The sequence below is a fragment of the Schistocerca cancellata genome, chromosome 5, assembly GCF_023864275.1.
Source record: "Schistocerca cancellata isolate TAMUIC-IGC-003103 chromosome 5, iqSchCanc2.1, whole genome shotgun sequence".
NCBI lineage: Eukaryota > Metazoa > Arthropoda > Insecta > Orthoptera > Acrididae > Schistocerca > Schistocerca cancellata.
Genome location: NC_064630.1, coordinates 17,009,596 through 17,077,447, shown reverse-complemented (window position 1 = coordinate 17,077,447; position 67,852 = coordinate 17,009,596). Strand labels below are relative to the sequence as shown.

Genomic DNA, 67,852 nt, shown 5'->3' with positions numbered 1-67,852 from the left:
TTGTCGTCACAGTGAGAGGATGAAGTGACAGCATCGGCAGGGACCAGGCAGCACCCCCATGCACGTGAGGAATAAGACTGTTACATTTGAAAGTAAGTATCTAATAATATTACAATTGTTAATATTTTTATTAAGAAATATATATTTGAATATATACTTACGGTTTGTTATTGTTCCTCCAGTGCAGCGTGTCCCTGATCTGGTAGAAGTGGAACTGTTGAATGATGACACCGACCTACTTCTTCTTCTTATTTCGTATAGGCCTACTAAGGACCACAACTTTCAACTATCGCGTTTCGAGTGGGCTTTGACGTTTGCCCAGTAGTATCGCATCCTTTGGCTGTGTTGTTCCTTCCTCTCCTGTGTCCAGGGGGCACCAACCTTCTTTCCTGGTGATCTGTCGTGTAACCTCTTTTGTCTAAGCTTCTTCCTCAGTATTGTCCGATCCTTCAAGTTGCCTTCTGTTATTTCCAGTTCCTGGAGATCTTTCTCCACTTCCATGAACCATGGTGACGTGGTCTTCCTCTTTTGCCAGTAACAGAGAAGCTGGTTGGTTAAACTGCCACGATGCATCCTGTAAACGTGTCCATAAAATGTTAGACGTCTTTTCCTGTCTACTTCTGTGATTCTTTTACAGTACTCGTAGAGCTCTCGGTTTGGTCGCTCTTTACAATTGTCACCTTCCTTGAGTGGCCCCAGTATCTTCCCCATTATCTTTCTCTCCTGGATTTCGAGCTTTTCAGTACGACCCTTCCTACTGAGTGTTAAACATTCTGAAGCATATAAGGCTTCAGGATGGATGACTGTTTGGTAATGCTTCAGTTTAGTGTTAAGGGAGAGACATTTTTTATTATACGTATTCTTCGTTAGCTGGTATATCAGCTCTAGCTTGTTGACTCAAGTTGATAGTGCTGTTCCTTCAGATAGATTAGGTTCCAGCCATTCTCCCGAGTACGTAAACCTGTTGGTTTTCTTGATCTGGTCTAGATGCAGTTTACTAAGAGACTGACCTATGTCCGTGATGTACTGCGTTTTTTCAAGTGCTACATGAAGCCAAACCTTTGCCGCTTGCTGTCTGAGAACGGTGAGTTATTTCACTGAAGTTTCTATTGAATCTGATAGAAGTGCTAGGTCATCGGCAAATGCCGGGCAATCAACATTGAGCCCATTGTACTTATGCCCCAGAGAGATACCATTTGGAATCCCCTCGCGACCTATCTCCTTGCGCCACTCTCTTATTACCTTTTCCAGGGCACAGTTGAACAGGAGACAGAGGGGACAGACCATCTCCCTGCCTTACTCCCGATTTGATTTGAAAACTTTCTGAGAGCGTTCCTCTGAACTTTACTTCTGACCTGGTGTTGCTTAAAGTCTGTTGGGTAAGGCTGTGGGTCTTCTCATATAGCCCTAGTTCTTGCAGGATCTTCATGAGAGTAGGTCTATCAGCTGAGTCATATGCCTTATTGAAGTCAACGAAGATGTCGACATACTTCTTACCAGTCATTTTTACTTGTCGTAGCACTGACTTCAGTTTCAGTATCTGTTCAGTACAAGAACGTCCTTTTCAAAATTCTGCCTGATATTTCCCTGGCTGTGAGTCCAGTTGAGGTTCGGCTCTGCTTAGTAAGGCCTTGGAGAAAATCTTGTATGTGACAGGTACCAATGAGATTCCTTGATAATTATTGATGTCAGTCCCCTTTCTTGTGTAAGGGATGAATCGAGGCAGAGGTCCAGTCGCTAGGTAATGTTTCAGTCTCCCAAATGTTTTTTGGGATTTCCGTCAACTTGCTTACAGTCTTGTCTCCCGCCTGCTTCCATAGTTCGGAAACTATTGAGTCTTCTCCTGGTGTTTTATGCTTTCTCAAGGACTGCATGATTTCTGTTACTTCTTCTTTCGTCGGTGGTTGAGCGTTTGGAAGCTTGGTGCTGTCCTGGTAATGACCTACTATTGTTTGCACTGGCACGGCAGCTTGCAGATGGTCTTCCCGGTTTCTTGGACCTGGTGTCATTCAACTATACGGTACTGCCGCAGTCGCAGGAGCCGCCACTGTTCAGCCAGTGCAGCGGCTGCCACCGTTAGAGCCACCACAGCTCACAGAACCACAAGCAAGCCATCGCGTGGATCTAAGCGAGTAAATGTGGCTCCGTCGCTGGGTGTTGGCTTTGCTGTGGTGCCTGTAGTTGAAAATGCACGACATGTTGCTACCATAGTTCAGTTGTCATGGTACGAGTGGGAATATTTGTATAGTACAGTGGTAGACATTCGTATGTTTGGCCGTAAAGTCTCAATAGTTCATATGTATGGCGGGGTCACGTTACACTTCATTTGAGACAACCATATAGTTAAAATACTCAAGTGCTGTGAATTTAGATCTGTACTACGCATTGTCGATCGCCACAGAAAGATTGTGCCACTTGTAAACGTATATGAGAGCGGATTAATATGACCTTGTGGACTATTTGAACAGAAATAGTGTTACAAGACAGCAAGCGGCGCAGCATGTCAATTCCTGTACATTGCCGTCTACCAAAGCACGTCACTGTAGGAGCTGTAAAGTCTGTAGAAGGTAACTTCGCAGAGGGAATTCCTATGTGAGTAATGCCGCCTATTGGTCTGAACGCCATACAGGTTGAATATTAGGCCTACAGCCGGCATCTGTTATCAAAATTTTGTGCTACCACTGCACAGTGAAACTTGTAGAAAAACTGACGAATAAATCACCGTGTGTTTTCTACAGAAGTATTTGTTTCACATTAGATTAGATTAGTACTTGTTCCATAGATCATGAATACGACACTTCGTAATGATGTGGAACGTGTCAGGTTAATAAAAGGTGTCTATACAAGATATTACGTTAGACAAAATATTACATGACACTCAATATTTTTTTTTGTGGAGGTTGGGAAATTACCGACTTACTATATCCAAAAAGTCATCTAATGAGTAGAAGGAGTTGCCATTAATAAATTCTTTTAATTTCCTTTTAAATGCTATATGACTATCTGTCAGACTTTTGATGCTATTAGGTAAGTGACCAAAGACTTTTGTGGCAGTATAATTTACCCCTTTCTGAGCCAAAGTTAGATTTAACCTCGAGTAGTGAAGATCATCCTTTCTCCTAGTGTTGTAGCCATGTACACTGCTATTACTTTTGAATTCGTTCGGATTGTTAATAACAAATTTCATAAGTGAATATATATACTGTGAGGCTACAGTGAAGATCTCTAGCTCTTTAAATAAGTGTCTGTAGGATGATCTTGGATGAACTCCAGCAATTATTCTGATTACACGCTTTTGTGCAACAAACATTCTTTTACTCAATGATGAGTTACCCCAGAAATGATGCCATAGGAAAGCAGAGAATGAAAATAGGCGTGGTAAGCTAATTTACTCAGATGTATATCTCCAAAATTTGCAATGACCCTAATAGCATAAGTAGCTGAACTCAAACGTTTCAGCACATCCTCAGTGTGTTTTTTCCAGTTCAACCCTCATGAATGCATACACCTAGAAATTTGGAATATTCTGCCTCGGCTACCGATTTCTGATCGAAATCTATATTTATTAATGGGGTCATTACATTTACTGTGTGGAACTGTATATACTGTGTTTCGTCAAAGTTTAATGAGAGCCCATTTGCAGAGAAACACGTAATGATTATCTGAAAAACATCGTTTACAATTTCACCAGTTAATTCTCGTCTGTCGGGTGTGATAGCTATAATTGTATCATCGGCAAAAAGTACCAGCTTTGCATCTTCGGGAATATAGAATGGCAAGTCATTAATATACAGGGTGATTCAAAAAGAATACCACAACTTTAGGAATTTAAAACTCTGCAACGACAAAAGGCAGAGCTAAGCACTATCTGTCGGCGAATTAAGGGAGCTATAAAGTTTCATTTAGTTGTACATTTGTTCGCTTGAGGCGCTGTTGACTAGGCGTCAGCGTCAGTTGATGCTAAGATGGCGACCGCTCAACAGAAAGCTTTTTGTGTTATTGAATTGGCTGTTCCCTCAGCTCGAACAAGAAGCACAACAATTCATATTTCAGCAGGATGGAGCGCCACCACATTGGCACTTATCTGTCCGTAACTACCTGAACGTCAACTACCCGAGGCGATGGATCGGCCGCCAGGCAGCCCGTGACAGAGCACTTCATCACTGGCCTCCAAGAAGCCCTGATCTTACCCCCTGCGATTTTTTCTTATGGGGGTATGTTAAGGATATGGTGTTTCGGCCACCTCTCCCAGCCACCATTGATGATTTGAAAGGAGAAATAACAGCAGCTATCCAAACTGTTACGCCTGATATGCTACAGAGAGTGTGGAACGAGTTGGAGTATCGGGTTGATATTGCTCGAGTGTCTGGAGGGGGCCATATTGAACATCTCTGAACTTGTTTTTGAGTGAAAAAAAACCTTTTTAAATACTCTTTGTAATGATGTGTAACAGAAGGTTATATTATGTTTCTTTCATTAAATACACATTTTTAAAGTTGTGGTATTCTTTTTGAATCACCCTGTATATATTAAGAACAGCAGAGGAACCAAGACCGAACCTTGCGGCACCCCATTCTTGATTGTTCCCCAGTTTGAGAAATCACCAGCTTTTTGCGTATTAGGTGAACTGTTTATTTCAACTTTCTGCACTCTTCCAGTTAGGTATGATTTAAACCATTTGAGCACTATCCCATTCATACCTTACGTCCTCCCCAACTGTCTATTAAACAAGTGCACAGCTTGTTACCGGGAGTCAGTGTGACAGTGCGCCGCCTCAGAGCCACGCTGCCTGACTCCGGACGTGAATGACTGTCTGGTACGGATTGTGCGTTGAGAGCTGAAGGCTTAGGGATTATTGTGGCCTGATAAGTGGCCGCAGGCACTCGCCTGCAGAGGTTCATATCTCTCAGTAAAGGATGGGTGTAGCGAGATTCAAGTGTGTCTCACTGAACTGTGAATTACTAGTTCATGAGAAGGTGTGGCCTAGTTGGCGGCATCTTACGTAGTTGCACCAGTTTTTCCATTCGTCTTTAAACAATTCGTGTTAGTGTTTTGCAGCCGTGACTTATTAAACTGATAGTTCGGTAATTTTCACACCGGTCAACATTTTCTTTCTTTAGGATTGGAATTATTATATTCTTCTTGAAATCCAAGGGTATTTTTGTCTCATAAATCCTGCTCACCAGATGGTAAAGTTTTGTCAGGGTTGGCTCTCCCAAGGCTATCAGTAGTACTAATGGACTGTTGTCTACTCCTCTGGGGCCTTGTTTCGATTTATGCTTTTCAGTGCTCTGTTAAATTCTTCACGCAGTATCACATCTCCCATTTCATCTTCATCTAAGTCCTCTTCCATTCCCATAATATTGTCCTCAAGTACATCGCCCTTGTATATACCCCTTGCATCTTTCTGCTTTCCCTTCTTTGCGCAGGACTGGTTTTCCATCTGAGCACTTGATGTTCATACAGGTGATTCACTTCTTTCAATCCTTCAGTTATTCTGAAGTTCTGTCTAGAAACTTCTTGTCCTGCTTTAATGACAGATTCTACTGACTTATAGAGGTTTGTGATACTTCTTATATAAAGTTTTGTTATTTCACCTGACCAGTAGCTGAGTGGTCAGCGTGACGGATTGCCGTCCTCCGGGCCCGGGTTCGATTCCCGGCTGGGTCGGAGATTTTCTCCGCTCAGGGACTGGGTGTTGTGTTGTGTTCATCATCATTTCATCCCCATCCGGCGTGCAGGTCGCCCAATGTGGCGCCGAATGTAATAAGACCTGCGCCAAGGCGGCCGGACCTGCCCCGCGAGGGGCCTCCCGGCCAATGACGCCAAACGCTCATCATCATCATCACCTGACCATAGCACTTCCAACAATACCTTTTCTGGCACGGTGTCATAAGCTTTCTCAAGATGTATGAAAACTAAATGACTGCTTAGATATCTTTCCAGTCTCTTCTCCATGATATGTCTTAGGCTACGATTTGTTATCTATACACGACCTACTTTTACTAAAGCTACTTTGTTCTTCCACTTCTATTACAAAACTTCTCCATTCTTGATTTTAAAATCCTCCCACGCTACTCGCTACTTGGGCTTTTAACACTTAGGCCACAATAATTGCTACATATTTTCTTGCTTTCTTTTCTATGTATGGGGCTTCCATACTCTAAGTTCCACTCTGTTATAATTTACTTCCCATCCCATAATGAGAACTTAATTTGCTATTAATTACTCCCTCTTTCTTCCAAGATCCTCAGATCTAGAGAGAAGAGGTCTACACAGTTGAACTGGTTATATAGCATGATGAGGCGGAAGAGAGGGAGCTCGAATCTTATTGGTCGAGGGTTTATCATTTTAATGCGGTCTCATTGGTCCAGGGGTTTTCCACCAATTTCATATCATGCGATCAGTATCGAGTTACATTATGTCCTTGAATATAAGATGTATGGTGGGTCCTCCTGGATGACCTTGATAAATTCCTGGTGATTCCTGAGTGGGGGTGATATTGACTATATTATATGTCGCCCGAGTCTGTAACCTAGTATCAAAAGCCCTTACCACCGACCTTGAGATAAGATTGTTACCTGCAACTGAAATGACACTGATAACCTACTTAGAACGTCATCTGTTTGGATACCATCCTGCGCACAACGAACGAGCTGTATTGAAATTTCCATGAGCTTCGTCATAACACAAACATAATCAGCAAGTTCTCCAAAATGATATATAATTACCTTTCATGAAGTCAGAACTTTTCATAAATCATCAGCCTTGTGACTGGTTTGATGCGACCTGCCACTAACTCCCCTCTTGTACCAACGTCTTCGACTCAGAGTAGCACCTGCAACCTACGTCCTCAGTTATTTGCCAGATGAATCCCAGTCTGTGTCTTCCCCTAATGCCTTTACCCTCTACAGCTCCCTCTAATACCACGGAAGGTGTTGCCTGTTGTTTTAACATGTCCAATCACGTCGTCCATTTTTCTTGTCATTATTCTTTTTTTCATTGACTATACGGAGAACCTCTTAATTCCATACCTTATCAGCTCACTCAAGTTTAACATCCTTCTACAGCAAGACGTCTCAAACTATTCCTTTCCCTTCTAGTCCATACAATACTGTGCTCCTAACTTACGCTCTCAGAAATCTCTTCCTCTAGTTTAAGGCCAATGTTTGATACTATCGTTCTTCTAGTGTTCAGGCACGGCCTCTTTTCCTGTTTTAATCTACCTTTTATGGCCTCTTTTTTTCGTTCGTCATGTGTTGTTACATTGTTAAGGTAGGAAAATTCCTTAACATCCTCTATTTCACTGTCCCCAATTCTGATGTCAAGTTTATGATAATCAGCTGATGACGCGATGTTCCCTGAGTATATATTTATTCCAGTATTCTAGTAGTCCACCTCCTCCTTTCTCCTCTTTCTGCACATCTCCTAACACCCCTGGTATCCATCTCTCCCGTCCCCTTCTCTCTGTCCATCTGCTCCTCCCCCCCCCTCTACCCAGTTGCATCTCCCCCCTCTGTCCACATCATCCTCCCCTCCTCAGAGCAAGTCTCTTCCTCCCCCTCAGTCTCCTCCTATGTGCTCTCTTTGTCCATCTCCTCCTGCCCCCCTTTGTCCCCCTCTTCCTCCCCCTCTTTCTGTCCATGTCTTCTGCCTCCTCTGTCTCCTCTTCCTATTCCTGTCTCTCTGTCCAACTCCTCCACTTGCTTTCCTATGTCCATTTCCCCCTTCCCTTGCTTCTGTCCATCTTCTCCTTCATTCTCTCTGTCCATCTCCTCCTACCTCTTTCTGTCCATCAACTCTTTCCTTTCTTTTGCTATCTCTTCCCTGTTCCCCCCTCGTTGACCAGCTCCTACGCACTCCTCTGTGTCCAGTCCATCTCCTTCTCTCTGCTGTCTATCTCCTCCAACCCCATATCTGTGTCCATGTCCTCCTTCCCCGTCTCTGTCTATTCATCTCTTCCTCCCCTCTTCTTTCTGCACGTTGTCATCCCTATGCCAATGGGAGGTTGGTGGTTCTGAGCCCCACAGTATTTCTTTTCAGATATTAAGTGATATGCGTACCAAGTTTGGCTGAAATCGATGCAGAGTTTTAAGAGGAGCTTTTTACACATGGCTTTGCCCCTTACGCACTTGTCATATATTTAACATATTTCACACATATTTGTGCACACAGTCAATTAGTATCTGTAGTGAATCTCCTACTAGGGTACAGGTGATAATTTGGAGAGAGACGACGGTAGGAGAAGATGGGACAGATAGGAAAGGGAAAGGAGAAGGTCGATACAGATAGGGGGGAGGAGGCGAGGGACAGAGAGAGGGGGAGGGCGAAATCGACAGAAAGGGAAAAGGGGGGAGGTGGACAGAGAAAGGAAAGAGGAGAATCACGCCCTGTCCATTCTTTTTCAGGTGGCTCAATGTTTATGATGTCATGTGTCCTGAATTATGTGTCGTACAACGATATAATTTTGTAGGTACATTCAGCGGCGTGTGTAGAAACTCCTTACGGTACTAACTGCGAGTAGAGTTAGTAGGAGAGAAGTAATAAATTTAAATGTTATGTATGGTGTGGCAGTTTCTCATCCTTTTAACTGTTTATGACGTCATATCTCCTGAACTATGGACCGTACAATGATATCATTTTGCACATATATTTAACGGCATATGCGGATATTGTGTGCCAAAAGCGCTGTTAAGACTGTCTGCAAAATGTGTTGGTAATACTGTTAGTAGTAAACAAGTAATAAAGTAAAACGTCGCGTTTAATGCGGCAATTTTACTGCAGGCACATCGAAAGTGGAGTAAGCGAGAAAAAGTTTCGTTAAGGTTTGAAATTATGTGTAAAGTTTGTTGGAAGTCACAAGTGCTCTCATTGTCAAATAGCGGATGAGTAAGTGCCGGGCACCCGCACGTCGTGGGCTGCACTGCTTTTCCACCACCTTTGATGGGTAGGTGGTTCTTACACCCACAGTGTTTCTTTGCAGACCGTACCTGATTTGTGAACCACGTTTAGTCGAAATCGGTCCTGTGGTGTGGGGAATATACATACATACATACGTACATATGTACGTGCATCCACTTTTATGATCTATATGGGTCTAATTTCCGCTACTCCTCAGTACTTTCGTCTTTCTTCGGATTCCTCTCAGTCCGCCCTCTCTTCTCGTTATATTGTTTGTTCCATTCAAGAGGTCCTGGGATTCTTCTTCAGTTTCACTGAGGATAGCAATGTCATTACATAATCGCATAATCGATATCCTTTCACCCTGAATTTTAACCGCATACTTAAATCTTTCCTCTGTTTATGGGATTGTTTCTTTGATGTATAGGCTAAACAGTAGAGGCGAAAGAGTATATTCTTGGCGTACACCATTTTTAATCCGAACACTTCATTCTTGGTAGTAGATTCTTGTTGTTCCTTCGTGGTTCTTGTACATATTCTACGTTACCTGTTTCTCCTTATAGCTTACTCGTATTTTTCTTAGGACTCAAACATGATGCACTACTTTACATCATCGTACGCTGTTTCCAGATCTACAAATCCTATGGATGTGTCTAGATTTTTCTTAAGTCTTGTTTCTGTTATCAATCGCAGCGTCATAACTGTCTCTCCGGTGCCTTACTTTGCCGAAATCAAAACAGATCGTCATCTAACGAATTTTTTCTCTTCTCCCGTAGCTATACTATTCTTGTCAGCAGCCTGGATGCGCGAGTTGGTAGGTTGATTGTGCGATAGTTCTCGCCCTTGTTGGCTCTTGCTGTGCTGGGGATTGTGTGTGTGATATTTTTCGAAAGTCTGCTGGCATTTGTCCACACTCATTGATTATACACAGCACCATGAATAGCCACTTGGTTACCGCTTCCTCCAAATGTTCTAGATATTGCAAAGGAATGTTATCTATCTCGTTTGCCTTAGCGAAAACTCTGATTGCAGTACTGGATCCCCTATATCCTCTATATCGACTGCCATTTCTTTCTCAGTCACGTCATTAGACAACTTCTCCCCCTAGTAGAGGCTTTCAGTGTGTTCTTTCCACCTACCCGCTCTCTCCTCCGCATTTAAGAGTGGAATTCCTGTTGGACTCTGAATATTAACGCCCTTGCTTTTTAATTTCACTGAAGGTTTTCTTTGACGCTCCTACATGCTGAATCAGCTCTTCCCGCGACCTTTCTTTTTAGATTTCTTTACGTTTTTATCGCATTTCGTCTTGGCCTCCCTCCACTTCCCATTTATTTCATTCCCAAGGCACTTATATTTCAGTGTTCCTGCATATTTTTGTACTTCCTTTTTTCGTCGATCAATTGAAGAATTTGTTCTATTACCTGAGGTTCCTTTGAAGTTATCTTCCTTGTACCTACGTTATCTGACCAACTTCTGTAATTGACGTTTCTAGAGATATACATTACTCTTCAACTGAACTGCCTACTGTGGTATTTATTATCTCAGTACCTAGCAGCCTTAGAAAACTTCAAACGCACCTCTTCATCCCTCACTGCTTCAGTATTCTACATCTTCCCACATTCATTCTTCTACCTATTTTTCATCAACACTAAACTGTGATCGGGGTCTACATCTGCTGCTGGGCACACCTTATAGTCCAATAGGTGATTTCAAAATCTGTGATCATGACGTAATCCAGCTGGAATCTTCCTGTATATCCCGGCCTTTTCCAAGTATAGCTTCTTCTTCAGCAACTTTTGAACAATGTGTTCGCTGTTGGTAGATGAAGTCTATATTGGAACTCAAATAGTCTTTCTCCTCACTCGTACCTACTTTTCAACTCCTTTTACGAATTGAACTTCGTGTTGAACATCCTCATACACATTATCTATCTCTTCATCTTCCCGCTTGTGACATCGTATGCACGCATGAATTATTGTTGGCGTTTGTTTGCTGTCTATTCTGATGAGAACAATCATATTACTGAAGTGTTCACAGTAACTCGCTCTCTGCCCGAGTGTCCTGTTCATAACGAATCCTACTCTCGTTATACCACTTCCGCTGCTGCTGATATTACCCTATACTCTTCTGACCAGAAATCCATGTCTTCTTCCCATTTTACTTCACTGACTATGTAGGTCTATGAACTGAGTGTTTGCAGTTCCCTTTTCAAATTTTATAACTTACACATCACATTCAAACTTGTGACATTCCACGTTCTGACTCGTAGTATGTCACCCTTTCGTTCGTTATTCGGTCTTTTTCACATGGTTACCTTCCCCTTGGCAGCCCCTACCATAGATCCGAGTGAGGGAGTGATCCGGAATCTTTTACAAATGGAGACATCATCATGACAGATTTTCTTGTTACGGACCACATATGCCGTGGACGCGCATTGTTTGTCTTTATTGCAGCGGTTTCCATTGCCACCTACATCCTAATGCTGTTGGTCGTTGCTAATTATTGCGCCTTTTAGGGGCAGTTACTCAACACCAACGGCAAGAGGTCGCCCAGAATCTCTGTCCGCTTCTGTGCCCTCTTTTACATGAGCGTTGGCCGAACGAGGGTGACTCCTTACATCGGCCGCTATTGTTGTTGATGTTTATTCAAAATTTAAGCAATGGCTGGGTTCGAACCCAGGGCACAGGACGTTTTATTATTAATTAAAGACGATACCCTTTTCTTTTGTTACTGTTCTCGGCATGTGATTTGGGAGGACGTCGCATGGCACCCATTCAAGTTTATTGTTAAATACTTCATTCATTTTTTTAATTACAAATGGCAGATGGCCATCTGACCGAACAAACTGAGCTACCGTGACGGCACCCCTAAGCCACGGGTCGTAATTAAAGTACGTAAAGCACGGTGAGCGGACAGCTGTACACTGATTCACGTTGACCAGCGTCCCGTTTACATCAAAGAGCCAGTGGATGGATGGAGTGCGTTGAAGAACGCCAGTCACTAAGTAAACAAGTTGCTGTACACAGGCTCGGGCAGACTTCTGCAGTTGTGTGCTTGCAGTCTTCCGTCTGCAGCAGTAGTGGATGGCGGCGTAGCTTCCTACAGCTGTGGAAATTTTATTTCACATTTTCTGCTACAGGATTTATGAATTTAATCATTTACAATCTACCAAAGTTTTAAAAGGCCATTATGTGACACCGTGTGAATACTCTTACACTAGACAATCTGTAAACTGGATGTGACATGGTAATTAACTTTTTTCCCTGTATTACTTGTTTCATGCCATACAGTTGGAACCAAAATTCCAAGAGGCCACGTTCCAAAGTGAGTGAAGAAACATTTTACCTCCTCCGGTACATCTCTCGTGTAAAGTTAGAGGATTCAGAGCTCGTATAGAAGGATACGGACTATCTGTCTCCACACACGTTTCATCTATAAATGGAATAGGCTGGGAGAAAATGATACTAGCACTGTACAGTGTACTGTACCCTCCAAGTTACACCATGCGGGGAGTTGCAGAGTTAAGAGGCACGTGTGCATGTTGCCCTCGATATGCGGTAGTGACTGGCGTCAGGTGTCAGGCGTCAGCCATATTGCTTTCGAACATGTTTTGTTTCAGACTCGATTGATTTATCTAGATTGTTAAAAAAAAGTGTGTTGAGCTTCCAGAAAGGAGAGCTGTACAAGAGTCCAATGCCACCATTCCTGGAATTCTCAGTCCTCGGTCGTCTTAATCCATCCGTAAAGAAGCAGAAACACTGGATTTAATAGAATATTGTTATTAAAACTCATGTGAAATCGACAAAATGCTGTAAGTCGAGTACATTAATACAATACTGAGTCCAAAATGCTATGTACATAAATACACAAGTGTAACTTAAAACCGCAACATTTCTCCTCAGGAACATATTACGTCAGAGAAATTCTGTTTTCGGACATGCTAGGCCCTATTAAACAGGACCATTAAAAGTGAAGGAAAAGTCATAATTTTTTCATTACTTCTCTAACTTTTAGTATGTACATTGCTATAGTTATGTAGTATTTACAAAATAAACAACTATCATTTTATGAAAATGAATAACAGTAGTGATTTGAATTGTTGTGAACACAGTACGTAAGAGTTCTATAGATTCGTCGTGTTGTGAGAGTGGTCCAGTCAATCGAAGTTTGATGTATGCTGAGATGATATTAGGAATAATACCAACTGGGACTGACGGTGAATTATTTTGTTGGCTGTCTTATTTGCAATATGCAGAAGTCTTTTCAAAAACAGGAAGTAAGCAACTAGACTTGGATAAATTTGAAGTCTCATTACAGTACATGCGAAATATATGAGAAGTTGTTGTTGTATTGCCTATGGGACATAAATTTTTCTCATATCGATACGTCTTTGAAGCAATTATTACAATGTGCAAAACTGAACTCTGACACTTTTCACAACTAATAAATAGTATGAGAGCATTCTTACACTAAACATATAGGTTATCACAGTTTGACAGCCGGACAGTACGCTTTACTGGCCATTGAACTAACTGGAATACAGTGTATGAAGGTATGCACTGGAAGACGAAGTTCAATGACTACGACTCCCATAAGCAGTTTAGTTTATGAATAATGTTTTATGGCCACACGTGTTTCTCAATCCAGTCTAGGTAGTTGGAGACCCGCGTGTACACACTGGGTATGGAACCGCCGCACGGTTTCGGCCCTACGCTGGTAATCCCGACAATTGAACACGGAGCGCGTTCTCCGATGACTTGAAGAGGGCCTCCGGAATCACCCTGAAACAGAACGAACAATCGTTTGGTTAGACAAATTTAAGTACAGGACGCACCCACACATCTTTCTCTATAGATTCTAGCGTGACTCTTTGGAGATGAGAAATGAGTCAATATAAATACCAACTACGACACAATTGAGTCCACGCAAAGAGTGATCGAGGAGGTACAGCGTTTTCTCTCTTTATTTCCAGTCGACTTTCACAAAACATTATCCTCAGCGTACCGAATTACTGAAGATGGTCATTACCATTTGAAATGGGTTATCGACAATGCTGCGCTATCATAGACTGGAAACAAGGAAAAGAATTACGAACATAAATAAACTGAGTATATGCTATTATAAAATAGTTTTGTTAGTTGCAATGAAAGTGCATCTAACACGTATATACACTGAAGACCCAAAGAAACTGCTATACCCGTCTAATAAGGTATAGGACCCCCGCTTGCGGGAAGAAGTGCCGCAACACGACGTGCCGTGGACTCGACTAACGTCTGAAGCAGAGCTGGAGGGAACTGACACCGTGAATCCTGCAGGGCTGTCAATAAATCCGTAAGAGTGCGAGGGGGTTGAGATCTCTTTTGAATGGATGCAGGTGATCAGACAGGATGGTTACGTACGTGTCACCTGTCAGAGTTGAATTTAGACGTATCACGGGTCCCATATCACTCCAACTGCACACGCCCCACACCATTACAGAGCCTCCACCAGTTTGAACAGTCCCCTGCTGACATGAAGGGCCCATAGTTTCATGGGGTTGTCTCCATACCCTTACACGTCCATCCGCTCGATAGAATTTGGAACGAAACTTGTCCGATGAGGCAACAGTCATCAACAGTCCAATGTCGGTGTTGACGGGCCGAGACGAGGAGTAAAGCTGTTTGTCACGCAGTCATCAAGGGTATACGAGTGGGCCTTCGGCTCCGAAAGCCCATATCGATGATGTTTTGTTGATTATTTCGGACGCTGACACTTGTTGATCGCACAGCACTGAAATCTGTAGTAATTTGCGGAAGGGTTGCACTTCTATCGCGTTGAGCGTTTCTCTTCAGTCGTCGTTGGTCCCGTTCTTGCAGGATCTTTTCCCGGCCGCAGCGATGTCGGAGATTTGATGTTTTACCGGATTCCTCATATGCACAGTACACTCGTGGAGTAGTCGTACGGGAAAATCTCCAACATCGCTGATCGGAGATACCGTGTCCCATTGCTTGTGTGCCGACTATAACACTGCGGTAAAACTCAGTTAAATCTTGATAACCTGCCATTGTAACAACAGTAACCGATCTAACATCAGCGCCAGACACTTGTTGTCTTATATAGGCTTGGCGACCGCAGCACCGTATTATGACTGTTTATATATCTACATATTTGAATACGCATGATTGTACCAGTTTCTTTGGCGCTTCCGTTTACATTGAGCTCACCTGAATTTCAAATGACTGGAAATGTACATGTCGTCCAACAAAAGTACCATAAATGCTTTGAAAGAAAGATGCTCATATTCAATTTATATAATTCAAAAGTTTGTTATGTGACAGATAACACGTTATTTTGACATACGCATTGGCAGCCATGCAGGTAGATATTGCCTGACAAACATAAGTGAACCATTTAGCACACTCGATTAGATGTCAATGTGACTTGGTACTCGTGCACGCCGTGTGCGGATATCTAAATGATTAGAGCGGGAATTGTCTGTGACAGGTAGATCGGCCACCAGTGTATGTTAGTGACGTCTGCGTTTCGTGTTGTCGCCAGGCCTGGTAGGGTATATAAGAGGCGTAACGGCGGCGTCAGACGTTTTTAATCACCGTGAAGGACGCGCAGCTGCCGGATACTTCCGCGAGACAACGTTATCGGCAACTGACAGAGTTCGACAGGGGTAGTTGTGGGCGTCCATTTGGCCGGCTGTTCGAATAGTGCAGTATCCACATTTGTGGGATATTCGGATGTGACAGCGGCCTTACGTTGGACTGGATGGGAACGTGAGGACAGCCCAAGTCTGACCACCAGAATGGAGGCTCGCTGAGTTGTACACCGACCACTCTGCAGCCCATTCACGTCCGCGACTGCCACCAAACAACAAGTACTGTACTGTGCGTCTGCCCGCACCACTGGACGGAGGCCGGCTGTCAGCAGTGGGACTAGGGGGGTGACGACACGCCTGCCGCGACACGGACGGCTGCTTTTAGAGTGGTTCTGGGACAGTGAAACGGATGTCTGGCGTCGCGTTGTCTTTGGAGATGAACTGTGGTTCTGCACCGCCGCGGATGACCATCGTCGGCAAGTACGCCGGCGTCCCGTTCTTCAAATGATGTGGAGAAGCACGGCGGTGTTAGTCCCAGCGCCACGATGTGCGAACTCAACAGGCGTGACCTGAGGTGGCGGATGGCAGCGGCAGAGAGCTGGCCGGCCCTGCCGCACCTCCCTGACACCCTACGCTCTCACCTGTGTCTTTCCGTGCGGTGCGGTCTTGTCAGACCCAACTCGCTCTATTTGTTCATGAGACCCAGAAAATATTAGATACAGGCTCCCAGGTAGATGCTATTTTCCTTGACTTCTGGAAGACGTTCGATACAGTTTCGCATTGTCGCCTGATAAACAAAGTAAGAGCCTACGGAATATCAGACGAGCTGTCTGGCTGCATTGAAGAGTTTTTAGCAAACAGAACACAGCATGTTGTTGTCAATGGAGAGACGTCTACAGACGTTAAAGTAACCTCTGGCGTGCCACAGGCGAGTGTTATGGGACCATTGATTTTCACAATATATATAAATGACCTAGTAGATTGTTATGGGACCATTGCTTTTCACAATATATATAAATGACCTAGTAGATAGTATCGGGAGTCCCATGCAGTTTTTGCGGATGATGCTGTAGTATACAGAGAAGTTGCAGCATTAGAAAACTGCATCGAAATGCAGGAAGATCTGCAGCGGATAGGCACTTGGTGCAGGGAGTGCCAACTGACCCTCAACATAGACAAATGTAATGTATTGCGAATAGATAGAAAGAAGGATACTTTATTGTATGATTATATGATAGCGGATCAAACACTGGTAGCAGTTACTTCTGTAAAATATCTGGGAGTATGCGTGCGGAACGATTTCAAGTGGAATGATCATATAACATTAATTGTTGATAAGGCGGGTGCCAGGTTGAGATTCATTGGGAGAGTCCTTAGAAAATGTAGTCCATCAACAAAGGAGGTGGCTTACAAAACACTCGTTCGACCTATACTTGAGTATTGCTCATCAGTGTGGGATCCGTACCAGGTCGGGTTGACGGAGGAGATATCCAAAGAAGAGCGGCGCGTTTCGTCACAGGGTTATTTGGTAAGCGTGATAGCGTTACGGAGATGTTCAGCAAACTCAAGTGGCAGACTCTGCAAGAGAGGCGCTTTGCATCGAGGTGTAGCTTGCTTGCTGTCCAGATTTCGAGAGGGTGCGTTTCTGGATGAGGTATCGAATATATTGCTTCCGCCTACTTATACCTCGCGAGGAGATCACGAATATAAAATTAGAGAGATTCCAGCGCGCACGGAGGCTTTCCGGCAGTCGTTCTTCCCGCGAACCATACCCGACTGGAACAGGAAAGGGAGGTAATGACACTGGCACATAAAGTGCTCTCCGCCACACACCCTTGGGTGGCTTGCGGAGTGTAAATCATACGTAGTACGTGTCTCTGTGAAGTGGTTACGCGACGCTGAGCTACTGCCGTGGCCAACGAGATCCCCCGATCTGTCGTAGGCAGGACACGTGCGCTGCCAGCTGGGACGTCAGCTCCACCTGCGTGCCTGCATCCAGGGCGTGACGGACCAGTCCGAGCAGTCGCAGGCCAGCTTGCACCAGGAGGGGATGCGACGGCTGCGTCACGCCGTCCCCAACGTGCAAGCCATTCCTAAATTTGACTCGATTTTGTAATCACTGTCGCGCGGGATTAGCCGAGCGGTCTCGGGCGCTGCAGTCATGGACTGTGCGGCTGGTCCCGGCGGAGGTTCGAGTCCTCCGTCGGGCATGGGTGTGTGTGTTTGTCCTTAGGATAATTTAGGTTAAGTAGTGTGTAAGCTTAGGGACTGATGACCTTAGCAGTTAAGTTCCGTAAGATTTCACACACATTTGAACATTTCTTTTTGTAATCACTGAACTGACACCTGACTCGTCTTTGTAATCACTGAAATAACATCACACACCCTCCCACCCTTGAAGTTTCATTTCGTTCTCGCCCCCCCCCCCCCCCCCACCCAATTCTGCCAGCTTCTCCTTTTAGTTTTGCCAGGCTGTGTCCTTGAAACTATGTCACTCTCACGTAAAGAAGAAACGTGGAGTCGTTTTGACGTCTGAATGGTGAATAAATTGCAGTTTCCATCATCGCATTTTTGCATGATGTGCTTACGCCAATGCGCAGAAGTGGCCTGAAGTACTTACGACGCAGGTGTCGGCCTTGCCCTGCGGGTCGCCGGCGCAGATCACCGACGAGTCCAGCCCGTTGGGGAACTTGTTCTCGTAAGTCCTCTGGCAGTGCGACAGCGGGAACGGGGAAATCGTTGTTTTCAGCAGCAGCGGGCTCATCCTCGTTCCTGCAAAGAGGTCGCACATGGACTGTTAACAGCTGTTACCCTCGGCTGCACGAGGAAGTGACTGATATCTAGAGGAGTAACTATAAATGTTTATAACCGTCGTAACCGGTGCCCCTCACTACATACAAGGCTCTATGCACAAAGGAATGATCCATTTATTCACATAAAATAAGAAATAGAAGAAAAATATTAGGATGCAGTTAATCTACTTCTCATCACAGGCAGATAATACTACCTCTTTCCGCTGACACAGGCTCGTAGTTCGAAGATGCAGGTGCTCATATGTCCAGAAAAAATTTACGTTTTGTTATTATACTAGTACTATTAATTACTTAAATCATTCACACATCAGATGCACAATAATGCTGTATGACGTAGAACAACTCAATATTTTATAAAGTCATTATGTTACAAGGTCAATATATTACGAAGTCAGTATACCAGATAATATTTGGTGAACAGTCCTCACACATTCAATATGGTACGGCACTACAGACGTACACTGACGGAAAAAGAAATTTGGAGCACAAAAAAATAATTAATGCAGAGTGACGAAATTTCGGGACTACATTTGTCTTGGAAACATATTTAAGTGATTAACATTGCGAGATCTGATGTTAATATAATCGCGAAATAAGCCATTGCAAATGTGAACTGCTGATGTATTAATAACCGGTGTAACTGCCAGTATGTTGAATGCAACCATGAAACGTGCATGCATTGTGTTGTACAGTTGTCGGATATCAGTTTGTGGTATGGAGTCTCACGTATACTGTACTTGATCGGTCAGTGCGCGTACGGTAAATGCAGGTTGTGGATCAAGCTGGAGCTGTAGACCGATGACGTCATATATGTGCTCGACTGGAGACAGATCTGGTGACCGACGACATGCCAGCACTCTGTACAGCATGTCGGCTTACAACAGCGGTGTGTGGAGGAGCGTTATTCTGTTGGAAAACACCCCCTTGAGTGGTTTTCACGAATGGCAGCGCGACAGGTCAAATCACCAGACTGACGTACAAATTTGCAGTCAGGGTGCGAGGGATAACCACGAGACTGCTCCTGCTGTCATATGAAATCACACTCCGGACCATAACTCCAGGTGTAGGTGCGATGTTTCCAGCACACAGACAGGTTGCTTGCAGGACCTCAACTGGCCTCCTACTAACCACCACACGGCCATCAGTGCACCAAGGCAGAACCAGAGTCCATCAGACCACTAACCCGCCCTGCAGGGAGCTCTCGCTTGACACCACTGAAGTCACAAGTGACGGTGATCTGGGGTCGGTCTGGCTCGGAGCTGTCTCAGAAGTGACCAATTTGCAACAGTTGGTTGTGCCATTTGGTGCCGACTGCTGCAGATGGAGTATGATGCGCCACAGCCGTACACCGAATAGAACGTTCTTCTCTCTCGGCAGAGCGACATGCCATCCGGAGCCCGGTGCTCTTGCGACTGTACATTCTCGTCATCACCGCTGCCAGCAGTCACTTACAGTGCCTACTTTCTCGATAAGCCTTTCTGCAGTATGGCAGAAGGAACATCAAGCTTCTCGTAGGCCTATTACACGACCTTCTGCGTTGGTTGATGATGGCGTCTTTGGCGCCTTAAAGGCATTCTTGGCTGACTCATAAAGTCCAGTCTTAAAGGTGACTAATGGTCACGACCATTATGGCGTGCATTCAGAGCCAAACTGATTTGCATCCTCATTGTGACGCAACTACTACCACTCTTATGCGATTAGTGCAAAATGTGAACAGACATCATATTTCAGAACTAGAGACACTCCTACCAACTTTCGTTTATGTCGGGCAACTCCTTCCTAGACCTGCAATTTTTTTCCGTCAGCGTACTTGCTATCAGAATGAGTGCACAGGAAGTATAGTGAGACTTCAAACGGGGCGTAGTTTCAGGACCGTACTAATCCCGGCATTCACTCAGTGATACAGGAGTGACTTGTATGTTGGTCCACCGTTAGTGACCTTATTGCAACAGAATGTAGAGAGACACGCAGACTTGGAAACGTACTATTAAGTATCAGACACCAGAGAATCAAGTCACAGGCATGGTGAACGAGATCTCAACAGGCAAAATTTCTGCTGTTGTTCAGGTATATTGTCTGAGTACTACGGTTTAAGGAGTGTGTAGACAGCGGCGGCTCGTTACAAAGTATCCTTTCTTTCAGGAGTGCTAGTTCTGCAAGGTTCGCAGGAGAGCTTCTGTAAAGTTTGGAAGGTAGGAGACGAGGTACTGGCAGAAGTAAAGCTGTGAGTACCGGGCGTGAGTCGTGCTTCGGGAGCTCAGTTGGTAGAGCACTTGCCCGCGAAAGGCAAAGGTCCCGAGTTCGAGTCTCGGTCGGGCACACAGTTTTAATCTGCCACGAAGTTTCGTTACAAAGTACTTCATTACGATCACTTTCTTTCCTCCATTTATCTTGCTATCTGAATTGCACTCAGACCGTCGGCATTACCGTGTAAATGTCGACGATATGCGCTGCATGTTTTTAGGAGAAATGAACCTTTTCCATTCATACATGGTACCTGCTGCTGGAAAAAGTAACGCCCACATTACTCTTCGACCTGAAACTTGCATTCGGTATCAGTTCATCTTGTCTCGGATACATCTTTCCAGCAGGCCAGCAGTGACTCTGCAGTGATGTGCAGCAGTGTGTGTGTGTGTGTGTGTGTGTGTGTGTGTGTGTGTGTGCTGAGGTGTTGCGGGCCGCAGTGACGGACCACCACGACGCGGCACTTTCGCTTCTAAAAAGTGAGTATGAGCAAGGAACTTAAGTTTTTGACATTTCTACCACCAAATTACTGTCGTCTGTGGTATAATCTCAATAAATATGAATCTCAAAGCACTTACTGTTAAATTTCCAAGCAATGTTCACAGCAATAAATCCTATAACTTTCTGTTCATTTATTATTTGTCCGTATTTCTGCTGTTTATCAGCTGTGCACGGATATAAAAATTTCACTCTCTCGCGAAGGTACCTTCGAAACCAGTTCCCTGCGTCGGTCATTTGATCGAATAGCTCCGTCTGTAAAATGAGTTTTCATTGTGGACTAGCACAGTTTCAGCACTATGCTGGAATACACACCTGCACAAAAAATAAGTGAAAACTGCGTATGGCTTATCTGGCCAGGACTCCCCTGCTGAGGAGTTCGGCCGCCTGCTGCGAGCCATTTCGTTTGCCGGCACTTCCGTCGAATAAAGGAAATGTCAACGGTGACGGAGCTGTCCCTACCGATATCGTTTTATGCAACCCAAAATGTTATATGTAGCCTCCAAACGCTGCGGGAGGTTCTCATACCCTCTCGTTCGCTACGTGCAAAGTAATAGTGCTTCAGAAAAGAATAATGGACGAGACTATTTGTAGGAAATTTAGTGTACTTAAATTCCGTACTGGGATCCGTTTCCGCTTGAGGCTGTAGTTGTCGAATAATTCAAGAAAAACGTAGAAGATTGACCTGCAAAGGCACCCTACTCACACACTCTCCCCCCCCCCTCCATCCCGGTCATGGTTTCTAGTATGTTCTGGGTGGTATTCGCTCCTACGAACATTTGCGAGTGCACGAATTATTTCCCACATTGGAAATTTTTTGGTCCTCATTCAGTGCAATTACGCCACTGGCTTAGTCGATCACTCGAAAATTGTAAAACTGACGTTTGTGTAAATTTTATGTAACAATTTTGCGAATTTAAGCAGCAGAAAAAAATTATATTGTTTTACTCGTCAGTTCTCCTAACTACGAAACTACTGTGTTTCTAAGGGTTAAATTTGTATCGAATTACCTGCCTAATTAGTTTTAGCGTAACGTTTACAAAAGTCGTTTCTCTTTCGGTGCCTTCACGGGCACGTTTAAATTAATAATGCTAACCAAACAACCGACTATGCTGGTGGTGTAAGAGTCCAATCGATACTGACCAGAAAAGGTGGAATATCGGAAACAACTCGTGTAGTCAGACATGTTTGTACTGTGGTATGAGGGCTTTCCCGGCACGAATCCGCCCGGCGGATTAGTGTCGAGGTCCGGTGAGCTGGCCAGTCTGTTGATGGTTTTTAGGCGGTTTTCCATCTGCCTCGGCGAATGCGTGCTGGTTCCCCTTATTCCGCCTCAGTTTCACTCCGTCGGCGATTGCTGCACGAAACAAGTTCTCCACGTGCGCGTACACCACCATTACTCTACCACGCAAACATAGGGGCTACACTCGTCTGGTGTGAGACGTTCCCTGGGGGGTCCACCGGGGGCCGAACCGTACAATAACCCTGGGTTCGGTGTGGGGCGGCGGAGGGGTGAAGTGGACTGCGGTAGTCGTCGTGGGGTTGCGGACCACTGCGGCTGCGGCGGGGACGGAACCGTCGTTTCTCGGCCCACGGTTAACATAGCATAACATAACATAACATAACTGTGGTATGAGGGAGTGTCAGGAACAGTACACTACGACTCCTGAGTGGTGACGGTTGAGTATGGGGGTGGTTTGAAGGTTTGAAGGTCACATTTGTACATTTCCTTGAGTAGCTCGAAATCCGTTGCCTCTGGCGAGAAACGTATCCCTGTAGAACATTTAACTACATTAAACGTCATACAAACAGGGTCATGTTCGTTTTTCTGCAGGACTAACAGTTTGCGTGTATCAAAACAAATGTATAGTGGAGGCGTGGGGGGTGGGGGGGGGGGGATGGGTGGGTTGGTCGCTGATGGTGTCTGAGCATTTATGTAATGTGTCTGTGTGGATGGATGACAACAGAGCGACACAATCAGTGCTTCTGTGGTAAAACAGAAACAGGTGGAATAGGTTCAAATGGCTCTGAGCACTTTGGGACTTAACATCAAAGGTCATCAGTCCCCTAGAACTTACAACTACTTAGACCTAACTAACCTAAGGACATCACACACATCCATGCCTGGTCGCGCGGTTCCAGACTGAAGCGCCTAGAACCGCTCGGCCACTACGGCCGGCTGTGGAATAGATGTGAGTGTGTGTTTAGTGAGTGAGTAGGATGACTGTGTATAAGTTGGACGTAGATTCATCCTAACAGATTTCTTTTACTGTTAACTGCCTTCTGCTCTTGTATAATGTGTGTAACTGTATAGCAGAAGTGGAACGAGTATCGTCTGTTGTGCTGCGTTAATGTTGTTGTGAATGATCGCGGTATGGCAGTGTGGGGGAGGACGGTGTACGGACGTGGTACAGGCTACAGTGGTGGCGAGGCGACAGTGGCGCGGGCAGGCCTACGCACCGCTGGCCGTGGTCGCGCCCCAGCCGGTGGCGGTGAGCGTGGGCGGGTCGCCGCCCTCCGCGTACAGGCAGGCGGGGAACACGGAGTCCGAGAACTGCACCCGCCTGTCCAGCCTCAGCAGCGCGATGTCGTTGGCGTAGTAGGGCCGCTTGTAGCCCGGGTGGACGACCACGTCCTTCACTCCGTACATGGAGTCACTGCCCTCCGTGGGGGGGATCTCCAGCGTCCCGATCTGCACCCGCAGAGGTCTCCTCCTGCAATCCAAAGGTCCGCGATTATCCCTGCTTTAATGTAAAACAGATTCTCTCACGTGGATGCCAGTCTCTTTAACGACCGTAAACTGTACCTCTAAGCAAATTTGTCAGAAGAAATTAGACAGAGAAGACAATTAACTTTTATTTACTGTTTTCAAATCAAGAGCATTACTTTACATTAATACTTGTTCCATAGATCATGAATACGGCATTTCGTAATGGTATATATTACAGTTGCCACTTCATATCTAAAAATTCATCTATTGAGTATAAGCAGTTATCATTCACAAATTCTTTTAATTTGCTTTATATTTTGATTGGCTATCTGTCAGATTTTTAATGCTATTTGGGAAATAATCAATAGCTTTTGTGGCAGCATAATTCAGCCCTTTCTGTACCAAAGTCAGATTTAGCCTAAAATAGTGAAGATCACCCTTTCTTCTAGTGTTGTAGCTATGAACTTCGCTATTATTTTTGAACTGGCATGGGTTATCAACAACAAATTTTATAAGTAAGTATATGTATTGCGAAGGTACTGCGAATATCCCGAGTTCCTTAAATAAATGTCTGCCAGGTGATCTTGGGTAGACTCCAGCTATTATTCTGATTACTCGCTTTTCTGCAATGAATACTTTTTCTGTTAGTCATGAATTACCCCAAAATATGATACAATTTGAAGACAGTAAATGAAAATAGCCATAACAGGCTAATTTACTAATACGTTTATCACCAAAATTTCCAGTAACCCAACAGTATATGTATATGAACATAACCGTTTCAGCAGATCATCAATGTGTTTCTTCCAATTCGGTTTCTCATCAATGCACACTCCCGAAATTTTGAATATTCGGTCTTAGCAACAGGTTTCTGTTCAAAGTCAATATTTATCAATGGCGATACGCCATTTATTGTACAGAGTTGTGCACACTGTGTTTTCTGAAAATTTACCGAGAGTCCATTTGCAGAGACCCACTTCATAATTTTCTGAAAGACATTGTTTACAATTTCCTCAGCTAACTCTTGTTTGTTGGGTGTCATTACTCATCAGCATCTTCATGAATATAGAGTGGCAACCCATTAATATATATTAAGAACAATAAGGGACCCAAGGCTGAACCCTAAGGGACACCATTTTTGATGCCTCCCCAGTTAGAGCTCTCTGCTGATTTTTGCAGACTATCCATACTGTTAATCTGAACCTGTCATGTACAACAACCATTTAAACTTAAACGTGATATTATTATCAAAATCACGTTGCAAAATTATAGCTTCATTGTGAGCATCATGAAAAATATTCAGTATAACATCTTATTTATGAAAAATGAAATGAAATTAGTATCAAACCTTCATCACCTGAAGTTATGAGCGCAAGGAGACAATATCTTATTGCAGCACAGACGTGATGTTCATGATTTCTATGTGTTGTATTAAAATACGTTACTTAAAAACTTATCTCAAGTGGCTACTTGATCTGAAGAATCTTTATTTAAACAACTTTTTGAAGTGCTCGAGTTATATGTATTCCATTGAAACAGGCAAATTGAAACCCCGTCTCTTCCCAGAAATGTTTGGTTTGAACCATTAATTGTCAACTAAAATTTATTAATAACTGAAGAAAGTTTATAAGGAGTTTGCTCTTCATTTGTAACACTTAAGAAATGTGTAACTACCGTACTTCCACTGAACATTCTTAAACTGAAATCACAGATACAAAATCCGGAAAGAGCGCAAAATTACGTATCGGACGATCGTCTATTATAGGTCTACGAAATATGAAGTACCTGACGTAACAGCAGCATCAGAAAAGTGTTTGGTACATTTTTCATGGGGAACTAACTCTGAGGAAACACTGAGAATTCTGTAAAAAGCGTACCGCAGTAGGAGAGTGGATATTAAAAGTCAATTTCTCAGCGATATTTGGACTGTTTTGGAAGGAATCCTATTAATTTTCTGTGCCAACTTGTTATTTGTGGTCGAGACTAGGTTCCATTTGTTAACGAAGGAAAGCAGCAGACCAAAGCAGAGGGTGCAAGCAGATGGCTCTGCACCAAAACAGGCGAAGTTCAACTCGTCGGCTGGAGCGAAGTATATCAAACAAGTGAATAAATGGTTTTTGCAAATGATGAAAAACTAATCTATACTCGTAATAAATCTATAAAGCCACCGTGTGTCTGTCTGTTAATCTTCCAACACGCTAATCTCCAAACGCGCTAGACGTCAGCAAATTTTAGTAAAACTTTATTGTATGTCTCTCTGTCTGTCTCCACATGCTAATCTCCAAAATTATTATACGGACTTTTACGGTGTTTTCATTGGTAGCTTCAGCGTAGATAAAAGAAGTGTAGGCGACGACTTGCGAGTACCCATATTTTATTCATCCAGTATTTTAGAGCGAGAGCCCTTACAGGGTTAGTGGTTTGCAACAAACTTTATTCGCAATTTCAAACGTTTACGAAAATTTTTCTCGTTACAACTCTCATATAATGATGAAACGAAAAAAAAAGCTTACCGCTTGCTACCTTTTCCCTGTTCGTACAGTGAAACTGTGGCATGAGGCACATCGTTTTAATTTATTATTGATTACTGATAACTGTATTCACGATATATTTTTCAGACAGTGTTCACATATGGCTCTGAATAAATGTGCAAAATTATAGAATTGCGCGGCACACAGTTCAGGAGAAATGACGTAAACAAAATGCTTCAAATGGCTCTGAGCAGCATGGGACTTAATATCTGAGGTCATCAGTCCCCTAGAACTTAGAACTACTTAAACTTAACTAACCCAAGGACATCACCGACATCCATGCCCGAGGCAGGATTCGAACCTGCGACCGTAGCGGTCGCGCGGTTCCAGGCTGAAGCGCCTAGAACCGCTCGGCCACAGCGGCCGTCTGACGTAAACACTGAGATGCATGAAAATCCGCTGCATTTCGCATGCCTCTTGAATTTATTACTTCTTTGATATTAACTCTGTTCGCAACGCATGTAGCACATAGTAGACACATGTGCCGCTGAATTTATCTACAAAATTATATCATTCTATCGTACAGGGAGAGGGAGAGCAGGAGATCGACAGAGAAAGAGGGGGGATAGCAGATGGACAGAGAGATGGACACAGGATTGGGGTGGTGGTGGAGGAGGTGGACAGAGATAAGGGAGAGAAGAAGACGGGCAGGGAGGCGGACAAAAGAGATGGACAGAGAGAGGGGCAAGGAACGGATTGACGAATAGAAATGAAATAAATACATGCCCAGGCAGCTTCTGCTAGTCAGCTAGTCTTTCATAAAGACAAGGCACATGGTTACAGAGCCGCTTTGGTGATGCAAAAGTAAGGGATTTTAGGTATAAACTGTTGGAACGTACACACTCTTCAACAGAATACGTAGCCTCTAACTTAAATGTTATGCAGAACCTAAAGAAACTTGTGGCTGGAAAATATTTCGAGTTCAATGGAGAGGTAGCTGAGGCCGTAGATGGGTGTTTTGCAGACCTTACAGAATCACTCTTCAGGTCTGGCGTCTAATCTTTTCGACCGGAAAAACGTTGTAAAAGAGCATTGACCCAAAAGTGAACAAGTGCGTTAGTGACCAAAGAAACACTGCCTCTCACTTGCAGGCCGACAGCTTCTTATTTTGTCCTTATAGAATACGTTCCATGAACATTTTGTTGTACATCCGAACGTAAGTTACCGTACCTAGCGTATTTGGTACGTTCTGTCTTGGCAGTACTACAGTCTTCTAGATCTGTCGGGATTGTTGCTATGCAAGCTATCTATGCTAATGAAGTACCGAAATAAGAAAAAGAGTAATTGACATTTACATACATGTTAACACACATTCACTGGTAGCAATTTGTTGATATTCACACTAGATTAAACAGTTACTTTTTTCAGGACATCTATTTTTTTTATATTTGACAGGTCTGAAAGTTTTAATTAAAGCGTGGGTACTTATGTTCTTAGGTTTAACACAGCGATTCAAAGCACTGATAAATACAAGTGGCAATGGATGGAGGGCTCATCCAAGAATTGATGCTGTCCGGCTCATAAATTGCTTGCTTAGAATTCATTCAAGTAAAAATACAGTCGTACAGGTATATGATAAGAAAACGTGAAGGGACTAAAGTTGGTATCGGCTTCTTACAACACACATTCGCCGTTGAAGCAGAGTTCGGTGGAAGGGGGAAACCTTTACCTCGGCGACAGCGAGGTGGCTGCTGCAGAGCACCCGGGGAAGCACGACGAACGGTGGCCGTCGCCGCCTGTTTAGGAAACCACCGCGGCATTCATTTAAAGTGGTTAAGGGCAACCCTGGATAACCGAAATAACGCGACTGGACAAGTGTGTGAACTTTCTCCTAGTTCTGGAACTGTAGGAGCACTGAAGGGCGACTACCTTGTTTGGTGGTGTTGCCACCGTAAAGTAGAAGTGGAACTGAAAAATGCGGGTAAGCACACTGTGAAAAGTGGCTCATTTAAACTTTACAGCATTGATAATGCAGTATAATTCAGTTTAAAGCACTTAAATGTTAATAAAATTCCACGCTGCAAATATGGAGCGAATTTAGATGTTGTTTCTGTAGTTAGAATTGATTTCACGTTGAGCTCTAGAACAGATCTAGTAGGTATCGGGTATGGGAGTGTGCAGGTAAAGTTAATCGATTAATCTGGGATGCAAATACTGCGAACAGAAATAGGATGACAGGTATACTGAGGTGATAAAAGTCACGGGACAGCGATGTGCACAAACGCAGAAGATGATAATGTCGTGTACACAAGATACAGAAGGGTAGTGCATTGGCAGGTCTGCCGTTTGTAACCAGTTGATTTACGTGATAAAGTTTCCGACTTATGACGGGAATTAACAGACTTTGAACGAGGAATGGTAGTTGGAGCTAGACGCATGGGACATTCCATTTCGGAAATAGTTAAGGAATACAGTGTTCTGAAATTCACAGTGTCAACGGTTAGCCGGAAACCCCGAATTCCAGGCATTACCTCCCACCACGGACAATGCAATGGCCGTCTGTCTTCACTTGACGACCGAAAACATCGGCGTTTGCTTAGAAATGTCAGTGCTAACAGACATGAAACGTTGTTGTTGTTGTTGTGGTCTTCAGTCCTGAGACTGGTTTGATGCAGCTCTCCATGCTACTCTATCCTGTGCAAGCTTCTTCATCTCCCAGTACCTACTGCAACCTACATCTTTCTGAATCTGCTTAGTGTATTCATCTCTTGGTCTCCCCCTACGATTTTTACCCTCCACGCTGCCCTCCAATACTAAATTGGTGATCCCTTGATGCCTCAGAACATGTCCCACCAACCGATCCCTTCTTCTGGTCAAGTTGTGCCACAAACTTCTCTTCTCCCCAATCCTATTCAATACTTCCTCATTACTTATGTGATCTACCCATCTAATCTTCAGCATTCTTCTGTAGCACCACATTTCGAAAGCTTCTATTCTCTTCTTGTCCAAACTATTTACCGTCCATGTTTCACTTCCATACATGGCTACACTCCATACAAATACTTTCAGAAATGACTTCCTGACACTTAAATCTATACTCGATGTTAACAAATTTCTCTTCTTCAGAAACGCTTTCCTTCCCATTGCCAGTCTACATTTTATATCCTCTCTACTTCGACCATCATCAGTTACTTTGCTCCCTAAATAGCAAAACTCCTTTACTACTTTAAGTGTCTCATTTTCTAATCTAATACCCTCAACATCACCCGACTTAATTCGACTACATTCCATTATCCTCGTTTTGCTTTTGCTGATGTTCATCTTATATCCTCCCTTCAAGACACTATCCATTCCGTTCAACTGCTCTTCCAAGTCCTTTGCTGTCTCTGACAGAATTACAATGTCATCGGCGAACCTCAAAGTTTTTATTTCTTCTCCATGGATTTTAATACCTACTCCGAATTTTTCTTTTGTTTCCTTTACTGCTTGCTCAATATACAGATTGAATAGCATCGGGGAGAGGCTACAACCCTGCCTTACTCCCTTCCCAACCACTGCTTCTCTTTCATGCCCCTCGACTCTTATAACTACCATCTGGTTTCTATACAAATTGTAAATAGCCTTTCGCTCCCTGTATTTTACCCCTGCCACCTTTAGAATTTGAAAGAGAGTATTCCAGTCAACATTGTCAAAAGCTTTCTCTAAGTCTACAAATGCTAGGAACGTAGGTTTGCCTTTCCTTAATCTTTATTCTAAGATAAGTCGTAAGGTCAGTATTGCCTCACGTGTTCCAGTATTTCTACGGAATCCAAACTGATCTTCCCCGAGATCGGCTTCTACTAGTTTTTCCATTCGTCTGTAAAGAATTCGTGTTAGTATTTTGCAGCTGTGGCTTATTAAACTGATTGTTCGGTAATTTTCGCATCTGTCCACATCTGATTTCTTTGGGATTGGAATTATTATATTCTTCTTGAAGTCTGAGGGTATTTCGCCTGTTTCATACATGTTGCTCACCAGATGGTAGAGTTTTGTCAGGACTGGCTCTCCCAAGGCCGTCAGTAGTTCCAATGGAATGTTGTCTACTCCGGGGGCCTTGTTTCGACTCAGGTCTTTCAGTGCTCTGTCAAACTCTTCACGCAGTATCGTATCAGTAAAGCTGCATGCCCTCGGGAAAAATTACGGCCGTAGTTTCCCCTTGCTTTCAGCCGTTCGCAGTACCAGCACAGCAAGGCCGTTTTGGTTATTGTTACAAGGCCAGATCAGTCAATCATCCAGACTGTTGCCCTTGCAACTACTGAAAAGGCTGCTGCCCCTCTTCAGGAACCACACGTTTGTCTGGCCTCTCAACAGATACCCCTCCGTTGTGGTTGTACCTACGGTACGGCTATCTGTATCGCTGAGGCACACAAGCCTCCCCACCAACGGCAAGGTCCATGGTTCATGGGGGGAGGCATGAAACTTTGCGTAAGATAATCGCAGTAATCGATATGGGACGAATGACGCAGCAATCCGTTAGGACAGTGTGGCGAAATAGGGCGTTAGTGGGCCATGTCAGGAGGTGGCCGCCGCGTGTGCCTTTGCTAACAGCACGACTTCGCCAGCAGCGCCTCTGCTGGGCTCGTGAATGTGTCGGTTGGAAGACTGTTGTTTGGTCACACGAGTCCCGATTTCAGTTGGTTAGAGCTGATGGTAGGGATCGAGTGTGGTGCAGACCGCGCGAAGCTGTGGACCCAAGTTGGCAACAGGGCACTGTGCACGCACTGGAGTGGGCTGCGTTTACATGGAATGGAGTGGATCCTCTGGCCAAACTGAACCGATCATTGACTGGAAATAGTTATCTCCGGCTACATGGAGACCATTTGCAGCCATTCATGGAAATCATGTTCCCAAACAACGATGGAATTGTTACGGATGGCAATGCGCGATGTCACCAGACCACTACTGTTCGCGATTGCTTTGAAGAACATTGTGGACAGCTCGGGCAAATGATTTGGCCACCCAGGTCACCCGACATGGGAAATAATAGAGAGATCGCAGACTACTGTAGCGGGAACACTTGCGCAATTGTGGTCGGCTCCAGAGGCAGCGTGATTCAGAGGACCTCCATGCCACGTAGATCCGCTGCACTACGCCGCCGACACGATGTTAGGAACTGCCCCATGACTTTTGTCACCTCAGTGCGTATGTGACACAGTGAGAGGGACGAGGCGGCGGAGGTGCGGCCTCTCCTGGTCGCTCAGTGACCGCCGAGGCAGCAGTGCAGTACTCACATGACTCTGTTGGCGCAGCAGTGGGCCGCGGTGAGGACGAACTGGTCGCTGATGAGGGTCCCTCCGCACAGCCAGCTGAGGCCCTCCGTGCCCGCCACGCTGTAGCCCAGGGCCGCCTGCAACACGACAGAGTCTGCTTGTACACTCCACACTACCTGGTCGAGTGTAGTTTTGAACCGGTACTGCGGGTAGCCACTTTCCGTCCCGTTCAACCGGTGTAAGGAGCGACGGGAAAATCCTCAACAGGCCGCTAACCGCCTCTGAAACTCTCACGCAGCTTAAGCGAGTTATGCAATAGGCACGAGAAAAGTGATGCGCAGTCTTCCTTCAATAGTGGTTTTCTGCATTTGCGCAATAGTCCTGGGTTGCTCACAAGTACCTCCGTGGTTTCACAAAACGACTGCTCGAAAACTATAGGAAATACAGAAAATAGATTCACTGCCAGTGGTCAGAGCGTCTTTCCAAGATTTTAACTCTTATTACAGGTGATCAATATGGGCGCCGCAAACGTCAAAACAAGCGTGCAGTTCATTGAAGCCCCTTCTGCTTCTTTCAGGCTGCAGAAACGATTGCAGTGCTCTTTGGAAATCTGTCCACTGGGGCCGGCCGCGGTGCTGTAGCGGTTCTAGGCTCTTCAGTCAGGAACCGCGCGACTGCTACGGTCGCAGGTTCGAATCCTGCCTCGGACATGGATGTGTGTGATGTCCTTAGGTTAGTTAGGTTTAAGTAGTTCTGAGTTCTAGGGAACTGATGACCATAGATGTTAAGTCCCATAGTGCTCAGAGCCATTTGAACCATTTTTGTCCACTGGGTTGTTTATTTGCAGGTGCTAACTAATTCGATGCGACAATCCAGAGCAGATGAAATGATCGTGTGGTATTGTTGGGCTGGAGGCCCCATCCGGAGAAGTTCGGCCGCCGAGTTGCAAGGCTTACTTCAGGTGATGGCACACTGGGTGACTTGTATGTCGGTGATGATGAATGATGATGACGACAACAGAATACTCAGTCCACGAGCGGAGAAAACCTCCAATCCGCCCGCGAATCGAACCCGGGACTGCCGCATGATAGGCAAAGCGCGTTACCACTCAGCTAAGCAGGCGGACTGCACAGCAGAGCCGGCTAAAGTGGCCGATCGGTTCTAGGCGCTACAGTTTGGAACCGCGCCACCGATACGGTCACAGGTTGGAATCCTGCCTCGGACATGGGTGTGTGTGATGTCCTTAGGTTAGTTAGGTTTAAGTAGTTCTAAGTTCTAGGGGACTGATGACCTAAGATGTTAAGTCCCATAGTGCTCAGAGCCATTTGAACCATTTTGCACAGCAGATGATTTTTCTACATCTTCCGTCTCGCCTGCCCCCCTAATGGAGCACTCTACAACTACGCTTGGACTAAAGTATCATGAAACATACTATTCATTAAGTATTCATTGCAGCTATGGAAAGTCTTTAGGAAAATTCTGAGCCGGCCACGGTGGCCGAGCGGTTCTAGGCTCTTCAGTCAGGAACCGCGCTACTGCTACGGTCGCAGGTTCGAATCCTGCCTCGGGCATGGATGTGTGTGATGTGTTTAGGTTAGTTAGGTTTAAGTAGTTCTAAGTTCTAGGGGACTCATGACCTAAGATGTTAAGTCCCATAGTGCTCAGAGCCATTTGAACCATTTGAAAATTCTGAAGCTGATTTCAGAGGCCAGGCGAAACAGAAGGTTTTACGTTTTTCATACAATTATCGGCTTGAACGTGGCGGAGCTCAATAAAACACACAGAATTGTTCCTGATACGAAACATCGCGGATGAGGATTCCTGACAGTTAGCTGCAGGACGGAATAGCTTCGCCAAAGCACGGATGTGCGAACTATCGCATCTGTAAGGGCAGGCTCTTCTTTTGTTGGATGATGATGATGTTTGGTTTGTGGGGCGCTCAACAGCGTGGTTATCAGCGCCCGTACAATTACCCAATCTTTGCTCAGTCCAATTTCGCCACTTTCCTGGATGATGATGAAATGATGGGGACAACACAAACACCCAGTCATCTCGAGGCAGGTGAAAATCCCTGACCCCGCCGGGAATCAAACCCGGGACCCCGTGCTCGGGAAGCGAGAACGCTACCGCGAGACCACGAGCGGCGGACCCTTCTTCTTCTTCTTTTGTTGGAGTCAGATGCAAATTATTTGTAGCAGACGTGCTTGAAGAACAGATCTCCGTGTCGATGTGTCGGCAATCTCTGATGAGATATCCACCACAGGCAATAGCCACACATAACACCTTGCAGTGTAAATTATGTAGTGGTACAGTAACACGAAGACTGGTATGTGAATCTGTGCAGTAAATCATAAGCAGTAAAATACGCCTGACATTATTGTGACACACAACGAGCTGGACGCGCCAGAAGAGGCCGAGTCGCGTTCTGACGCTTCTGCGGGAGAATCTGCAGCTGTGGCGTGTGCAGGGCTTCCCTGTAGGGCGTCGATGGTCTGGGGCTGAGGGCTACCACAGCGCACACGACTGTCGAGAGGACGCCACAGGTGTAGAGTCCCACTCCTGTAGCTCCTCAGTAACCAGCGTGACCGGGCTGAGGTCACTCCGTCCCAGTCCTGCTGTCTAAGAAAAGTCCTTGGCAGTACGGGGCATCGTACCCATGCGCTCTGCATCGCAGCCAGACACGCTGACTACTGAGCCGCGGAGGCGGGCTTCCCAGCTAAGACTGTGAGACATTCACATGAAACTTAGAACAAACTGAATAGGTCCAGCTTTTTTTAAAAGAAATTTTCTCGAGCTTCTATTTTCAGTGCTCTTATTTTTGACCGTTCGTCAACTCCATGTTTCTAAACAAGGCCGATGTGGTGTTGACGTTACTGGTGGATAAGGACGTCTGTTGTATATGCTGAAGGTGATTTAAGTCAGCCACGAAGAACACCATTCTGCCTAGTATGGCTCTAGCATAGTACCTAGTGCTCGCTCCCTGGCAGACTTGCGTGGCGTCCATCGACACGGACCGTGTAAAGTGTACTTACATAAATGTATAATGTTGTAAGCAAAAGCATTTTCTTGGACTTACCATATGTGGAAACTCCGCCTGTCGAGCTTTCTCGCCGTAGAGGATGTGGTACGTCAGACCATCGCGTTGACTCCTGTAGGACTTGCAGGCTGTGTAAGAGAAGAAACGAGGCTCTCAGTAGTTCCATAGCATCTGACGACATCTCTGAAATTCGTTAGTATTTTTTGTTGTATTAAAACTTAAAAATAATTGTGTTCGTATTCGGTTCTATGCAAGTTGAAGGAAACCATTTTATACAGGGTAGATACTAGGCAATAAATACGTTAAGACGGACCGACTTTTCATGCAGAGTGGTTCGTATTTACTGTTTTGCGAGTTTTCCACGAAGAACCCAGGGAGGTAAGAAAGAAACCCATCTGCAATATCGGATGCAACATACTTTCTACAAACAAGTATGTAATGAGATCGTTAATCGACTTCATTATCTGCAATTCATACAGTTTCAGACAACTATCCATCTGTGTAATTGCCAGAATTACTATTGTTTGGATTCTCACCGTTTCATCAGTGGTTTCCTTTAGCCCGAATCGCCAGGTAGTCTGAAATTTACTGCACCAAAAGGGCCCTAAACTAATTTAGGCCGTACTTAGAGACAATTTAAGTGGATTGTTCTCTAGCTGCCATGTCTGTGTTGCAGTGATGTGCTGAATAGCACATCAGTATGGAAGTTTTCACAAGCAGGTGATATCGTCATGTCGTTCCGACACCCGTGCTTTTATTTGTTTTCCATAAGTGACTTTTGCTGGAAGTGACGGAGATGCAAATTTGCGAAATTTTCGCTCTTATAGCATGCTTAAAATATCTACCAAAGGCCGAGGTAGCAGAACCTGTGTATTTACCCGCCTTTTGGAAGTTCCTCTATCGAAAGATGAAGAGGGAAGAAATGGTCAGCATCTACATCTACATCCATACTCCGCAAGCCACCTGACAGTGTGTGGCGAAGGGTACTTTGAGTACCTCTATCGGTTCTCCCTTCTATTCCAGTCCGGTATTGTTCGTGGAAAGAAAGATTGTCGGTATGCCTCTGTGTGGGCTCTAATCTCTCTGATTTTATCCTCATGGTCTCTTCGCGAGATATACGTAGGAGGGAGCAATATACTGCTTGACTCCGCGGTGAAGGTATGTTCTCGAAACTTCAACAAAAGCCGGTACCGAGCTACTGAGCGTCTGTCCAGCAGAGTCTTCCACTGGAGTTTATCTATCATTTCCGTAACGCGTTCGCGATTAGTAAATGATCCTGTGACGAAGCGCGCTGCTCTCCGTTGGATCTTCTCTATCTATTCTATCAACCCGATCTGGAACGGATCCCACACCGGTGAGCAATACTCAAGCAGTGGGCGAACAAGTGTACTGTAACCTAATTCCTTTGTTTTCGGATTGCATTTCCTTAGGATTCTTCCAATGAATCTCAGTCTGGCATCTGCTTTACCGACGATCAACTTTATATGATCATTCCATTTTAAATCACTCCTAATGCCTACTCCCAGATAATTTATGGAATTAACTGCTTCCAGTTGTTGACCTGCTGTATTGTACCTAAATGACAAAGGATCTTTCTTTATATGTATTCGCAGCACATTACACTTATCTGCATTGAGATTCAATTGCCATTCCCTGCACCATGCGTCAATTCGTTGCAGATCCTCCTGATTTCAGTACAATTTTCCATTGTTACAACGTCTCCATATAGCACAGCATCATCCGCAAAAAGCCTCAGTGAACTTCCGATGTTATCGACAAGGTCATTTATGTATATTGTGAATAGCAACGGTTCTACAACACATCCCGGCGGCGCACCTGAAATCACTCTTACTTCGGAAGACTCCGTTGAGAATGACATGCTGCGTTCTGTTATCTAGGAACTCTTCAATCCAATCACACAATTGGTCTGATAGTCCATATGCTCTTACTTTGTTCATTAAACGACTGTGGGGAACTATATCGAACGCCTTGCGGAAGTCAAGAAACACGGCATCTACTGGGAACCCGTGTCTGTGGCCCTCTGAGTCTCGTGGACGAATAGCGCGAGCTGGGTTTCACTCGACCGTCTTTTTCGAAACCCATGCTGATTCCTACAGAGTGGATTTCTAGTCTCCAGAGAAGTCATTATACTCGAACATAATACGTGTTCCAAAATTCTACAACTGATCGACGTTATGCTTACATTGAGCAATTCAAGGAGACAGCACGATGCTGTTTCTGGAGAAATTCGAACGCAAACACCTCTAGGTGAGTTTGTTAAATGCCGCTTCAGTGGCGGTATTTCCGCGGGTGAAATCAGGCACTGATTATCACCTGCGGGAGGAAGCGCCTGCGGGCGCTGTCATTATCTCTCACGCCCAGCGAGCAAAAACAGGCCCCACGCAAATACCAGCTCGGCTGGCCTTCACCTTCGCCGCCGCCACCGGAGCTGCTGCTCGCTCGCCACACGTCGTGGCAGGTGGGCGCCCGTCCACTGCGCAGCGGGTCGCCAAGCGCCCACCACGGCGGCGCTTTCCGCTGACAGTGTTTCTAATTGCGGGTCGTCGCTCCGCTATTACGACTGTCTCCTTGAATTGCTCAATGTGAGCATAAGGCACAGTTGTTTAGTACACCCCACAAGCTCATGTATCGAGGTGTGACCTTCGTGACAGTATAAATACAGGATGTACATAACGTCCGTGACCACTTTCAATTATTTATTGCACAAAAACAAAATATTGTGCAATGTTGTGTACATAGTTCCGCGTAGTCAGCGCGTACACAACTTTCCCACTAGAGCGCGCCCCGCTAAGCACAACAGCGCAGGCGCAGCGCTCGTCCGTCTCCGCACTGTGAGATGGCGCTGCCATAAAGACGGGCCAAATTCTGCTTCCGCCGATCCGCGTATTAATATGTAACGCAGCCTACGAGATTGCTGCTAACGTAGAACCTTTTCTCCTTGCGGATCACACTCGCTCAGTGATACCTGAACGCTTGAGGTATTTTAACGAGTGTACAGACCTCCGATTACCAGTCTGCATTAGTCTTTACCAGTGTGCATTTGTCTGTACCAGTGTATAGTCAAGTTTCAGTCTGCGCCTAATAAGATTACCATATTCCTCTACATAGCCATGAAGATAGATGACTAGACACTTTGTCGAGTATCAGAGATACGTGAGAATAAGATTAACATACCAAGACCAAAGGAACTTCAGATTGTCAATTGTAAACAGCATCCTGAATCAAGTTACGTAATTCCTACTTGGACTCTCCGTTCATCTTTCAACCGGATGGGGCTCCACCCCGTTTTCAAGGTGAAGTTCGTGGCTACCTGAACACGCAGCTGCCGCATCGATGGATCGGCCGAGCTACGGAAGGGGTCAGCTGTTCGATGAAATGGCCTCCCCGTACACCAGATCTAACTCCGTGGACTTTCTTCTGTGGCGACACATTACAGATCTGGTGTATGTACCGCCTCTACCACGTGATGTAGCAGAGCTCCGGGAGAGAATACGGGAAGCGACTGCCACAGTCGACGATGCCATGCTGGGACGAGTATGGCAAGAATTCGATTACCGTATTCACGTCTGCCGGGTTACTCATGATTCGCATATCGAATGTCTGTAAAAAAATCTTTCAGTGTTGCTCTACAAAATGCAATATGTATGACATCTATACAATGTTTAGTTCCTGTGCAATAAAAAATTGAAACTGTTCCCGGACTGAATATACACCCTGTATATTGAAATACCTCACTATTGTCGCATAATTAATAACTAACTACACATACATCATATTTACTGACCAGTTAAAGGCGAATTGCGACAATAAGCACGGTTAGATCATTTTTTTGCGTTAATTGCACGAAAAAGTCGACATATTTCTCGCGCCGAAACTAGTGGCTGTGGAAGTCTATGATAGTTTTTCATGTTTCAAACATTCAGCATTATACAAGTCAGTGTCACAGGGTCATGCCGGATACGCAGTATTGTTCGTTGAGTTACCAGCAATTATATACAGGGCTATTACAAATGATTGAAGCGATTTCATAAATTCACCGTAGCTCCATTCATTGACATATGGTCACGACACACTACAGATACGTAGAAAAACTCATAAAGTTTTGTTCGGCTGAAGCCGCACTTCAGGTTTCTGCCGTCAGAGCGCTCGAGAGCGCAGTGAGAATAAATGGCGACAGGAGCCGATAAAGCGTATGTCGTGCTTGAAATGCACTCACACCAGTCAGTCATAACAGTGCAACGACACTTCAGGACGAAGTTCAACAAAGATCCACCAACTGCTAACTCCATTCGGCGATGGTATGCGCAGTTTAAAGCTTCTGCATGCCTCTGTAAGGGGAAATCAACGGGTCGGCCTGCAGTGAGCGAAGAAACGGTTGAACGCGTGTGGGCAAGCTTCACGCGTAGCCCGCGGAAAATTGGCTCATGCCAGAACTGGAGACCGACGGCGCCGACTTCATCTTTCAACAGGATGGTGCTCCACCGCACTTCCATCATGATGTTCGGCATTTCTTAAACAGAAGATTGGAAAACCGATGGATCGGTCGTGGTGGAGATCATGATCAGCAATTCATGTCATGGCCTCCACGCTCTCCCGACTTAACCCCATGCGATTTCTTTCTGTGGGGTTATGTGAAAGATTCAGTGTTTAAACCTCCTCTACCAAGAAACGTGCCAGAGCTGCGAACTCGCATCAACGATGCTTTCGAACTCATTGATGGGGACATGCTGCGCCGAGTGTGGGAGGAACTTGATTATCGGCTTGATGTCTACCGAATCACTAAAGGGGCACATATCGAACATTTCTGAATGCCTAAAAGAACTTTTTGAGTTTTTGTATGTGTGTGCAAAGCATTGTGAAAATATCTCAAATAATAAAGTTATTGTAGAGCTGTTAAATCGCTTCAATCATTTGTAATAACCCTGTACATAAAGGTAATTTTCACAATTTTCGTAAAAAATATATGGTCGTAGAAAAATGTGAGTAGAGATGGATATGAATAAAATGTTGCAGTCTAAACTCAATTCAAAATTACGAAGTATCCCTCATGTTGTTCAGCAAGTCGACAAATTCGGGTAAGGTTGTGTGACCGTGCGGGGAGGAAACAGTGTTGACCGGCGTACAGCTCCCGTCATTATCCAGGGTCACCTTACCGCTAGGCGGTACATCGAACGGATCCTGTCGCATCATGCAGTGACTGCTGCGTAGTGCGGGGGACCGCACGATAATGCCGGGGTTCATGTGGCGGGAGCCACCAGGTCTCTGTTGCGGAACCTGGATATTGAAGTAACAGAATGCGCAGGGGTGAGTCCCGACCTAGACCCCACCGAGCATGTGTGGGACACCCTTGACGGACGCGTTTGTGGTCTCCTGCTGCCCCACACACTTTCCAAAATCGCTCGAGGGGTCTCACTGAAGAACTGAAACGGTTGCCACAGGGTGACCCTTGTAGACTTACATCTAGCATAGCATGTAGTTGTCAGGCCATATTGAACGCACACGGAGGTGATACATGTTGCTGAAGCTCTCAAAGTCCAATGAAAAGCACCCATGATCACCGGGTGAATGGCCGGCCGCGGTGGCCAAGCGGTATCTAGGCGCTTCAGTCCGGAACCGCGCGACTGCTACGGTCGCAGGTTCGAATCCTGCCTCGGGCATGGATGTGTGTGACGTCCTTAGGTTAGTCAGGTTTAAATAGTTCTAAGTTCTAGGGGACTGATGACCTCAGATGTTAAGTCCCATAGTGCTCAGAGCCATTTGAACCATTTTGAACTGGGTGAATGATTGTTCCCACTTGTCGGACCTTTCTGTTCTTTTTGTGTAAGTGAAAGGATATAATGATATTTTGTTGTGTTCTTAATTTGTGAAACATGTAGGTTTAATTCGCTAACATACCCAGTCCTCAATTATTGCTCAATGGAAGATGGCAGATGCCCAAAGTGATGTTCCTCTATTCATCTGAGTTGACTCGAGACAACTCATTACCTCGAAAACTATGCATCGCACAAAAAACTTAATATTAGTTAGGAGAACATCTGTATGTTTTACAACAGGCCACTCCCTAACCTACCTCCTGCGTGGGCAGGGTCAACATTGTATTTTAAAATGCGAACCACCCCTCTCCCAGTCATACCATTTTTATTGCATATTCGAATTCTATGCTAGAAGATGCGTACGGTTCACTGGATCCACCCTTTTCCATTCGTGGTAGATGGCGGTATAATCGACAATTATCAGGTGTGCCTATTTTTGCTATTACGAACCGACCCATTTGATTCTACATTTCATTTACGATAGAAATGCAAACCTTAGTGCTCTAATGGTTGATATTTACGTGTGAAACCTACTTTACGTTGCAATTTTGATTGTACAGTACGGTATTGTTAGCCGTTCCAATGTCTGGATAGATAAGACGTTCAGCGTCGTTCAGGAAAAACGACCTGGATGTGATAGTTTTCTGCTCCCACCAGGATGGTTCAAATGGTTCAGAGGGCTCTGAGCACTATGGGACTTAACATCTGAGGTCATCAGTTCCCTAGAACTTAGAACTACTTAAACCTAACTGACCTAAGGACACCACACACATCCACGCCCGAGGCAGTATTCGAACCTGCGACCGTAGCAGTCGCTCGGTTCCAGACTGTAGCGCCTAGAACGTCCGTTAACATTCTCGAACGCATACGACTCCTCAGCAGTTATATATTCAGTAAAGCGTACTATATGGCCCAACTATTTCCAGTCCCCAAGATGCAGGCCAAACACGTGATGAAACTCTCTAATAGATTTATCTGGCAAGGGCATCTGTTCAAAGTGAAATACACCACGCTGACGTCTTCCAGACAGGCCGGCGGACTAAACATGCCTGACATTAACCGAAAGTGTACTGCGTTATATATTAAACGAATCACCCATTTGTTGGACAAGGAACCTCTCAGCGTAACCAGTTGGCTCTTCCGAACCTTACAACCCACCGATATGTATCCACCCTTTGATGTAGGTAAAATACATTACAAACTACGACATGTCAAGCAGTTTTTTCTTGAAGTAAGCTATATTGATGGACATTATTTCACGCAGGATTTACCGACGACGCACCTGTTATTAAAAAGATGGACATCTCCAATAGTCCGAAATCCTATTGAACTTAAATACCCGAGTGTTCATTGGAAGGCAGTTTGGGACAACATAAGTTTAACCGTCCACACTGCAGAAGTGGCGTCCACATGGTATAAAGTGGTAAGCGATGTTATAACCACTAATGAAAGGTTGCATGGAATCGGTTTAAGTGACAGTGATAAATGCGTCCGCTGTGGCCTGGTCGACACCTTACGCCATCGCTTCACTTGTGGCGGCCATCTCATTAACTGGAAATGGGTGCAGCAGAGGCTGGGCCTGATTACCCGCAGCAGCCCAGCCAGCCACTGCACCGACATCCTGCTCTGGCCGGACGCGAAACATTTTCCCGCTACCAAGAAAAACACCGTGAGGTGGATGTTAGGACAGTTTGTGACATATATCATCATCCACAATAGTGAAGACAATCTCATTAGTTTCGAGGCTTACATGAGAACGGCACGCTGGAAGATGAAACGTTACCCAAATTTCAGGAAGATGTTTGCTAACATGTTAGACATAATTTTTGAAAAACAAGGCGTAGGGTAATTCTCGATGCCGATAATGGCACAAATCACATGCAAGACTATGTAGCGAACAAAATACACAACGAGTAAGGGGTTATACCAGTTCCTAGGACTACTCCCGACTTCTCAATGGTGTTATTAACTTCATTATGACGTTTTCATTAATTTATGTACCTGTGCATCTCTTGTTATCCGTTTGTGTGCTCCAAATGACTTTGAGTTTGGACGGTTATGAATCAAATGACAGAACTGTCATTCCAGTTAAGACAATCAGTTATATATATGTTTGCGTTTCGGATCTATGTCTCATGTCTGAAGAGGCTACTATTTATGTTCTATTTTGTAAGCTTACAAATGGCACTATATTGAAATGTGTTCTTCAGTCTATTGTAGGATACAATTCGTGTTGAATCCGTTCCAGCACTTCAATATTTTGTTTTTGTGCTTATGTACATATACGGTTGTTTTAATAAAGGAAAAAAAAGGTTAAAAAAAAAGAACCGTACGGCCACTCCGGCCGGCCCCACCGGGATGGTTGATATCGGCGAGTCTCCTTGCTTCTCACCACTGGGGTGCTTGATTTCAGTGGGTATCCACGGCAGGTGCGCCTGTCGCTGTCGCTTCGTGGATGGTTCACCTAATTACAATGGTTGTGGTTCGTATTCCGCCGGTAGCCGCGTAGCGGCCAGCGCGAGAGTTACAACAGTTGGATGGAAACACACACCGAAATCAGTCAGCCTGATGGGGGATTCGAGGGCCGCTACCCAAATTAACCATTCTGATGGTTTGAGGATTCAACACGTCAGCACACTGTTGCGGAAGCAACTAAAAAAAGCATGGCAAATTCAGAAGAACGCAAAATCCCCAAGACTGGCTAAGTTTCACGGAAGCTCGAAATTTAGTGCAGACGTCAATGCGAGATGCTTTTCATAGTTTCCACAATGAAACATTGTCTCAAAATATGGTAGAAAACCGAAACAGATTCTGGTCGTCTGTAAAGTACACCCGTGGCAAAAAACAATCAATACCGTCGCTGCGCGACAGGGATGGAAATGCTACCGATGATGGTGCCACTAAAGCGGAGTCACTAAATACAGTTTTCCGTAATTACTTCACAAAAGAAGACGAAGTAAATATTCCAGAATTCGAAACCAGAACAGCTGTTAGCACGAGTGACATAAAAGTAAATATCTTAGGTGTTGCGAAACAACTCAACTCACTTGAGAGAGGCAAGTCTTCCGGTCCAGATGCTATACCAATCAGCTTTCTTTCAGAGTATGCACCAATCATATACAACCGCTCACTTGACGAAAGGTCTGTTTCTAAAGACTGGAAAGTAGCACAGGTCACACCAATATTCAAGAAAGCTAATAGGAGTAACCCATCGAATTACAGACCCATATCACTGACCTCAATTTGCAGTAGGATTCTGGAGCATATACTGTACTCGAACATTATGAATCACCTTGAAGAAAATGACTTACTGATACATAACCAACACGGATTCAGAAAATATCGTTCTTGTGCAACACAGCTAGCTCTTCATTCCCTTGAAGCAATGAGTGATGTCTACAAGAGATCTCAGATCGATTCCATATTCCTAGATTTCCAGAAGGCTTTTGATACCGTTCCTCACGAGCAACTATTAATCAAACTGCATGCATATGGAGTATCGTCTCAGTTGTGTCACTGGATTCGTGATTTCCTGTCAGAGAGGACACAGTTCGTAGCGATTGACGGCAAAGCATCGAGTAGAACAGAAGTGATATCTGGCGTTCCGTTAGTGTCATAGGCCCTCTGCTGTTTTTGATTTACATAAATGATCTAGGTGATGATCTGAGCAGCACCCTTAGATTCTTTGCAGATGACGCTGTAATTTACAGTCTAGTAAAATCATCAGACGATCAATTCCAATCACAGAATGATCTAGACAGAATTTCTGTATGGTTCGAAAAGTGGCAATTGGAACAAAACAAAGAAAAGTGAGACGTCATCCACATGGGTACTAAAAGAAATCCGATAAATTTTGGTTATACGATAATTCGCACAAATTTAAGGTCTGTCAATTCGACTAAATACCTAGGAATTACAATTACGAGCTACTTCAATTCGAAAGACCACATAGATAATATTGTGGGGCAGGTGAAACAAAGACTGCGCTTTGTTGTCAGAACACTTAGAAGATGCGACAAACCCATTAAAGAGAGAGCCTACATTACACTTGTCCGTCCTCTGCTGGAATATTGCTGCGCGGTATGGGATCCTTGCCAGGTAGGATTGACGGAGGACATCGTAAAAGTGCAAAGAAGGGCAGCTCGTTTTGTCTTATCGCGCGATAGCGGTGAAGGTGTCACTGATATGATACGCAAGTTGGAGTGGCAGTCACTGAAACAAAGACGGTTTTCCTTGCGGCGAGATCTATTTACGAAATTTCAATCATCCACTTTCTCTTCCGAATGCGAAAATATTTTGTTGACACCCATCTACGTAGGGAGAAATGGTCATCGTACTGAAATAAGAGAAATCATAGCTCGAACGGAAAGATTTACGTGTTCCTGTTTCCCACGCACCATTGGAGTGTGGAATGGTAGAGAAGTAGTATGAAAATGGTTCGACGAACCCACTGCCAGGCACTTAATTTCAGAGTAGCCATGTAGATGTACACAAACAACCCCGTACGGAACAGTAAACTACGTTACCATACAAACAACTCATTTGCAAGAAGTGTCAGTGTCTACACATATTATCTGTACTGTACAATCACATTTACAACAGTCAAGTAACGTTTGAACATCGGTATCACCCGCTGGAACACAAAGGTTCCATTTACATGGCAAATAAAATGTAGAATCAAATGCGACAGTTCTTAATTGTAAAAACAGGACACATGATATTTGTTGATTACAGCGACGTCTTGCACATATGGGAAACATTGGTTTGAGTAAACAGTACGCATTTTTTGGTGCAGAAACCGAATATGCAATAAAAACTGTGCGTTTCGCATTTCAAAATAGAAAGCTGACCCCTCCTACGCAGGAAGGGTGGTTAGGAAGTATCCAGTGATAGCACACACGGGTGTCCGCTTTACTAATATTAACTTTTCATGCAGGGCAGTTTTTTCGTACGATGCGTCGTTTTCGAGATAATTAGTTGTCTCAAGTTAGAACATACGCCCCCGTATATCCACGAGTCACACCAATACAACCAGTTGACACTTAACAGCGGTATGTTTCCACAAGCTGCTAAGTTTAAAATCAAATAAAAACAGTCTCAATTGCGTTTTCAGACTTTTTTTCCTTAGCTAGGGGTTTCGGCCCATTCCTCAGACTATCTTCAGACTTTTCCCCGCTGCAATACAGTAATAATTACAGAATTCTGTCCAAAATTTTGAACTCCTTACCTAGTGAGGTACTTGGAGAGTTTACATGTATTACACTGAAGAGCCAAAGAACCTGGTACACCTGTCTAATATCGTGTAGGGCCCCCGCGAACACGCAGAAGTGTCGCAACATGACGTGACATGCACTCGACTAATGTCCGAAGTGGTGCTGGAGAGAACTGCACCATGAATCCTGCAGGGCTGTCCACAAATCCGTAAGAGTACGAGTGGGTGGAGATCTCTTCTGAACAGCACGTTGCAAGGCAGCCCAGATATGCTCAATAATCGTCATGTCTGGGGAGTTTGGTGGCCAGCCGAAGTGTGTAAGCTCAGAAGAGTGTTTCTGGACCCACTCTGTAGAAATTCTGGACGTGTGGGTTGTCGAATTGTCCTGCTGGAATTGCACCAGTCTGTCGGAATGCACAATGGACTTGAATGAATGCAGGTGATTAGACAGGATGCTTACGTACGTGTCTCCTATCTAGACCTATCAGGGATCCCATATCACCCCATCTGCACGCGCCCCACACCATGGCAGAGCCTCCACCAGCTTCAATAGTCCCCTGCTGACGTGCAGGGTCCATGCATTCACGAGGTTGTCTCGGAACCCCTGCACGGTCATCCGCTCGACACAACTTGAAACGATACTTGTGTGACCAGGCAACTTGTTTCCAGTCATCAACAGTCCAATGTCGATGTTGACGGACCCAGGCGAGACGTAGAGCTTTGTGTCGTGCAGTCATCGAGGGTACACGAGTGGGTGTTCGGATCCGAAATCCCATGTCGATAATGTTTCGTTGAATGGTTCGCACGCTGACACTTGTTGATCGCACAGCAATGAAATCTGCAGCAATTTGCGGAAGCGTTCCGCTTCTGTCACGATAAACGAATCTCTTCAGTCGTCGTTAGTCCCGTTCTTGCAGGAACTTTCTCCGGCCGCAGCGATGTCGGAGATTTGATTTTTTACCGGATTCCTGATATTCACGGTTAAGTTGTGGAATGTTCGTACGAGAAAATCCCCACTCCTACCTCGGAATTGCTGTGACCTGTCGCTCGTGCGCCGACTACAAGACCGCGTTCAAACTCACTTAAATCTCGATAACCAGTCATCGTAGCAGCAGTAACCGATCTAACAACTGCGCTGGACACTTGTTGTCTTATATAGGCGCTGCCGATAGCAGCGTCGTATTCTGCCTGTTTACATTTCTCTGCATTTGAATAAGCATGCTTATAGCAGTTTCTTTGGCGCTTCAGTGCATTAATGTATTAAAGCGGGGAAAAGCCTGAAGATGGTCTGAGGAAAGGACCGAAAGCGGTTGCTAACCAATTGTTGTTGTTGTTGTTGTGGTCTTCAGTCCTGAGACTGGTTTGATGCAGCTCTTCATGCTACTCTATCCTGTGCAAGCTTCTTCATCTCCCAGTACTTACTGCAACCTACATCCTTCTGAATCTGCTTAGTGTATTCATCTCTTGGTCTCCCCCTATGATTTTTACCCTCGGTGATCCCTTGATGCCTCAGAACATGTCCTACCAACCGATCCCTTCTTCTGGTCAAACTTCTCTTCTCCCCAACCCTATTCAATACTTCCTCATTAGTTATGTGATCTACCCATCTAATCTTCAGCATTCTTCTGTAGCACCATATTTCGAAAGCTTCTATTCTCTTCTTGTCTAAACTATTTATCATCCATGTTTCACTTCCATACATGGCTACACTCCATACAAATACTTTCAGAAATGACTTCCTGACACTTAAATCTATACTCGATGTTAACAAATTTCTCTTCTTCAGAAACGCTTTCCTTGCCATTGCCAGTCTACATTTTATATCCTCTCTATTTCGACCATCATCAGTTATTTTGCTCCCCAAATAGCAAAACTCCTTTACTACCTTAAGTGCCTCATTTCCTAATCTAATTCCCTCAGCATCACCTGACTTAAATCGACTACATTCCATTATCCTCGTTTTGCTTTTGTTGATGTTCATCTTATATCCTCCTTTCAAGACACTGTCCATTCCGTTCAACTGCTCTTCCAGGTCCTTTGCTGTCTCTGACAGAATTACAACGTCATCGGCAAACCTCAAAGTTTTTATTTCTTCTCTATGCTAACGAATAAAGATGTGAAAACATGGTCCAAACTGTTTTCCTTGAATTTTTAGGATTTTATACCGATCACTGCTTTGCTCCAGTCACAGAATGCTCTCTAACATTTTAAACTGCTAAGTAGTTTAAAATGCATATTTGACGTTAACGATAACAGTGAAACAAGTTCAAAAATGGTTCAAATGGCTCTGAGCACTATGGGACTAAACATCTTAGGTCATAAGTCCCCTAGAACTTAGAACTACTTAAACCTAACTAACCTAAGGGCATCACACACACACATGCCCGAGGCAGGATTCGAACCTGCGACCGTAGCAGTCCCGCGGTTCCGGACTGCAGCGCCAGAACCGCTAGACCACCGCGGCCGGCACAGTGAAACAAGTACAGTGGCACATATAAACAGGATATGATAAGGGTGCCATCAGTATTATAACAGTGTGGCACAGTCACTGAACACTGCAACCCTTCTTTGCAAAAGTCATGTGGACACTGCCGGCAACTCATTGCGTTTTAAATGCCAGGTATGTGGCTTTGGAATCCTCCCGAAGCGCGGAGAACTTTTCACCGCAGTTGCTAAGCGTAAGCGGAATGCATCTCCCGCTCCACTGTGTATACGGCGCCAGTAGGAAGTGTAATTTACGAAATAGCAAGTAGTAGAATCAAGATACGACTTGCTGTATAAAACCGACTGGAATTTGAATTCTGCACACAATGGCTTATTTGTACACTGAAATACGACTATGTTTCTCCTGATACATTGTCTGGAAGCGTAAGACGACGGTAACGTTTCCGTGACATTGCGGTTTTCAACTAGCTGACCAGAAGAAGCGAAATGTGTGAATATCGTTTTGTTTTAAACTTGGTAAAACCGCCACATGAACACACCAAATGTTGAAACAAGCTTCTGAAGGCAACATTTAAGGCCAGACACAGACTTACGAATGGAGAACAGCGACTGATGATAAAGACAGTTGCAGTCGGCAGTCAGCTGGCATCATCTAGATCTACATCCATACTCCGCAAGCCACCTGACGGTGTGTGGCGGAGGGTACCTTGAGTACCTCTATCGGTTCTCCCTTCTATTCCAGTCTCGTATTGTTCGTGGAAAGAAGGATTGTCGGTATGCCTCTGTGTGGGCTCTAATCTCTCTGATTTTATCCTCATGGTCTCTTCGCGAGATATACGTAGGAGGGAGCAATATACTGCTTGACTCTTCGGTGAAGGTATGTTCTCGAAACTTTGACAAAAGCCCGTACCGAGCTACTGAGCGTCTCTCCTACAGAGTCTTCCACTGGAGTTTATCTATCATCTCCGTAACGCTTTCGCGATTACTAAATGATCCTGTAACGAAGCGCGCTGCTCTCCGTTGGATCTTGTCTATATCTTCTATCAACCCTATCTGGTACGGATCCCACACTGCTGAGCAGTATTCAAGCAGTGGGCGAACAAGCGTACTGTAACCTACTTCCTTTGTTTTCGGATTGCATTTCCTTAGGATTCTTCCAATGAATCTCAGTGTGGCATCTGCTTTACCGACGATCAACATTATATGATCATTCCATTTTAAATCACTCCTAATGCGTACTCCCAGATAATTTGTGGTATTAACTGCTTCCATCACACCAGGAAACGTTCAGAATGCGAAGGACCTGATTCCAAGACACCTTAGGAATAAGTTATGATAACGCATGAATCTATTCTGTCAGAGGTATTAAAGATTAGAAGCATTGCGGTGAAGTTCGTGCCAGAATTCTGCAAAATGACCACAAGCAAAACAGCGCGAAAGTCTGCTTCCTGACAGTTCCAAATTTATTTCGAAGGTCGGGAGTTGCATTTATCGCTATGACTCTGAAACTAACCAGCAATTAACTGTCGCAATGGGAGGCTTATTCTTCATCTCGGTCAAAAGAATGTGGACGAGTAAAGAGTAACATTAAATAGCCCGTGTTGATCTGTTTCTTGATGTTGATGGGACTGTCAGTTAGTTAGTTAGCTAGTTAGTTACGTGTGACATTGATCAATCTCACGGTAACCGTTATGATGTGGAACGTGTCAAGTGCATAAGAAATGCACACGTGAATCAAGGTTATTTTTAAGCTTAAGATTTTTATTATCTACCCCATCGTTAAATGGCACAAAGTGCATATATTATACCAACGGTTTTATTTTTTTCCTACTCAAAAATTCATCTATATAGAAGGGGTTGTAAAGGAGATATGATTTGAATTTATTTTTGAAACTATTACTGCTGTCTTTCAGACATTTTATTTGATCTGGTAATTTATCGAAAAGTTATGCTGCAGCATATTTTACCCCTTTCTGTGCCAAAGATGAGTTAAGTGGAAGACAGTGTAAGTCTTTCTTTCTTTTGGTATTGTGAACATGAATGTCACTGTTGTTTTTAATCTGGTCGATGTTGTTGAGAACAAATTTCATTACTGAGGAAATGTACTGTGGGGCTGTTGTAAGGATTTCTAACCTTTTAAACAGATGCCTACAACATGTGCGACTATGACCGCCATACATTCTTTTGAGTAGTAAATACTTTTTGCCTAAGTGTTGAGTTACCCCAAAATATTATTCCATATGACATCAGAGAGTGAAAGTGTGCAACGTATGTTAGCTTGCTAATTTCTATATCCTCAAAATTAGCAATTATACTGATTTCAAAAGTTACTGGACCTAGTCGCTTTAGGAGATCCAAAATACAAATTGTCCAATTAAGATTTTCAGCTATATGTACACCCAAAAATTTAGTATGCTGTACCCTGGGTGTTGATGTGTTATGTTTATTGAAGGAACTCTACTCCTTGCAGTAGAAAATTGGACGTGCTGTGATTTTTCAAAGTTCAGAGCAAGCCCATTCGTAGAAAACCAATCAATAACTTTTCCAAAGACATTATTTGTATCATTTTCTATTGGAGTTTCTTTTCATCAGCAAACAGTGTCATTTTAGCTTGTTGTTTCAGATAAGAAGGGAGGTCGTTCACATGTATCAAGAACAGAAGCGAACCCATGACCGAACCCTGTGGAACACCTGATGTAATTTCACCCCAGTTAGATGAAGTGGCAAACTTATTTAAATCACTCGACCCATATAAGGAAACTTTTGTCTTCCTGTTCTGTAGGTATGTCTTAAACCACTCATATGGTATTCCATTTATACCGTAGAATTGTAATTTCCGTAACATAATGTCATGGTCCACGCAATCCAATGCTTTGGATAAGTTCATAAAGACATCGCCCCTCCTGGTGAGATTGAATTCTGTCGCGATATTCTAAGATGTTTGTGGGAGGACATGGGAAAAAGTTCACAGGAATGCTGTACAAACGACTGGATACTCTACAATGATAATGCAGGACACGTACTCCGTATATTACTCAAGGATTTTCGTGTAGAAACGGAATGATAGTTGTTTCCCACAAACCATAGTCCCTTGACTTGGCTTCGTGGAATTTCTTTCTCTTCCCCAAGATGAAATGAAACTGAAGGAGCGAAGGTTTTATACAGTGAAGGAGGTTCGAGTGATAAAACAAGAAGGACTTACGGGGTGCATTCGAATAGCGGCAGAAACTGTGGGATCGATGTCTTCCTCCCTTGAGGGGACTACGAGGGCAGTTCAATAAGTAATGCAACACATTTTTTTTCTGAAACAGGGGTTGTTTCATTCAGCATTGAAATACACCAGGTTATTCCCCAATCTTTCAGCTACACAACACTATTTTTCAACGTAATGTCCATTCAATGCTACGGCCTTATGCCACCTTGAAATGAGGGCCTGTATGCCTGCACGGTACCATTCCACTGGTCGATGTCGGAGCCAACGTCGTACTGCATCAATAACTTCTTCATCATCCGCGTAGTGCCTCCCACGGATTGCGTCCTTCATTGGGCCAAACATATGGAAATCCGACGGTGCGAGATCGGGGCTGTAGGGTGCATGAGGAAGAACAGTCCACTGAAGTTTTGTGAGCTCCTCTCGGGTGCGAAGACTTGTGTGAGGTCTTGCGTTGTCATGAAGAAGGAGAAGTTCGTTCAGATTTTTGTGCCTACGAACACGCTGAAGTCGTTTCTTCAATTTCTGAAGAGTAGCACAATAGACTTCAGAGTTGATCGTTTGACCATGGGGAAGGACATCGAACAGAATAACCCCTTCAGCGTCCCAGAAGACTGTAACTATGACTTTACCGGCTGAGGGTATGGCTTTAAACTTTTTCTTGGTAGGGGAGTGGGTGTGGCGCCACTCCATTGATTGCCGTTTTGTTTCAGGTTCGAAGTGATGAACCCATGTTTCATCGCCTGTAACAATCTTTGACAAGAAATTGTCACCCTCAGCCACATGACGAGCAAGCAATTCCGCACAGATGGCTCTCCTTTGCTCTTTATGGTGTTCGGTTAGACAACGAGGGACCCAGCGGGAACAAACCTTTGAATATCCCAACTGGTGAACAATTGTGACAGCACTACCAACAGAGATGTCAAGTTGAGCACTGAGTTGTTTGATAGTGATCCGTCGATCACCTCGAACGAGTGTGTTCGCACGCTCCGCCATTGCAGGAGCCACAGCTGTGCACGGCCGGCCCGCACGCGGGAGATCAGACAGTCTTGCTTGACCTTGCGGCGATGATGACACACGCTTTGCCCAACGACTCACCGTGCTTTTGTCCACTGCCAGATCACCGTAGATATTCTGCAAGCGCCTATGAATATCTGAGATGCCCTGGTTTTCCGCCAAAAGAAACTCGATCACTGCCCGTTGTTTGCAATGCACATCCGTTACAGACGCCATTTTAACAGCTCCGTACAGCGCTGCCACCTGTCGGAAGTCAATGAAACTATACGAGACGAAGCGGGAATGTTTGAAAATATTCCACAAGAAATTTCCGGTTTTTTCAACCTAAATTGGCCGAGAAAAAAAAATGTGTTGCATTACTTATTGAACTGCCCTCGTAATTTGAAGGCGACAGTGCAGAATAAGATCTGGATAAACGTACAATTTTTAATTAACTAATACACCTGGGTACCCGCTAACAGTGCGAGGTGACGAGAAAGGCAGCGACGTGAGCAGCTCACCTGCCACGCTGGGCCGTTCGGCCGCGGGCCTCCTCCAGCCGTCGTCGATGATGTTGTTGCTATCGCCGCCGCCGTCGCTGCCGCCGTCAGTGTCCCTGTTGGGGAAGTAGTCGGGGGCGACGACGTCGGGGGCTGGCGGCTGCTCCTGCTGCACGCAGCAGACCACCTCCTCGTAGCCGGCGAAGCCGCAGCGGCGCGGCAGCGGCCGGCGCTGCGCCAGCGCCTCGCGCGCCGCCGCGCAGTCGCGAACCCGCAGGCAGCGTCCCTCCGCGCCGGACTCCCAGCACTGCTCACCCTCTGCAACGCAACGCAACGCAACACGTCTCAAACTGCTGCCCGGCGGCTAGGACTGCGCAAGCGGCGGACATTGTCTCCACTCCGTGTAAAGAACGGCACGCGGTTACAAGAGGTGTCGTCAGAATCTTGCGCACGCCACAGCGCACAACTATTTAGCAGTAGTGCGTTTGGCCGGCTGGGGTGGCCGAGCGGTTCTAGGCGCTACAGTCCGGAACCACGTGGCTGCTACGGTCGCAGGTTCGAATCCTGCCGCGGGCATGGATGTGTGTGGTGTCCTAAAGGGGCTCCGGAAAGGCTCCAAAATCATGAAAAGTTCAATTTTTACGTTTTTGTGTTTTCTGAATCTGCAGACTATTACCTTTTAATAGATATATAATTTATTCAATTCCGAAGACTACAACTATTTTTAAATTTTTTTTGAAATGTGTTCTACATGAGCGTGACCCACTGTGGCGCTGTTAAACTGCTGTCAAATGGTGTTATTATTAACGTCCGTGTTCATCAGGTACATTTTAGTGACGTGAGATAATGTATGTGTTGTGGCTAACCTATTTTCAGAGATTTAGTAGCACCTGAACTGTTGAAAAAGTGTATTCACGGAAAAACTCAAAACCCCAATGAAAGTGTAAATAGTGTTATATGGTCGAGAATCCCCAAGACTGTATTTGTTGGAATAGAAACACTTCACTTTGGTGTGTATGATGCTGTTGCGACTTTCAATGATGCCAACATTGTAAGGTGCAAGGTATTTAGAAATATGGGAATGAAGATAGGTTCTAACATGGTACGAGCGATGCTTGCTTTAGACAAGGAACGCCTTCGGGCTGCAGACAGGGCTGTAAAGAGTCTAGAAATACAAGCAAGAGTAAACAGGAGGAGGAACAAGAGGAAGCTGGAGGAGGAGTTTGCAGAGGATGAAGATAATCCATCCTATGGACTTGGAATGCACTAAAAAGTTAATCCAATCTTTGTCGCTCGATTCCCAAAACTTTTATTTTCTCATACTAATTACTTGTTTTCTAAGGATCTTCCAAACATATTTGTTTCAAACTTTCAGTAAATGTTACACAGTACCTTCTGCATAATTTAACACAGCCTTTCTCCACAAAACTGCATATTTTTGAATATATAAATAAAAAATTGCAAAAAAAATGTGAATTTTCATTACAATTGAAAAAAAATCACCTTTAATAACTGAACTAAAATTTTGTAAAATCCCTGTGTTAAGATGTAGCCCATATTCCAATAAATAATCTGTAAAAAGTTCAACTTCCTACCTCAAATACTTTGTGAGGAAAGATGTAATTTATAAGCGTTATTTTAACATTGCAAGTATAGGGCGTTCCGGAGCCCCTTAAGTTAGTTACGTTTAAGTAGTTCTAAGTTCTAGGGTACTGATGACCTCAGAAGTTAAGTCCCATAGTGCTCAGAGCCATTTGAACGATTTTAAGTAATGGGTTTCTTTATAAATAACTTCCTGTTACCAGTCACGATTTTCTTCTTTTACGAATACCTACGAAATGCTAAACGAAAAAGTTGAAAGTGAATCGGTGAATTTCTTCAGATACTTCGGCTATACACTTAAATAAAAGTAGTAACACACAGAAATAAACACCATTGTAAAACAGGTCTAAGCAAATCCCCTGAATACCTTCTATACGAAAGACGAGGGACACGAAAGGGAACTAATGGTTGGGAAGGGAGTGAGACGGGGTTGTAGCCTATCCCCAATGTTATTCAACCTGTACATTGAACAAGCAGTAAATGAAACCAAAGAAAAATTTGGAGTAGGAATTAAAATCCAGGCAGAAGAAATAAAAACCCTGAGGTTTACCGATGACGTTGTACTTCTGTTAGAGGCAGCAAAGATCTTATAACAGTTGAACGGAATGGACAGTTGATTGAAAGAAACATAAAAGATTAACATCAACAAAAGCAAAACGAGGATAATGGAATGTAGTCGAATTAAGTCGGGTGATGTTGAGGGTATTAGATTAGGAAATGTGACACTTAAAGTAGTAAAGGAGTTTTGCTATTTGGGGAGCAAAATAACTGATGATGGTCGAAGTAGAGAGGATATAAAATATAGACTGCCAATAATAATCGTTATCTTACTAAAAATTTCTCGTTTTTAAAAATTGCCGTAAAGTCAACAAAACGAAGCAGAACCTCACTCATCGAAAACATTACGAAAAAACGGCATAATACAAACAAACACACACTGGAAAATGGGAATCATTTCCGAAAACGCGTCGTCATGTAAAACATAAATAAAAGCAAATCGTCACTGGTAGCGGAAAGTTATTTATAAACACACCCATTATTTTCACAGTTGCAGGTTTTCAAGAAACCCATTTATAATGGACAAAATCAGATATTTAGGAATAGCATGACGTAAAAAGCGATACGAAATGAGATGACGTAAAATAGGTATTAGGGAAGGCGAATGGAACGATTAGATTTGTTGGAAGGGTTGTGGGCAAATGCAATGCAGAATGTTGGAGAATCGTGGTTAGTGGGAGCAAGTGTACTGAAAACAGCCAGTGTGTCAGGCATACTGACGACAACAACAGTGTGAGCCAATAACGGTACATTGTACAAGCAACAGTGAACAGACACTGATCGTCATTTGGGATACTATAACTATTTCTGTTTGTATTTTTCTGCTATCAGTCACATTTATTCATTTTATTTTTAATTTAACACAATGAAACGCGTTTTGAGCATGTTTTGCTCATCATCACGCGTTTACACCTGCAGGTGTTACTTAAAGATAAAGTGTCTCGCTCTAAATGAACCTAGAACTGTTTTGATCACTTGTTCTGCTCCTGAAGTAGCTATTGCGGTATCTTGGGGGAGGGGAAGGCAATGGGCGGTCGGAAGTTGATGTGCAGCCTTGGTTAAAAAAAAAAAAAAGGTTCAAATGGCTCTGAGCACTATGGGACTTTTTTAACATCTGAGGTCATCAGTCCCCTAGAACTTAGAACTACTTAAACCTAACTAACCTAAGGACATCACACACATCCATGCCCGAGGCAGGATTCGAACCTGCGACCGTAGCGGTCGCGCGGTTCCAGACTGTAGCGCCTTTAACCGCTTGGCCACCCCGGCCGGCGTGCAGCCTTGTCCTCTGCTAGTGTGGAGCTGTGCCTTGTTGTTGTGGTCGATACCACAGTCTATACAGGAAGCAGACGAGTCAAGAGGAATGTTACGAGTCGTCGGCTTTGGCCAGATACATAATGTTAATTCCTGCTGTCACGCAACCTTTTCGTGCATGTATTCTCAGTTTTGTTGTTAGTTGGCAAAGCCAACGATTATGAAATGGAAGGAAAGAAGCTGGTGGTGGTGACAGACAGGTCTGTAGCTTTGCCCGAGGTCCAGGTTGAGCTGACATGTGACAGTTCGGTTGTGAGTTGGCGAAGCCAACTAATGTGATGCTAAAAACGTGGTTGTGGTGACAAACTGATCAGTAGCTTACCTCATTTTTTAAAAAAATTCGCCAATAGCATCACGTCATAGTCGTCATATTGTTTACAGCGTTTGTCGCACGGTTTTCTAAGTCACTGGCCAAAGCCGACGACTGGAATCGAACAAAATTTTCGAATTGTCTTCGATTTTGAGTGGGTGGTCTGTGTCATCAATGTGTGTCGAACTTCTGATTTGTTACATTTCTCTAGTCGGTAGCAGTCAGTACGTTCTTTAAACTGAATACCGAAATTCCTTTTGAGAATAAAAACATATTCCAGGTAGGCGGTATTTTTTATTATCTGTGCGATCGACCAGTTTCAACCTTCGGTCATTTTCAAGTACTTACTTTAAGCTTCCAGCTTCATTTCACATGGCCCAAGATTGAAATTGGTCGATCGCACAGGTAATAAAAAGAATATAACCTAATTGGACAACGCTTTCATTCTCAAAACACGTTGAGGCTGTGCACCCCCACGAAAACAGAATTGTAAAATTTCTGTCTGTTAGGCCTATACAGTATTTCTGGCATTGGCTGCAGATAATTTTGTAAATGTCAGATGCGTCAAGATCTGTATCTGGTGGACTTATGTCTCCTACTTAGGTTGTTGATGGTGCTGAATCTGATTTTTTGCCTGTGTTTTTGAATAACCTAGCTAATCTGTCAGGCGTTATACCAAGAAACGGATTTTTTAAATATTTCACTGCTGGTCAGCTGTCATTTGTGAGTGTAGTTTGCTTTGTTCAGTTTGTTTTTTATTTGTTGTGAGATCGTATTAATGCGTGAAAGATCATATCCATTATTTATTGCAGTAAATTTTATAGTTTCTGTTTCTTGCTGGAGTTCTGTATGTGGCAATTTGTGGGCTGTATAGCACTGATCTATGTGCAGCTTTTTTGTAATAGGTGGGACGTGTAGAAGAATTTGGTATAGTACTGTCTATACCAAAAGTTCTTTTTGTGAACATTGAAAGACACCTGCTGGTTCTGTTTCGATATTTTCAAGGATGAACTGGTATTTTTATGAGGACAATTGGATTTGTTAAAAAGGGGTCTTACATCATCATCTGTTACATGTTACAAGTCTGTGTACAGAGCGGTGGAATATACTGCATACAAGTGACTTAAAACCTCGATCATTTTTCTAGCCACGTTGCGATGCTAGCCACCCAAACTGAGCATCTACACACGAGGAACAGCCTCCAGACTTCCATTACCTTCGGGAACTCGGTAGCATAACGTCAAAAGCGATCATACCGTGCTTCGATGAGTGGAGGCTGACTTTTATATAAAAAAAGATGATTTTTATGGAAGCCACAAACAAGCTTATGTCACGGAGTGCCCAAATCCTGCCGTTAAGCATGGAAATATCTCGTCCGTAGTGTTGCAGCAGTTCCAGAGTATTCCAATGTTCCCTAAAGAAAAGTCGCAGGCAACGATTGTGTGGGTACCGTTATCTGAGGTGGTCCATTTTTGTTACGGTATACGTGCTATTCCCTAATAGGAGCATTGTGTTACATACATAACGAAACCACAGTTCATAGCGCTACCTCTGTTTAGGTGTGATTTGAAGAACGTGAAATCGAATTTTAGTACCTGTCGTGGCTAGTTTTCCACTAATCTTTACTGAACGTCTGAGGTGCCTGTGGTGATTTAAGAGCAGAGTCCGGTGCAAAAATTTGTATCGTCATCACTTGCTGCACTACGTAACGATTCATAAAAAAAAACTCATTTACCAAATAATTAACGACTCTTGTTCACGCATCCCTTTACGGAAACAATCAAATACCTTTTCAAAACGAATAACAGATACTTTAGCCAATGCTACTTGATGACAAGTGCACGAAATGTGTAGTGGTTAATAAAAAAAGATGAGAGAGAATAAAAGAAAAAGAAAAAAGGTCGAAAATGTGGGAAGAAATGGTGAATAAAAAGGGGGTTTTAAAATCGTAAATGACCGTGAAAAAAAGGAAAGAATGAAATGCAAATCGGACTTCGTATTACAGAAAAGCTATAGTTGGGGTGGTCCTTGTGGCGTTTTTGAGCAAAAGTTAAACCAATTTCCACTACAAAACTTACTGAAAAGAAACAGAGAATAACAGAATGTAACTGACAGGGGGAAGTGGCGTAAATGAGAGATCATCCTTTACCAGGTTAACTTGTCTTCTTTCGGGCGGCGTCCAGGTCTTCAAAAATCTCCTTCATTTCTGCGTGAAAAGTCTGCTCCGAAATCTTGCAATAGTCCAGGAATCACTAATTTATACCAATTAAAATCATCTTCATACTGTATGCAATTTAATTTACTTTGCTACTTCCATCTTCCGAATTTCTTAACAACTTCCACAACATGTCTACACATTAAAATCAGATCAAGACTAGCTAATAAGTTTTTTTAACGTCTTCGTCAGATCACGTCTGCCTTAATCTCCGGCTATCAAGAGACAATTGAAAACGGATAGAAAACAAAAAAAGTTACAATTTTAGTAGTTTCTCTGCCGTCGAGCGCTCATACCGCTGCGACGGGATATTTTTTATCTGAGGGAACGAGTGTAGCGCGGCGAAATTCAAAGTCCCGCTACAAATGTATTCCCGTGGAGGAAATCTGTCCGATGAAAGATACACAGGGGACACCGAACGCCGACAAAACCAGTGGAAAAGTTGTCTCCCCAGCCACTTGGCATTTCTGACGAGAACTTCTTCGTCTGTTGGTAGTGTAACGTATATCTTCATCACAACAGTAAAAGCCTGTGAAATTACATTACTTCCTAGAGTACATACACAATATGTAAGTTTTTGAGTCTGGAGGCACGTATGATTCCGTAGCAATTACTCTTGTTAAGAAACTTAAGCGCTGCCACTTAAAAAAAAAAGGTAAAATAAAGAAGCCAACTTTGAAAAAAGAAATTGCAGTCAGCCGTGTACTGTTGTGGAAACAACGATGTTAGATCAGAGAGACTAAACACTGTTTTGCAATGGAAACGTTTTCGCTTTAAGCTCTTTACAGTTCTGAATGTATCAACTGTAGGTGATGTTTCTGGGATTCTGAATATCCATAACAGCAAACACGTACGTGCAGAACATAATAAATTTGATTAGTAATTCGCGTTGTGTGTGTTTGTGTGTTGGGGGATCCGAAGGCGCAAGCAGGACATTTGTGTACTTGGCGATGATTGACGGGTTGTAAATGTTCGTCGTACTACAATAATACATGATCTTTATAATGTAATGTATGTTCGAGTTTAAAACATTTTTTTCCATTGTATGAAGTCTTATACTCGAAATTTTCATGCATGAACGGGGTTTATGTGAATGATGTGCCTTCATCGATAGTTCACACTGTTACAACAAGTTACAACAAGAACAAAGTCATCAAGAGAAATGGAATGAACAGTTTTTCTATAGGTTAAGAGGTTAATAGATATTTTAGTCAGAACAGTCTGGTAGTAAGTGCAACAAAGACAGGACAGTGCAGCCAAGTGATACCAATGTTGAGCCTCAATTCTCAGTTATAGACAAAATAGTCAACTATAAATTGAAAGATGTAACGACTGATGGACCCATGGCATGGGAAAATCACATACTGAAAGTTGTTGCAGAGAAAACATTAACATAACCGAAATGAAGCAAATGTCTGGGACAGTAAATGGAAATACAGCAAAATAAGCGGAAATGCAACTCATAGGAATACAGAAAATTTTTAAAGGGTGCAGAATAAGGATTTCAAATGCATTAATTATTAACTAGCCTCCAACAAATTCCTGGAGTGATAAATGTAGACGACTAAATATATTGACTCTGCCCTCACTGTAGGCGTATAATATTTTACTTAAAAACAGCAGGACAGATGGTTAAAATCCGTAAACACGGTTTTTTATCTCATTGAAATGAAGTGTTTTAAATTAATTGAAAATGAGCTCATAAACGTTGAATGCATTCTATAAAAAAGTACTATACGGAACGAAAGAATACAAACACCAAATGACAAACAGAGCTAGAAATCAGTTTAAGGATTACTAAATTTCATTCTGTCTTTGTGGTGTAAGGGGATTTTTAGATTGCATTTACTGCAGAGGGACGTTTTAAATGCAAGATCTTCTTCATCAAGTGAGGTATCTAGACGGATAAAATGTATACTGTGTACATGATGTGTTTTGATTTTGGAATGATTTTGATTCTGCTTTTTTCTTGTTTCAGTTACCTTCATGTACACGGGAGAGAACTGAAGCGAGTCTTGCATAGAAAGAGGTGGACGGAGTGAAGTAATCAGTGTGAGTAAGGTAGCTGGTATATAACGAGCTATACGTGCCCTTGGGAGTGAATCAGAATAACGTATTATAACTGCAGTAATATTTTGTCCGTAGTATTGTTACCTGTTTCTGTACAACTTGAAGGGTGGAAGGCACTGCTGCCACCAGTGCCCACGAGGAAAAGGTGGGTATGTTGATATGGAAGTTACACTCGACATTCTTATTCGTACAATTGAAACCAGCTGTGATAAGTCCTACAGGAAATGTAAGGTATTGGTCATAATGAATTTCGAAACCAACGACTCTTTTGTGTTATTCATTGTAATTACAATAAGTAACTATAATCAATATCAGCACGTGACAGTGAAAATAAGAAGACAGATGATTTTCTAAGAGATTCAAGCAGTCATCCATAACCCGTAGTAATGACATACATGAGGGCTGGACAGCCATATTGTTTTAATTATCATCTCTACCTGTACTGGGCGTTTCAGGAGTGCGGGAGAGTATTTTAAAGGGTGAATGCTGAGACGGTTCCTTTGAAAACAACGTGCCAGATTTTCGCTCTCGTCATTGTTCCATATGAGCGACCGCTCTGTCACTAACGGCGTCGCTGGCAGTGCGTAAAAACATAACCTTTCTTATTTTTTCGAAGTTGTGACTTTCCAGTCACTTACACATCGTTAAGTTTCAAAAAATTCTTGTTGCGAGTATTTAAAAATCTTTTGTGGTTGCCGTTGTTAACTAATGGCGGCAATGTTGCTTCGGTTCCCGGTTTCCGGGTCGGATTTTTCTGTTCTGGAAATTACTGGAATGGATCTAGTCATCCTCAACTGAAACGTTACTCGACATGCGACCATCAAATGTCTCCGTGTCGGAAAGTTTTAACTGATCTGCGAGCCGCATGAGTTGTTATTGTTATTCTAAATGGATACACGGTGCACTAATAATAATATGAAAAATGGAACTGCTTATAAGTTACAGCGAACGCACGACCTAATTGAAATTCTGTCACTGCGAGAAATATGTTTATATTCTTCTGTATGCGCTCGTAAAATCGTTACGAAATTTCCCACTGTACATCAGGAACGTAAATCGACGTAAATGATAAAAAGAGGTGACTTGATTTGAAAATACTCACTGCGACAGCATTTCTGCATGCCAACATACACAGTCCCACATGCCAAGAAGGTAAGGGTATGACACAGTACACTTAAAATGTAGACACAAAACAGTTGGCCTTAAATAAGTGAATCTTCGACGGTATTCTGCCCTCTGTTTAAACATAGGAGGTATAGAACATGTCTCTTTGACATACCGGAAAACCTCATTCGCGTCCACACAGAAACAGCAAGTGACGAACACACACTACTGTGAAGGCGACACTCGTACCACAGCAACCGCGAGAGAAGACATATGCGAGAGTGGCTCTGGTGCGGGAGCTGCGCTCACCTGCGAGGTAGCGTGGAAAAGCGGCAGCCGCCGCAGAGGCGAGCAGCAGCAGCGGGCAGAGCACCGCGAGGCCGGTCCCGGGGCGCGTCGACGTCATCGTCATAGCGCGAGAGGCAGCCACGCAAACTGTGCCCGCCAGGGTCGCCGCCGCGCTCTTATACTACAGCCGAGCCGAGGTGTCTAGAGACAGACGAGTGGGACTGGCGAGCTGAGGGGAGGGGAGGGGAGGGGAGGGGCTGGCGGTCGCCCCCCCCCCCCCCCCGCGGCCACGCCCACGCGTAGCGACGTCACACATCAGGTGTCCAGTCTCCACCTCTCCGGGCCGTCCGGCGTCTTTCCCCGAGGACGCCGGTCCATTTATTACGGGGACCTGCTTCCGGGTCTTTGCACAGCGTCTACTCGGGCTGTAAACGCGAGCCAAAAGGAGGGGAATTCTCGAGGGAAAAAACGTAAAACTGGTAGTAACATACGTGTGAGAAAACACGCTCGGTCCACAGTACACTGTCATCGCATGGCGTAACACGTCAGCTCCTTTAACGGAAGGCGTTCGTAACGGACTACATAGGTCTCATAACAAATGACCTTATTGTGTCAAAGGGTAGAGGCTTCATAGCATACACAGTACAAATCAGACGACTTTGCAACTACTGTTCGACAAATGTTGCATGACGAACGGTGTAAATCCGCATACATGTTTTTCTGTTTGGTTCGCATGAGACTGCCAAAAAATGTTTATGACTATAGATTTCAGGAATAGGAAACAAAAACCTGTATATGCCACGGCGACACTAAATTAATAAAAACAAGTAAAATATTCTAAAAGTAAAAGAATATTATTAAATAAAAGTATTTCCGCTTTTGGCTGTTAAAACATTGCTACTACAGTTTCGACACATTCAAGTATTCTGAAAACAATCGGCAATCAAATATAATACATATAATTTTGAAAGTTACAACAACGAAAGTGAAAATTTTAAAGGTACTTACGTGGGATGTTGTGACCGACTCAATAACACAATGCTGTACCATTCTGTGTAAGAGCATTTGGATTAGGTAAATTTATTAGTTACTCTATGTAGCATATATGTTATAGAGCTGATGAAATAATGGTGTAAACACTGAAGTTTAAATTTCGTGTATTAGGCTGGGTAACTGGATCACAACAGCGGCAAAGATGTAAAGATACAAACAGTATGAGCTATGCAGTCGAAAGATGCTACTATATGGAGTCGATATAACGTGGTTTGTGAAATGTGCGCGTAGAAAAGAGAGAAGTGACGGAAATATGTGTAAAATAAAAACGGAAACTACAAATGATACTGAGAATAAAGATTAAAAGTAGGTAAAATTTTTAAGTGACTATCAGGTCAAACTAAAACAATATCTAAAAATAAAAATGTGGAAGACGGTATAAAATCTCAGATACAGACAAAAACAGCGATCCACCTCAGGATTAACTAGATTATAAAACCTTCCTGAAGCAGTTCAGGGTTACAACATGAGTAGCTTTAAAATGTTCACTTTCGATGTTTATCAATTTCAGAACTGATTGTTTTCAGAATGCTTGAAAATGACAACGTGTTGAAACTGAAATCGCAATAAATAATGTTTTAACAACAAAAAGGGGAAATAATTTCCTTTAAAAATTTCACAAAGGCTGGGAATTCCCAGTTATCATCAAATAACTTGTAAAAGAATATTAGGTATCTGTCATTTCCAGTGTTATTTAGGATGATCGTCGCCATCTTGCAGATATTTTTATTACAGCTGCTTGAGTAACGTTGGTCAGAGTGAATACTGCGACTGATACCACCACCACCTAAAGAGAAGGCCGCGGCGCGCTCTTGTGACGTCACGCAAAGCGGGCCAGGGTTGGCTTGGCGCTGCGCTTAAAGAATCGAGACGCACGGCCTGCAAATCTTTGTCAAACGGTTTTACAGAACCTATTCCGTAAAAAATAATTAATTTCTGAAATACTTTTAGCTTTATATGGCAGCTTCATGATGAAGTGCCAATCATTTCGATAATGGTCATAACTATTGTGGTATTTCACAAATGAGTATCAAATTTGAGAACGTTGCCATCAAAAATAGGGGTCGCTATGAATTTGTGTTTGATGCATATTACACATTCTATTGCTGAGTATGAAATACAGATGAGATTTTGAAATTTTCGTAAAACTTTGGATCAATATCTGCTTCCAATCTCGAAAAAATTGAGCATCTGCAGCAACTTACTTCCGATCGCAACGCGCGGGAATGAAATATTCATAACGCCTGTCATCTCTCGTAAACCGCTGGAGATAACGAAACGAGATCTTGGCAAATGATACCAAGATAAGAGGAGAGTACTTTGCCGAATGGTTAAAATAAATAACTTTATCAATCGCGATATAGCAGAAACTATAGTTTATAATTCTTTTCTACCGGTAATGTAATTGCATAAGACTTATCAATAGCCAGTGAAAACGTACGAGTGCGGGATGTAAATAATATTGCGATATACATGGTAAAACCAGGTACATTTGTGAAAAATGCACTGTGATAAAGTACATTCTTTCTGGACCAGACAACTATTATTTACACTCACTTGAAAAATTCTGCACTAATACAGTATATAATATTAAATTCCTCTGCCTTCAGTATCCTAAATAAATATTGTGTAACTGTTTATAGAGCTCCCTCAGGAAAGCTGAGTACATTCCCCAAGCAAACAATCACTTTTAACTCACCTCACAAAAACAATTATGCGTTGTTATTGTAATGTAAATTTTCTTTCCTGTAAAAATATGGCAGATTTTGAGCATAAGTCAACAGTGAAAATCTACAAATCTTCAGCAGACATTTGCAGCAGTTGGAATGAGACAATGTGTCAAGCTAAAAACGTCAATAATAAATTTAACCTTTATCTAGATTAATTTGTTCCATTGTTTGACACATCGAAAAATAACACAGATATGCTTCATACAGAGAGATCGCTTTTGAAACATGAAAACAGCAGTTTCAACATTTGTTAGCACTCATGCTAACTAATGCGAGAGTGAAAAACAACACCCACTCACAAACAGAGAATAAAACGTATCGGTAATGCGTAACAAAATACGAACTGCAGAGAAATTTAAACACGAATAAAAAGTAACACGAGCCACAAATTTATATTTCGTTTTCAAAATCAAAATAAAGCCACTTGATAACGAATACTAGGCCTATTTACTGCGAACTTTTGCTCACAATTTTAGTCAAATGTATCCAAAATGCAAGATATTCCACCAGAAAAAAATAATAATTGTACTAGGTATATAGTTTTTACATACCTTCGTGTGCTCAGTGGGTTGGAAATTGGCCTGATGAATCGCTGAAAGACATTTCCAACGCAGATTCGCATCTTTCGGAAAGGAAAACATTACTTTCGGTCGAGTTCCGTCATTCCCACGACACCTTGGCACACAACACTTGTAAACCATGTTCACAGTAGCTTCACTACACGTAAACACTGTAATCGCTAGTTTTAAGCACGAATATAGTACTCGATCCAACAAACGTGTAGATAATCAAACGCTTCGAAACACAACATGGTGGCCCACTTGGAGTGACGTCACGACCTGCTATGAATTTCGCGCCGCGGCCTTGTCTCTAGGTGGTGGTGCTGATACACATGTCCCATTCGACTTTTCTCATAGATCTATCACTACGTCTGGATTTCTACGTTATCAAATTAGTTTTACGTCCTCCACTCCCATTCCCTCGCCCCACCGCAGCCATAGGGACGAAATTGTGATTTAATTTTTAATAAATTGTCCATAATTGACAAAATAATGAATAGCCCTTTGTTGATACTTTTAAACTCAGGGCGGAAGATAATTTTCAAAAGTGCTGTTAGCAAAAGATAAAACATTAAAAGTTAACAACAGCAATAAACAAAATATTGTCGGTGAAAGAAACATGCAGTTAAGACAATATTCACACCAACAAATACGCTTCTAAAAATATTTGATGCGGAAAACATTATCATTATTCTCAACTTCGCATGCTGGAAGTATTTCGATAATGACACGCATAAAAGCAGAGTTTGAGTAATTCAAACAAATAATAATGACTGATCTTATTCGTAATTAAAAGTCCAGTGTCAGTTTAAACTTTAATGGTTCTTTATGGATGTTGAGTAAGTGCAGACAAGTACTTAACATATCTAATCATTGTTTAACGTGCAATAATTCTCACGAATATTACGATCTCTCCTAATAGTAAGGTAAAAGTCATCTCTACCACGAAGCTCTGGAATGAGATCATTGTATACAGATTTATGGGATATGGTTTGTTGGACTGTCCATCCAAAATAGGGCAGTACAGAGCGGTGAGGTCACAATGAATCGCAGCATTTTGTAACACATTCTTTTGGTTACAATCATCGAAATAAACTTTGAACTACAGGCATTACCTTTTACAACGATTATTCCGTTGCATGTAAGTAATGCATAATCAGAACAATGAACGTCATTATTATCGCTTCATCGCCAAATATTTGGACTTCAACAGTGCACCGGGATGCAAAACACAGCACAATGTAGGAGGTGGTGGAGGAGGAGGAGGAGGAGCAGGAGGAGGACGACGAGATTAATGTTTAATGTCCCGTCGACAACGAGGTCATTAGAGACGGAGCACAAGCTTAGATTACGGGAGGATGGGGAAGGAAATCGGCCGGGCTCTTTCAAGGGAACCATCTCGGCATTTGCCTGAAGTGATTCAGGGAAATCACAGAAAACCTAAATTTAGATGGCCGGACGCGGGTTTGAAACGTCGTCCTCCCGAATGCGATCCAGTGTGCTACCCACTGCGCCATCTCGCTCGGTCAGCATAATGTAAAACGGAATAATGCGTGCGGTATAGCTACACACTCCGTCTTAGAAGGATGGTTGCAAGCGTTTTGTCCCATCTGTAGGTTTATATTTTCTGCGTGTGTCCTGAACGTTTTCCTTTCATTTACACACAAATGATCCTTGCCCTCCTTGCAGCGAGAGCTTGAAGTGTCTTAAGTTCCACGTGTTTAAGTTCTGCAAGGGCTACTGTCTTGGGCCTAGTACCACGACAGAGATAGAAAAAATGGGTTGAAATGGCTCTGAACACTGTGGGATTTAACTTCTCAGGTCATCAGACCCCTAGAACTTAGAACTACTTAAACCTAACTAACCTAAGGACATCACACACATCCATGCCCGAGGCAGGATTCGAACCTGCGACCGTAGTGGTCGCGCGGTTCCAGACTGCAGCGTCTAGAACCACTAGGCCACTCCGACCGGCTAGAGAGAAAACTCTACCATCGCTATCACTGAGGAGGTCGCAAGCAGCAATGGTTTTCCCCGTCACCGAGGAGGTGTCAGCCTCTGCGAACCGCTGAACGAGACTATGCATTTTTGTAGAACTGAGGAGTAGCGACAGCTGCAGTTGTTATGAAATACACTCCTGGAAATGGAAAAAAGAACACATTGACACCGGTGTGTCAGACCCACCATACTTGCTCCGGACACTGCGAGAGGGCTGTACAAGCAATGATCACACGCACGGCACAGCGGACACACCAGGAACCGCGGTGTTGGCCGTCGAATGGCGCTAGCTGCGCAGCATTTGTGCACCGCCGCCGTCAGTGTCAGCCAGTTTGCCGTGGCA

General features: G+C 43.7%; 1 protein-coding gene across 1 annotated transcript; it reads right to left on the bottom strand.

Moving 5' to 3' along the window:
• Positions 1–13,500: 13,500 nt before the first annotated feature.
• Positions 13,501–62,292, bottom strand: LOC126188328 (serine protease Hayan-like). Its single transcript, XM_049929923.1, has 7 exons — positions 62,190–62,292; positions 52,729–53,025; positions 34,549–34,637; positions 31,494–31,609; positions 23,503–23,756; positions 18,108–18,259; positions 13,501–13,682 (listed from the first exon to the last, which is right to left on the bottom strand). The coding sequence occupies exons 1-7, from the start codon at positions 62,290–62,292 to the stop codon at positions 13,521–13,523; spliced, it is 1,173 nt and encodes a 390-aa protein (XP_049785880.1). The 3' UTR covers positions 13,501–13,520.
• Between the last annotated feature and the right edge of the window lie 5,560 nt (positions 62,293–67,852).

What these genes read in the sequence shown, in the direction of transcription:
- LOC126188328 (XM_049929923.1), bottom strand. Translation starts at nt 62,292, where the DNA reads ATGACGATGACGTCGACGCGCCCCGGGACCGGCCTCGCGGTGCTCTGC. An exon ending in CGAACGGCCCAGCGTGGCAG is followed by an intron (nt 34,638 to 52,728) that starts GTGAGCTGCTCA and finishes TCTCTTACACAG; the next exon opens with CCTGCAAGTCCTACAGGAGT. An exon ending in GGGCGCGACCACGGCCAGCG is followed by an intron (nt 18,260 to 23,502) that starts GTGCGTAGGCCT and finishes ACCTCTTTGCAG; the next exon opens with GAACGAGGATGAGCCCGCTG.